The sequence below is a fragment of the Periophthalmus magnuspinnatus genome, chromosome 15 (genome assembly GCF_009829125.3).
Source record: "Periophthalmus magnuspinnatus isolate fPerMag1 chromosome 15, fPerMag1.2.pri, whole genome shotgun sequence".
In the NCBI taxonomy this organism is placed as follows: Eukaryota; Metazoa; Chordata; class Actinopteri; order Gobiiformes; family Gobiidae; genus Periophthalmus; species Periophthalmus magnuspinnatus.
The window spans coordinates 14,933,993-14,993,682 of NC_047140.1; the positions used below are offsets into that span (position 1 = coordinate 14,933,993).

At 38.0% G+C, this 59,690-nt stretch overlaps 5 protein-coding genes across 5 annotated transcripts; 3 read left to right on the plus strand and 2 right to left on the minus strand.

Moving 5' to 3' along the window:
* Positions 1-7,637: 7,637 nt before the first annotated feature.
* On the minus strand, positions 7,638-11,425 carry fignl1 (fidgetin-like 1). The gene is made up of 2 exons (XM_033979862.2): positions 11,321-11,425; positions 7,638-9,576 (listed from the first exon to the last, which is right to left on the minus strand). The coding sequence occupies exon 2, from the start codon at positions 9,558-9,560 to the stop codon at positions 7,638-7,640; it is 1,923 nt and encodes a 640-aa protein (XP_033835753.1). The 5' UTR covers positions 9,561-9,576; positions 11,321-11,425.
* A 576-nt stretch (positions 11,426-12,001) lies between these two features.
* On the plus strand, positions 12,002-18,487 carry ttl (tubulin tyrosine ligase). Its single transcript, XM_033979867.2, has 9 exons — positions 12,002-12,210; positions 12,505-12,691; positions 13,476-13,554; positions 13,659-13,891; positions 14,643-14,778; positions 15,857-16,126; positions 16,650-16,793; positions 17,478-17,675; positions 18,340-18,487. The coding sequence occupies exons 2-9, from the start codon at positions 12,523-12,525 to the stop codon at positions 18,344-18,346; spliced, it is 1,236 nt and encodes a 411-aa protein (XP_033835758.2). The 5' UTR covers positions 12,002-12,210; positions 12,505-12,522; the 3' UTR covers positions 18,347-18,487.
* Positions 18,488-22,667: 4,180 nt separating this feature from the next.
* Positions 22,668-28,158, plus strand: rsph4a (radial spoke head component 4A). The gene is made up of 8 exons (XM_055227479.1): positions 22,668-22,768; positions 23,350-23,566; positions 24,621-24,899; positions 25,478-25,765; positions 26,284-26,451; positions 26,832-26,970; positions 27,338-27,455; positions 27,933-28,158. The coding sequence occupies exons 1-8, from the start codon at positions 22,668-22,670 to the stop codon at positions 28,156-28,158; spliced, it is 1,536 nt and encodes a 511-aa protein (XP_055083454.1).
* A 1,265-nt stretch (positions 28,159-29,423) lies between these two features.
* Positions 29,424-42,765, plus strand: polr1b (RNA polymerase I subunit B). The gene is made up of 15 exons (XM_033979814.2): positions 29,424-29,684; positions 30,410-30,577; positions 31,223-31,369; positions 32,436-32,568; positions 32,994-33,130; positions 33,750-33,973; positions 35,057-35,228; positions 35,676-35,847; positions 36,591-36,872; positions 37,374-37,507; positions 37,609-37,779; positions 38,252-38,408; positions 38,644-38,840; positions 39,564-39,814; positions 41,370-42,765. Exons 1-15 carry the CDS (start codon positions 29,508-29,510, stop codon positions 42,250-42,252), a joined length of 3,405 nt encoding a protein of 1,134 aa, XP_033835705.1. The 5' UTR covers positions 29,424-29,507; the 3' UTR covers positions 42,253-42,765.
* Positions 42,766-43,047: 282 nt separating this feature from the next.
* On the minus strand, positions 43,048-45,661 carry nanp (N-acetylneuraminic acid phosphatase). Its single transcript, XM_033979835.2, has 3 exons — positions 45,509-45,661; positions 43,456-44,997; positions 43,048-43,379 (listed from the first exon to the last, which is right to left on the minus strand). The coding sequence occupies exons 1-2, from the start codon at positions 45,596-45,598 to the stop codon at positions 44,359-44,361; spliced, it is 729 nt and encodes a 242-aa protein (XP_033835726.1). The 5' UTR covers positions 45,599-45,661; the 3' UTR covers positions 43,048-43,379; positions 43,456-44,358.
* Between the last annotated feature and the right edge of the window lie 14,029 nt (positions 45,662-59,690).

Below are 59,690 nucleotides of genomic sequence, written 5' to 3' on the forward strand. Positions count from 1 at the left end.
TTATCAGATTACTGAATGTCATGTAAACAGTTATATCTGATGTGAGGAATCTGATTTCTTTCTGATCTTTCACAGATTTTGAAACGGAAAATTATGCAAAAAAGATCAAAGTAATGTGGTAAAGACAAAAATGAAACAGAAAATGTCCGTTATTTTAAAATTCATTGTTTCTTGTCTTCCAAATACAACAGTTACTCTAAAAAAAAAAGATGAGTTAAAAGTTGAAATGCATTTAAAGTTTGTGGTTTAGTTAGACAGGGGTGTCAAAATGTTTTTCACCAGTTAACTTTAAGTATTTTAGTTACCCTGTTATGGCCGATTATCAATCCAAGTTTACAGTTTTTACAATTCTATGGAAAATAAATGAGAATTTTATTTCAAGCGTCCAATCGCTTCGCAGCACCATTGGGTACGGCAACACCACTTGGACAAAAAACACTGGATTTTCTTCCAAAATATGTAAGGGTTTAATATAAACTTATAAATGTTATATATGGACTTGTAACTGCTCACACAATTACGTATTTCTTGTAAACATTGTACAGATGTGTTTTATTCTTATGAAAAAAGGCAGCCATTTTTTATATAATTTCAAAACACAAAATATTCCTGTACCTGTATTTAAATGTTTCGATGCAGTCACAGCCTCTATATACACTCATGTACGCAGTAGTGCAGTAGTCAGTCTGTGTATTTGTAATGGTCATTATTTAAAACACACGCCTCCCATTCACACTGTGCTTATATTTATTAAAGTGGTTGTCAGTAGAGTAGTGTCAAAACTTTTTATATTATTTTTATTTTACTGTGTTAAATGTATGTAAATGCTGCTGGATTGGTTTTGTGGCTTTGGGTCACACACATATGAGAGGATGGAGGGCTGATGGTTGGAGCTTCTGGCAAAAATATGAATAAAAGATATTTTACTATGCACAAAGAATTGTCAGTGTTTCATTTTTGGGGGAGTTACTTATGGGCGTCATAATTGCTTTATTCAATGTAAAGTGTTACGGTGCATTCACACTTATCCTGATTTGGTCCTGTTCAAATCCTGGTTTAGTCCTTGGTCCAGTCCCGATTTAACACGGCAATAAAATGATGAAAAACAGTAATATATGGCAAGCTTTAAGGGTTTAAGTTTTTGTGTGTAAATGAATCGGAATACTTATATCTGCACATCAATATGGGAAGTAGTATATGTTGACAGGCAAGGTATTACATAACACTGTAGTTAACAAATATGATGGTAGATTTCAATTTTGCTTGCAACTCATACTCTCAGTAGCCATTACGCCTGAGTTTTATACATACCTAGATCTGTACAAACAGGGAAACCACAAGGCAACGTTACAGATTTAAGGAGAGGCAACTTCCTCCAAAAACGGTACACATATGGTATCCTAAAACCACATTTAAAAAATATTAAATGAGTGGTAAAGGGGTGTGGATGAGTGCATTCATACCTCATAAAACGGAGATGGTAAGAGTCTGTGGCATTTCTCCTCTTCCCTCTGTCCAAAGATAAACAGATACAAGTGAACTGGAGAATATAAACCATAATTCATAAGTCATAATTTCAGATGGAGGGCAAGAGGATGTTTGAGATTAAATAATGGCACCACTATGTGAAAAAGTCATTTTACTTTTGTTTCAGTATAGTGACAGAGAATACGCCGAACCCTGTGCCAATTTTTGTTTCATTTGGATAGGCCCAGTAATTACAGAGATATTAACCATAAACCAGGTCTACAAATTTGCAATCCGACCCTTAAACAACAAATTCTACCACAGAAGTTTGACCTGTCTCCAGCTCAGTTCAAACTATAGGGATTTTATAATATATGTCACATGAATGCAACCCATAAACCAAATAAAAAAGATGCACTCTTCATATAAATACTATATATTTTGGTTTAATATAAATACGAAGAAAAGTTATACCCATTAAAATTAAACAGGACTCTTTGGAAATGTCTTTTAACCTTAGGCTTTCAGAGATAATTAAGGTAAATGCCAATCACACACACAGCTGTCAGCAGAAAGACTGGCAGCTGATAGACAGTGACGTTTCACAATATTATGAAGACATTTTGACAGTAAATAGTTATTTATTTATCAGTAAGACAGTGAGTTAGAATAGTTTCTTTAATTAAGGAAAGTTTTGCCCAGAGGTTTAAGAGCATCCTTCAGCCTTTAGAATATCAGCATTCCAGGTTCATTTAAACATTTTCCTACAATCCAATATATAGATTTTCAATGCACTTACAGTATATTTTTCAGTATGGAAAACTATGGCATTAACTTATAATTCAACCTCATTATTCATTAGTTTGATCGTTTAAAAATATAAAACAAAAATGTGAGCAACTTAATAAATAATAAATCCTTTAAATGCAACTTTGCCTGCGGTTTCTTTTTACTTTTTACTTTAATTTGCATAAAATGTTGTTAAATCACAATTATCTGGTTAAATGATAACTGTCACAATAGAGTATGAGTATGAGTAGTATGAACTTAAAATAATAATTGTGTATTTTTAATCCAATCCAAGACAGAAAACCTAAACCTTTTTTTATGTGGCTGTCTATATCATTAACTGTTTGATTTCGTGAAGCTGGACACACAAAAGTACAACGGTGATCTATTAGACCAGAGGTGTCAGTTTTATTTCCACTGAGGGCCACGTAACATATTCAAAGTGGAGTGTGGTCAATACAGTGAGTTATCCAGATGAGTGCGTTTGACATACAACTATAACGGAGCCACTGTACCTTTAATGAGACTTGGAACGTTCATTTAATCTGTCTGTGTCTCAGCGCAGTGTTATGTCATTGAGTTTATAGTGGCACATTTACTTATATTTGCATACATTTGCCATAAAAAAAGTTCTGCTTATGATTATTTGGGCGAATTTAGCAGAAGGGTCAACAAAAATTGCTCCCCAGGCCATAGTTTGTTGTGACGTCCCAAATCACAGTGATAATTTTGCCGTGATTTTACCTCATTATTCCTGTTTTTGTGCTGTTATTCCGGTGTCCGTCCGACCTGAAGTCTTGCCCCGTCTCTGTGTCTCTCTGTGGACTCGGTGTGCGTGCTGGACCAGAGTGGAGCTGTGTGGAAGAGGAGAGGGGGGGAGTCAGCGGAGCATGAGCCCAGCGCCGCAGCTCCGAGGCCGGACAGATGGCGCTGCTGTGAGGGGGAGGCAGATGTGACCAACGGGACAGGGGGAGAGAGATACAGAGAGGGGACAGAGAGGGGAGAGAGAGGGGAGGAGGGGGTGAAAAAGGATGGAGAAGAAAGGGTGAGAGATGAGAAAAAGAAGCAAGGGAAGGGGAAGAAGAGAGGGGGTAAAAAGGATAAACAAGGGTGAGAGGATAGAGAGGAGAAGGAGAAAAGGAGATGAAAGGGGAATAAGGGAAAGACGAGAAGTAGAGAGGAGTTTGAGGGAGGAGACAGGTGGGAAAGAAGGAAGAGAGGAGAAGAGACTGGAGGAAGGGGGGTAAAAAGGATGGAGGAGAGAAGGGTGAGGAAAGGAGAGGGAGAGAGGAGAAAAACAAGCAAGGCACGGGGAAGAAGAGAGGGGGTGGGAGGTGGGGAGGTAAATAGGATGGAGTAAACAAGGGTGAGAGGATAGAGAGAGGAAGGAGAAAAGGAGACGAAAGGGGAGTAAAGGAAATGACAGAGGAAAAGAGGGTTGAAAGAAGGGAGAGGGGGGGAGACAGGGGAGGAAGGGGGGTAAAAAAAGGATGGAGGAGAAAGGGTGAGAGGAGAAAAAAGAAGCGAGGTAAAGTGGAGAAGGGAGAGAGAGGGAGAGAGAAGAAGAGGGACAGAAGAGAGGAGGGAGAGAAGAGAGGAGTGATAGAGGAGAAGGGGAGAGGAGAAGGGGAAAGGAGGGAGAGAAGAGGAGGTAGACCGAGGGAGAGGAGGGGAGAGGAGAAGGGGAGAGGAGAAGGGGAAAGGAGGGAGAGAAGAGAAGGTAGACAGAGGGAGAGGAGGGAAGAGGAGAAGGGGAAAGGAGGGAGAGAAGAGGAGGTAGACAGAGGGAGAGGAGGGGAGAGGAGAAGGAGGGGAAAGTGGGGATAGAAGGGGAAGTGAGGAGAAAAGGATGGAGAAGAATGTTGGTAGGACAAAGTAATGTGGCCAAACATAAGACACTTTAACTGTATTTTTAAGATCCAAATTGGCTGAGTTGAGTTGTGGCCTTGACCAAGAGTATATAGGAAAGTGATTTGGATGATTACTTAACACGTACAGTATGGAACTTTCTGGAGGTGGCACATTACCTGCATGATTCCATAGAAATATCAATTTAAAACCATACTTTGGAACATTCACCATGACGATATGCTTTATGACAGAACTATTATAGTCAGGTGCAGTCACTTTCCTGATGGAGGGTCTGCCTATTATTTTTCTTCATTGAGATACATTATTACGTATTATTGCTTTGCCTGGAATTTTCCGCAGAATGGCATTAAACTTCTCTTTCTCCACGGAGACAAGCAAGCGGTGAGCACAACCATAACATGATAAGGCAGATGTAGATATATGAGTTTGTTTGTTGCATTAATGAACAGTCCACTTTACAGTTACGGCAGATGAGGGAAGTGGATGTTTTTTTGTTTGTTTGTTTTTTTCAAATGAAGCAGTGGAGCAGAGGAGAGGGTTAGATGGATCTGAGGATGAAGAGAAGAGGGTCAGATAGAGCAGAGGATGCAGAAGAAGGTGTCTGATGGAGCAGAGGATGCAGAGGAGTCAGATGAAGACAGATGCTTGTTCACTGTTACCCCTGAAAGAAACAGCCCAGATAAATTGTTTGCCATATTGTGCATAACAATTCAGCCACAGCCAAAACATCAGGGAATGACCCCCTCTAATGTATGTATATAGACAACTGTCCCCTCTTTATTTATTCATATGTTTTCTTCTAAGTGTTTGGTGTCTCGAGTCTTGTCCCAAACGGAGCCCCTCTCTCTCTCACCATATGGCCTTCTCTGCACCCCGCGGGCACTTCGCTGTTCCCGGCATACCTCTGTCCAAAGAGCGCCCCCCTGTGGACCAAACGTCACACTGCTCCTCCTCGCCTCTTCTGGCAAATTCAACAAAGTTTCCATCCAGCGACCCGCATGCCACGCCACCAGACCTGAAATATTTATGACAAACTGGACAAAAAGATGAAAAATAAATGACTGCTTTTTTAAATGGCCTTCCAGATTTTCAGAAAGTTTCATTAAATTTGAATGAACCATTTTTTTTCACAACTTTGCACAGGATGTAAATTATGGTCCTTCTTTTAATAAAAACAGACAGTTCATGGATTAAATCTTTAGGCCTAGTAATTTGTAGTGGAATGATCCTAAACATAAAATAATACATCAGGGTTATATTAGAATACACTGATATTTTCTAAATTGGTCCTATCAGTGTATTTGCCCTCTGTTTTATGGCAGTTTATGGAATTACAATTAGTTTTGTCAGATTATAATTCTTTAACACAGCCATTGAGAGGTGTTAATATCCCTAGGCTACTTTATAGCATAATGAAAACAAGCTTTTCAACAATTCTGCCTGAAATGGATAAGTTAAAGGTACACTATCCATTTTTTTCTGGTGGAATGTTTTCTTTCATACCAGTATCTTTCACAGTATTAAACCTTCAGTTTCCACCCATGACCAGGCCCAGTTACAGGTCACTGTGGAGAGCCGACCCCGCTCACAATAACAATGCCTTTTTATTAAGGTAAAAAAACCAAAAAACTAACAAATGCCATACTGCGGAACATTCCAGGCAAAATAACTTCTCATTATGAAGACAAACAGCTGGCAGACTCTCCAACAGAAAAAAGTTCTAGATCACCTTTATCTCACTGATTTCAGGCTTGTGGTTTGTAGACTGTATTATTGAAAAGCATGTTTTCATCAGTCTATGAAGTGGCTGAAGTGGCTTTGTTACAGATAAGAAATATCTTATTCAATGCTGCATCTATATGTAGAGGTTCTGTAGAGGTGGGTAGAGTAACCAAAAATTGTACTCAAGAGTAATGTTACTCTTGAAAATATTAATCAAGAAGTACAAAATAGAGGTCCAAGAAATGCTTGTGTAACTTGTAGACTCTCAGTCGGAAGTGTAACTGAAACTTTTATTCAAGAGTACCGTTACTTTAATACAAATCATACTGAAGTATATGCTGCTAGAAAAGCACAATTAAAAAATAATTGTACTTTAAAAATGTCTTTGAAGTAAATGTAACTTGAGTACCACCCACCTCTACTTACATAAACTGTGGTGTAGGGAGTTTTGGATGTTTTGAGGTCAGGAGTTCTGTTATGTCAAACTGTTGGATGGAGAAATGTTCCTGTGTGTCCACTCTGTGTTAAGGAGAGGGTTAGCCAACTTCCTCTCTGTGAGTATCATTAGCACAGGCACAGACGGACGGTGCATTCAGGAGCTCTGGGACAAATGTGTTCTGGAGAAAAGGGGAACAAACCCATGGTGTAAGACAGAGACGGTGTTACAATCTTTTTAGGGAAATTATGGACAAATCATTCACTGAAATACGTTTCCCAGAATCAAAGGATTGCATTAAAAAAGTTTTTTTTTAAAGTACGAATATAAAAAAAAACAAGGAGAAAACTTGCACAATAACAAGAAATTTATTTATCAAATTCTAATAATAATAATAATAGAAAGTGAATCTAAGGTTAAAGACGAATAATTACAAAAATTAGCAGCATTTCAACGTAGTCCCTCACTCACTGTATGTTGTTTCTACAGATCACAAATCCAGTTTCAAACGTCCTTCAGTCCAGAGTAATCCTTCAGTCGTCCAGGTCTGATCCATAGTCAAAGCCAAAGTAAAATCTTGTCAACCCGACAAAAACGTTGTAGGAGTGAAGCCGGTTTGCTGCTCATCCAAGCCGCTTCTCCGGTTCTGGTCAGATTTCTAGTGGACACTGCCTTATATCCATCTATATATTTGATAGATATAATGCAGTGTCCACCAACAATCTGACCACTTTGCTGATGGACACTGCCGCTTCTTGAATGAGCAACGAAACGTCTTCACTCCTACAACTTTTTTTTCCAGTTGACAGATTTTACTTTTGGCTTTTACCAAAGCTTCACATGAGAAAATAATTCACTGCTAATACACAAAATACAGAGATACCCTTAAATATAAACATGTAAAAAGTGATTTTAAGCAGTTATATAAACAGTGATAAAACAGATTCAACATATAAAGACTACACCATTATAATCAGATCAAATAAAGAAGGTTAAAAATGCAAACATGCCTGAGTCTGAAAACAGCAGCTCAAATAATTCATGAAGATGTAAACTATACAGGTGTCAATGAGAAGATCCATGTAATTATGGTTTTAAGGTACCTGGGACTGAATCAAGAATTAAACCTGGACTAGCGAAGGACTAAACCAGGACTAGTACAATTCAAACTGTGTAGTTTAAAATTACTGTCCATCTTTAATTTTTAAGGTCTTTTATACGTTTATGATAATACAATGAGCAAAAAAGTCTAATTTTGTTGTGCCAATATGGTCTATGTTGTACTATGGGGTAGAATTTTAAACTATGGGGAGACACCATAGCCCCCTGTATTAATGGGAAACAAGTTCCTCTATCTCCCACATCCAAAGGTCTTGTTCCAGTTCTCGTACAGCTCCAGATCTTTGCTAGATACACTCGGCCTCACCGTCTTCAGTGCCTCCTGGAAGTCTGCGTAAGTGATCGGTCGCACCTGATCTGCCGAAATCGTGGCTATATCACTGAACTGAATGCTGCGAATTGGCCCCAAAGCCGCCTCTCTGCACAACTGTGTCATATCTGCTCCTGAAAAGCTCTCCGTCGCCTCTACAATACTATCCAACTCACTTTCTCTCAAATTATTCCTTTCTCTGGACATCAGGTTGGTCACAATTTGCCGTCTTGCGCCTCCTTCTGGGAGTGGGATGTACAGTCTCTTTGCTAGACGCCTTCTGGCAGCTTCGTCGATTTCTTGAGGGCGATTCGTTGCCCCGACAACTAAAATTCGATCGTCTGCTGCTGTCGTCGCGCCGTCAAGTTGGACCAGAAATTCGGTTTTGATTCTCCTGGATGATTCGTGCTCACTATCTGATCTTTGGGACAACAAGGAGTCTATTTCATCAATGAAAATGACAGCTGGTTGGTGACATCTTGCTATTGCGAACAAAGCGCGTACCATTTTTTCACCTTCTCCCACCCATTTGGAAGTTAGTGATGAGGCACTTATGCTAAAGAAGGTAGCTCCAGATTGGCAAGCGATGCATTTTCCAATTAGCGTTTTGCCTGTTCCCGGTGGTCCAAAAAGTAGGATTCCTTTTGGCGGACCTCGCAACCCGGTGAAGATATCTGGACGCAACATTGGCCAAACCACGATTTCTTTTATTGTTGTTTTGGCGAATTCAAGTCCAGCAATGTCATCCCAGGTTATAGGAGGCCCGTGATCCATAATTTCGCTCATAATTAATTCAATAATCTTTGGTTCGAAATTTTTCAAACGTTCATCCAAAATGGTACCATCCTGGTTCATGTTGTTGTTGGCAGATGTATTTTGTTCATCTTCCTGTCTTGGCAGAGGTGACACAAACTTAGAAAAAGTTCCGCGTGATCGATTAGCACCTAGTGATTTCTTCATAGCTGCTGCCAAACCAGGTGTCTGCCCTCTTTGCTGTTGTGGATTTGAGTATTTTTTTTGTTGGTCAACGATTAATTGTTCACGAGCAGTTTTGAAATTGCTCCCCGGTTTTGGTGCAGAGGTGTGTCCGCCATACTGCCCTCTACTGGTCTCTCCCGCTTCAGAATTGTAGAAGTTCTTTCGTTTAGATGAATTTGGCAATGTAGGTTGAGTGTTTTGGTTAGAAAAAGTAGGAGTATGGTAGTTAGGATGACCCGAAAATGAGTTCTGAGCTGAAGATGGATTACCAAACACAGGGTGAGATGTGTGTCTAGTATTTGAATTACCTGCAAAGCTTTTTGTTTGCTCCAATGTAGAAGAAGAACTTGCAATCATGGAAGTACTACTGGCTTGTTTTGGCATGGTATATTGCTGTGTTGTTGATGTGAAACCTGCATTCTCAGCTCTTACTGGAAAAGACAAACTTTGGCCATCTTGTCCAACTGTTATATTTTCATCCTCTGGTTTTATCGTTTTCTCTTTCACTTTACTTTTTGCTTGTACCATCTTCTGCACGCATGGCATCTTCAGTAGCCCCTCCAAGCTTAGCCCCGACTCCCACTTTTCACTGTGGTTTTTCTGACTTCTGGCCAAATGCAAGGCGCTCTCTGCATAGTTGTTTAACCCATTTTTGGGGTCATCCGAGTCTAGCACGGCAGCATAGCATTCGGTGTATGTCCGTAGCAGCCTGGTTTGCGCGGCTTGAGTTAGCTGGTGGCTTGCCCATGCATACTGAATGTCGAAGATGTGGGCTCTGAACGAGTCGGCCGTCTGTTGAGGGGTGCTGGTGCCAGATGAAATGTCAAAGGACCTCCTCTGCCACTCGTCCAGGTGTGGGTTGCTCATGCCTGGGCTGTTCCCGCTGAAAGAGAAGAAGGGACACATGAAAAATTAAACAGGAGCAAACGTGACCTCTGACCTGAACGTAATCACACAACCTCAGTGAGATCCTCCAGGTACAGGGGATTCAGTTTGTACAGTTACATGGTTAGTAAAAATCAGATAATCCAGCAAACCAATGTGTGTGTTCACACACACAAAATAAACCCGATCACCAAAAACTGGTGACATGTGTCAGTTAATGAATGGACCTTACAAAGTAAATTTTGACAAGGAAAAAGATTTAATAAAGACAATCAGAAATCAGATTACTCACATCACAACTGTTTACATGACATTTAACAATCTGATAACTCCAGAAATGTTGTTGTGCACTGTAAACGGTGTTGAGGTAGGACATATGTGACGTTTACTATAGGAAGAAGCAATAGTTATACATAATTGCTATACTTGAGATTGAAATTGAGCCGTATTAAAAGTGAATTTATTAGAAAAATGATAATTAAAGGTGCACCATATAACTTTATTGGTGCAGGTTCACCACCTTGATTATCTCCACAGAGAAGTTTTTTGCTTCTACAGAATGACATTAAATGTATCTATCTATCACAATCAATTGCAGGTGTTTGTACTGGTCAAAAATGTCTTGAAAAATACCCATTCTTACTGTGACCAGGGTTGCCCCTCCCCAGAAATGACCTTTAACATGCACTGGTGGTGCCAGTGGGCTTATCTCCAAGGAGATAGATAAAATGTATGCCATACTGCGGAACACTCCATTCTCTATGGAGACAAGCAGTTAGCAGACCCTCTACCATAGGCCTGTCACGATAATTACTATATCAACTTATCGTCAATACATGACAGATGGAACAATAATGGGGGTCTGTATTCATTGTGGGTATGTTTTCTTTGGACTAGACAGACATTTTTTGTAATTTTTTGGCAATTTATGACAATAAATAAGTTTTGTGGTGTAAAGGGTTGAATAAATAACTTCTATGACTCATTATACATTCAAACTAATTACTGAGTATTACTATTACTAAGAAAGTATTTTATTTTGCTATTTATTTAATGTAGCTCATGTTTTTAACAATATTTGTCATTTACAATAGTTTTTTGTGGTGGTTTAGGTTAATTGTGTCAGTGACATAATTTAGTTTCAATATTATCATTTAAAGTCTATATTTTCTTCCACTTTCCTTAAAATGTGTGATCGTGAAAAGTCTACTCCACCAGAATCATTACATGGTGAACTTTTAAGCATTTTGCAACTAAATGTAATTATAGTGTTTCACAATATGAAATAACACGTGCGTTTCAATAAAGCAAGTTAGTATTTTTGCTCAATTTAAATTATTTTTTCTTACGTTACGTACGTTTTCTTCTCAAAATAAACAAGGCAGGAAGACTTGGTATTGACACCTCTAACCACCCACCAGTTTGATTTACATAATAGCTGCAATAACACATAAGACATGTTTTCCATCTTTGAAATATAAGTATCTTGCACATTAAGTTAACTTCACTTTGTCCTTGTACACCTCTTTTTCTCTATAAACAGCATCTCATTACATAGATGGCAGTTTACTGTACTTGCACTTAATAGCCAAAGCACCGTGTAGCATTTTGCATTTTTCTCTCAACATCTGGTCTCGTATGGGGTTTTAAATCTTTAGCAAAGCACTTTTCATACAGTAATGACTTTGCATTGACTAAATAAGGAATCTGACACAACCAAACGGGAGTGAAACCATACTTACTGTCAAATATCCTCTGAATCTTACAGTTAAAGGTAAATGTAGCTTGAGAAAAGTTAACGTGGTTTGTTTTGATTTGTTCCCGCCACGGCTTTCTCTTACTTCCTGCGCCCTGCACTACGACTTCCGGTACAGTATCATTTTAACTGTTAATTACTTTTTTAGCTCAAGAAAAATAAACGTTCTTTCATGTTGTCTAAATTAATATTATCCTACATCTTGTTTACCATAAGATTGTCTATTTAAAAAAAAAAAAAAAGTATCACAGTATATCAAAGCCTAAATCGTACGTTTTATGTAGTTAAACTTTAATTCATTCAAGTTTTTATTATTTATTTTTTAACATATATTTTACATGTCAGTCCAGTTTCTACTCCTTCTATGGACTTTTGCTCTATCTAGTGGCCATAGTGTAGATTAATCGAGGAAGCCGTTCTCTTTTCGCAATGCCTTGTGGGAGTCGTAGTTTATTTTATGATTCATCTTACTTCATTATCATTTATCTGAATTGTCATGCATTCAAAACCAATGCCCTTATTATTTGTTCTACATTTGAACAAGTTACTGCTTTGAATCACGTGATAAATGTTATGCAAAGTAGTTTGGTGAGACGTTTTGAGTAAAAATAAAAACTACATTACCCAAAGTCGCGGATCCCAGTGTTTACAGCGGATGACAGCAGCTGCGGACAAAACATGCTGCCGGGTGGAAATATTCGCTTGCATGTTTAATTGTGCTTGGCTAGCTAACTTTTATCATCTTATAACGTCTCCGTAATAATTTTTAGACACTTTTAACAGCTCCTGATTAGAGTCGTTAGCTTTAGCCGCATTATTTTACACCCAAAAAACAGTCGGGATGCCAATGAAAGTAGACAGGACCAGCTTCCCACAGTGAATACGGTAACAGCAGCAGCAGCAGCAGTAGTCACACCCTTCTCTGGCAATTTAATATAATTTTGTAGCAGCGAATATGCAGTATGTTACCTCTTTATGCATTAGATGTCTTTAATTACTTTTTATAACGTTAGATTGGCATACAACAGCTTAATAACTAGTTTGATTGCAGTGAATATGACTGAATCATCATGCCACGAAAAGACAAGATAGCCCAGTGTCCGCTTGCTGCAATGACCACAGCTTTTCCGCAAAACTAGCAATATTATAGACACCTTTTTATACCATTAGATCCATTGATTGGGAATTATGAGCGGTCCATTGTACACGTTTGTGAGCAGAGACGACAATAGCACCGTCTATGCAGAAGTTTCAAAGATCCTTCTCGCCACTGGACACTGGAAGAGGCTGAAAAAAGACAATCCCAGATTTAATTTGATGCTCGGGGAGAGGAACAGACTACCATTTGGACGTTTAGGTAAGTAAGTGCATGATTTGACTAGCTCTATGCTACTAATCCAACCTATTTGCTGGCTTGAAAATGTAATAACATTTAAATTACTTCTATGGCTAATGCATTTTACCCTTGTGAATAGATTTTTTTCCCATGGCACATATCTATTCTAGTAGTTCCAATAAGCAATACAATTTACAGGAAACAAATATTAAAGGATTGCTAATCAGCAGGTTTGGAGTTTGGTTTATTTAGTAGCTATTTCAATTGCAATGTTTTCAAATATTACTTTTACCAAGGCAATTGATCAGACAAAAATCAATCAAACAATTTGTCAAGTTCAGTAAAAATTAAACCCTTAACATGTTACATCAAATAAATATAGTACATAATAGTATGTTAATACAATCTGAAGTATTCCTAATGCTTCACTGTTAAGCAATCCATGGGTTTCAGAATTATGGAAAATTTGGGCAGTTGTCATAGCAATTAACAGTTTAAAACAAAATATCCTATTTTTTGAATGGTCCTCAAAATGTTATGTATAACAGGAAGATGAAATCCATGAATACAATGGTATTACCAAAGCATAACCTGCAGATCTAGAAAACATGACAGAATTTGTCTGTTTAGTAAAATAACAGCTCATCATAACTTTCTATACATGACGACTCTCTACAATATCTAAGGAAATGTGTAATAGTAATAGCAGTAATATTAATGTCTTGTTAAACTACTGTGTATGCCACTTATTAGGGTAACAAACACTCATATACAAGATAATGGATATTACAATTCCTGTTTTCAGGTCATGAACCAGGTCTTGTGCAGCTCGTGAACTACTACAGGGGGGCAGACAAGCTCTGCAGAAAGGCCTCTTTGGTCAAGTGGGTATCATCCTTCTTAACAACAAAAATCTATAGCTCTAATGCCTCCACTTAATTATTTAAAAGCATTAACACTGACATTGTTTGTCTCATCCATCCATCAGGTTAATAAAGACCAGTCCGGAGCTGCGGGACTCTTGTAACTGGTTTCCTGAATCGTACATTATTTATCCCACAAACCTGAACACACCTGTGGCTCCGGCATCTAATGGCATCAGCCACTTAAAGAGCAACCCCAAAACCGACGAGAGGGAGGTGTTTCTCGCCTCATACAATGCCAAGAAGGAGAGTGGAGACGGAACAGTGTGGATCGCAAAATCTTCAGCTGGAGCGAAAGGTAAAGAGTCTGTTAGAAAATCATACCGATAAGGACTAGGGCTTCCCTCAAACATTTTCACAATATTTTACCTTGTAATGATTGTTCACAATTGTAACTTTTTTTTCTTAATCATAGTATATGAATGTAGCTTTCAATCTTGATTTTCTAAACATAAAACAACCCACTTTTAATTTGTGCAGTTTATTACAAAAATAGTTGACAGTAGCACTGTCAATTAAAAGGGCCCAATAGAAAAAACGGAATATATAGGATAAATCACAATAAGATGCATGTTGATCCAGTCAGAGCTGGACTACTGAGTAAATAATAAAGATATGAGTGAGTTGTACAGTAGTTCAAATTTTACAATTCTGTATTTAGTTCCAATAGTTGTTTCACCAGATAAAAAAAAACAACAAAAAAAACAAAAAAAACAGTAAAGCATTCCACTTTTAGTGTTTAGTGTCTGGTTATATAATACCCCGGGTGTATTAAATTACTTTATATTGTAAGGGCACTAAAGCATTAAGAGCTCTCTGTATTGCTATTTACAAGTGAATCTAAAAATAGCCCGCATTTATTGATTTTTATTATCACTGTTCATTTAGTTTATGGGATGCTGTAGGTTATTCCTACAGCATCCCATAAACTCTGGAGGAGTAAATCTAATAGTGTTTCCTGGTGCTATTAAATTGTAATATGAAGTTGAACTTGGCCAGCCCACATAATTTACATGTATCAAGTTCAAGTTGTATTGCTTGTACCACAGGAGCTGGTATCTTGATTTCCCATGATGCTGCTGAGCTGTTGGAATATATCGATAATCAGGGCCAAGTCCATGTCATTCAGAAATACCTGGAGAAGCCTCTGCTGCTGCAGCCGGGAAACCGCAAGTTTGACATCAGGCAAGTTGCAGGCTGGAAAACGAACCGTGTATACAAATATACTTCAGAGAATAGCGTCACAATCATTTGGGACAATTGGGTGGCCAAACCTTCTTGTCAAAGCCTGATCTCTCAGAAGCTAAGCAGGGCTGGTTTGCCTGGTTAATACTTGGTTGGGAGACTGGGACTACCAGATGCCACAGTGGGGAGCCAGTGGCAAAGAAACTGTTGTGTCCTTAAGCAAGACACTTAACCCACTTTACCTGGTATGAATGTGGTATGTGTATGAGTGATTGGTGGTGGTCATGGCCAATGCCGCAGCCTCACATCTGATGTAAGTATACTCAACTTATTTCTTTCTGATCTATCATATGTGTCTGAATGAGGACAGCACAAGGGCAAAGAGGCTAAAATAATGTTATTAGAAAAAGCATTATTACATTTACATCTCCAAAAATATATGTACACATATGTAAATGTAGCCACTGAACGAACCCAAAAATGGCATAAATATAATGCTTTAGAGATGTTATTTATGTTAATTGTATGATGAATATGTGCATCTAATCAGCACTTGTTTGATCTTGTATTAGTTGCTTTTTTTGGGCTTAATTTTGTGAGACTGTGGTCGCTTGTTTTGGGCTTTTTTTCAAAGGCTTGGTCACTTGTTTCTCGCTGAAAATCTGGCAACCGTTTTAAAAAATGTATTCTTTATTTTATTTATTCAATACTTTACGAGGTAAGTCAACTGAGAACACCTCCTCATTTGACAACTGGCCAAGACACAGCATAAAACAGTACAGAATACAAACACTCACATATCAATCATAATGACAGTGAAACATTTGCAGATTAGAGAAATAAAAGTGTTAAAAGTATGTGCACTGATCCTGTTAAACACTCTGGATTGAGTTTTTAAAAGTAGATAGAGCAAAAAAAGACCTAAGTTTTAAAGTCTGTTGTAGGTGGTTCCAGTCACTGCAGAGAACTCAAATGAGCAGTGGCCAAAAGGTGTGCGGGGTTTAGGAATGACCAGGTTAATATAGGTGTTGGAATGGAGTTTCTTTCAGTCCTAACATCTAGTGTCATGTACTGCCAGGAGCTGGGTGCTGGTAGACCATCAGTACAACATTTACCTGTACAGAGAAGGCGTGCTACGTACCTCCTCAGAGCCCTACAACAGTGAGGACCTGGGGGACATGACCAGTCACCTGACCAACCATTGCATCCAGAAGGAGATGTCGCAGAACTACGGCCGCTACGAGGAGGGCAACGAGATTTTTTTCTCCGACTTCAGACTCTACCTCCTCAACAGCCACGGGGTCACGCTGGAGAGCTCCATCTTACCTCAGATCAAACATATTATCAAGTGAGTTTGGGAATTAAAAGACAGGGCTAAAATTAAAAATCTAACTTTCAAAGGGCAGTGACAAAATGTTGCAAGTTAAGTGACTAGAATGTGTTTTGCAAATTTACTTAAATGACAGTAGACATAATGTTATTGCTGTCATTTAGCCACGTACTTTCCTACTACTTTTACCATTATATATAATTGTAAAAAATAAATAAATAGTATTTTAGAACAATTGTAATGTTTAAATATATAAAATAAGATTAAGCAGGGATTATTAGAATAGTTTAATCTTTCAACAAAATAAGGTATTTATTTTTACTTTTTTACATAGATTTAGTTTCCTGTCAAAATTTTGATTTGCATCAATCGATGTTCAGTTTGAACTAAAACTGCTCAGATAATAAGATAAGTAAAATAACAATTACTGAATGATCCACATTTTATTTCCATTCTGTCTCTCTCCTTCCATTCCCTCTGTGTGTGTGTGTGTGTGTGTGTGTGTGTGTGTGTGTGTGTGTGCGTGTGCGTGTGCGTGCAGGAGCTGTCTGTCGTGTATTGAACCTGCCATCAGCACTAAGCACCTGTCGTACCAAAGCTTCCAGCTGTTTGGCTTTGACTTCATGGTGGATGAGACCTTCAAAGTTTGGCTCATCGAGATCAATGGGGCTCCAGCCTGCGCACAGTCAGTACACACAGACTTTATATACAACACAATACTACTGGCAGCTGAGGGTAATCCAGGGAATCTCTTTAATATGGCACCTGTTAGTAACCTAGTAATGCAAGCTGATTTCTTTCAAAGTTTTCAAAGAATCTGGAATCAAAGAATCTTGAGAATCTGTCTTATATGTCTCCTGCTGATTTGTTTTTTTATATTTTCTTATTTGCTTACAAGGTAACAAGAGTAAGAAGTAGTTTGATACTACTCATTCGGTTTTATTGTAGAGGCATGTCAATTGGCTGCTATGATTGGCTAAAACTCCCCTGAGAGTGTCTCCTCTTACAGAAGAATTTTAACAGGTGCCAGATTGATATTATAAAGCTAACATAACTAACTAAGCAAATGAACAAGCGACAGGTGATGATCATCGGGTGTGAGTGTGTAATTTGACCTATCTGAATTTATTGCAAAACTAATTCATTGTTGATCATTATTTTAATTTTGTGCCAAATCAGGTTATGACCAAGTTCACACTTTAGTCCTTGTTTATGGTCATATTTAGTCCTGCTGTGGACTTGGTTTGGTCTGCTTCTGTTTCTGGTTTAGTCCTGGTCTAGTCTAGGTTTATTTCTGGGTTTAGTTCCAAATTCAATGTTTTCATGAAGTTACCTTATGTTTTACTTGTTTATTGCTTTACTTTTCTAGGAAGCTGTACTCAGAGCTGTGTCAGGGCATCGTGGATGTGGCCATCTCTCCGGTCTTCAGCCTGAACAGCAGTGGTGACTCTGGCTCTTCTTCTCCGTATTCCTCCTCTCCCTCTTCCACCTCCTTCAACCTCTCCACAAATGCATGCTCCTCCCCCAAGATCAGAGGGCCACTGCACGTGGGGCCATTCACGCGCTTGTAAGCACACAGGAAAGTCATACAGGAATACAGTACACAGCTGTAAAACAGGAATACAGTACTGAAACATAAATACAAGCTGCTTTTCCCTCTATGTACTCTCTTCTCACTGCCCCTTTTAAAGTGCTTTTGAGGAAATCTATGGCCACTGTGTCCGGTTTTTGCAAATTCCTAACATAATTGGCAAAATACCTTAACTGTTTGAAAATATGAAATTTACGCACAAGCCAGTGTAAATTACTAGACTTGGGTTAATCATATTTTGCATAAGTTAGGATAGATCAAATGGAAAAAAATACAACAACAAGGCAACAATATATAAGCAATTTCTTTTCTAATAACAGGACTAAACACATTTTTAAAAAGGAAATTGTTGTTCTATAAGCCCTAAAGCAATAGTTTTCACACCTGGGTACCATCCTATTTAAAGCAGCTCTAAACCAGAATGAAACCATAAATCAAACCTAAAAGAGGACAGAAAATAAATAACACTGACTCTTAATGAGACAAATACATTGAGAAGACCCAGCGCACCACACTTTGAGAAACAGTGCTCCAATAGGCTCCTATGGTAAAAGAATATGGACAAGCATTTTAAAAGGGGCTCACATGTGCTCCCTGTATTTTCCCAAACTGAAAACCTAAATATATTTTTCCTTTTAAGACTGTAGTGCCTTACATTTCCAGCCATTGCCCCTTAAACTGACTGCCAGTCGACCTGCTGTTCAATGAGCGTTTGCACTGTTCTACTCTATTAGCCACCTACAGTGTCTCCAGTCCACAGCAATTCAATAGTCTTTTGGTCATTTAGCTTGGAGTTAATTAATTTCCTACTTTTATAGTTTGACAAAGTGTAGCTTTCTGTTATGTTTTTATGTATTAAGTATTAAAGAAGTAGGCAAATCTATTCTGAAGTGTACATTAGGTTGCATTCAAAGAGGGTTGTCAAAAGTAAAATCAGATTCTAATCTATACTAAAACTATCAATACTAAAAAAGTCACATCTACCACTTTAGAATGATCTAGAGCTAAATCAGAGCAAGTATAAGACACATAGACTTGTATACGCCCATGGACCAGTATGAAACCTACCTGGACAACTGAGGGATTACACAGATATAAGACCACAGAGTACGGCAATATAAAAGAACATACTACTATTTAATGTTGAAAATGACATTCTATTATCTAAATAGAGTGTTTTTTTTTAAATTATCATTGTGGTATCAGAATCGGTATTGAATATAGAGTCTATTCCCTAGTATCGTGACGACACTACATTAAAATGGAATTGCAGGACAGGCGAAAATCACTGGTAGAAAACTAAATTGATAAAATACTGATATTTGTGGTGGGTTTATAGTCAATATCTATGTAATTACTTGGCCAGTGTATATCACAAAATTACATAAAATTGAAGAAATAAGTGGAAAGTATTTTTTTCCACTATACCATCAAAAAGTGCTGATCCAATAGGCCTGAATATTAACAGATAACCAGACTTTAAATAAATAAAATTGTTTATAAGCTAAATTTTGCTTTTGTGTATAGGCAAAATTTTGGCCTAGTTAAAATATTTTTTTCACTATATTTATTTATTTATTGGTTTATTTGACAGGGACAGTGGACATTAATCGCATTGCTGCAAATGCACCAGAATTAGCCAAAAGGCTCTTTTTCATCTGTTGTTCCTGGCCTCAAAAAGTGTGGATCAAATTGTTCATCTGTTAATAATCAGGACGGACTTAAAAAGAACAAAATAGTTTGTTAGCTCAATTTCCAACAAAAAAAAATCCAAATGCATCATCTTTTTTTACCCTGTCCTCTGTCTGAAAAAAAAAATGTAAAAATGAATCAAACCTACATTCCTTCCTTTTTATGGACACTACATGTTAATAGTGAAGATTCAAAATGGCTGCCGATAAAAGATGAGGTTTAAAAGTATTAAGGACATGTTATTGTCAACAGCAGAAAGCATGTTTGTGTAAAGGCATGTACTAGTTAAATATGCAAAGGTATAGAAGCACCGTTCGCTCCTGAATAGTCACCCTCCTCTTTTTTGTTGTATTTTGATGAAAAGTTCTAGTATTACAAACAAACACGTGTGTTAATATTTGATTTTGAATGAAAGTAGAGTAGATCAGTTCAGTGTTCAATAGTTGGAAGACCCCATGAAAATAAATTATATAGCCCTGTACTATGAAGCAGTTTATGAATGAGATGCACATTTTTATGGCGAGACAAGCAAATAACATATAGGCAATTCCAAACTGAATAATTGTGTTTGTGGACCAAAACTATTTACTGACACTGGCTATGTTTACCTGCACACCAGAAATCTGCTCATTTTCTGATTTCTGGAGTTACAGCTGATGTGAATAATCTGATTTCTTTATAATTCTTCACACCTATGGAGGTTTTGGCAAGGAAAATCGGGTAAACTAATGGAGCAAAGACAAACATTAAAGATGAAATTTTGAAGATTGTTATAAGCGTTTTAGCCTAAAATTATGAAGTGGTTGATTTTTATTGTGAAAGGACTAAACCAGATCCAAATCAATACCATGTGATTGTAAAGAGGGATGCAATAATACTTACTTACTACAATTTTAGAACCATTTAATAATAATTTAACTACAAGCATCATAGTACAGGGTTAATAAATAAACCAATTTTCATTTATCTACAGTCAATATGTTTTGTTTTCATTTCTGAAATATTACCAAAGAAATGTCCAACGGCTGCATAGAAAGTCAGACCCCTCACTCCACCACTTTATAAAGCCATGCACACTACAGTCAGTGTCATTACGCTGGGTTTTGTATTAAAAACATATTATTTCATGGGGTTTTTGTAACTATCTTTTTTAATTTGAAGGTTGTTTTTTGTGATAGAATAGATCTGTTATATTTTTTACTGTTTTTCTTGTTTGATAAAAAATGACTGCATAATTGTTCCTCTAAATTGTAGTTTAAATTTTGCAACCTCCTTGTACATTTTATCAAATATTTTCAGGAACTAGTTTAGTCTTAGCCATGTCATAACTTTAAATTATGATTTGTTTTATGTTTAACCTCAAATGTGAGTGAGGCATTGCTTCCTGAAAATTTAAGGGACAACAGCATTGAATTTAATATTTATTTATATTTTAAATTATATATATTTTTTGTTTACAAGACTGCTCCGATGAGTGAAGGACGAAGGAAAAATGAAAGTGTTTCAGAAAGTTAATGCAGGATTTTGATGTTCAACACTAGGGCTACATTTGAGATATGAGGACATTTTTATTGGAACCGTTTTTAACCAAAATAACCAATACTCATTCATTTTCTAATATTTCCTATGTATTTTATTTGACTGCACTGAATACATCCTATTTGCTCCCTTAAGGGAAATCAATCCTCTGCATTTGACCCATCCTTCAGTGTCTCTGAGGTTAAACATGTCAGGGCAGAGGGCGACCGCAGAGCAGCACCTGGGGGACACATCTCCAGATCCTAAGCTAGTACTTAGTTGTAGGATTTTGCATAGTGCTTGTATTCAGCTGATAGGTACAGTAGGAACAAACTGTGGACTTCCTTGCTGCAGGGTGAATGCGCTAACCACTCGGCCACTGTGCCATGTTGGCCATCAGTGGGGCGGGATAAACATGGAACAAATACTTAAAACCAAATTTTAGATTTAAAAAATTAATACAGAAAACATAAAAATGCACTAGATAACTTTTTCTGATGGAGTGTTCACCATTTGCTAGTCTCCATGGAGATTTTATTAGCTTTTTCCTGAAATGTTACACTGTATACTGTATTTATTCAAATACAGTTCTCCTGAGCCACCTCTCCACAGACTTGGCCTGTTACTTGCCATCACATAGCTGTGTCTATGGAAATAGACATGTTTAATCCCATACTGTGGAACATTATAAGCAAAGCAATAACATCTCCATGGAGACAAGCAGGTGACAGGCCCTCTACCAGAAAAGTTATGTTGTGTCCCTATTAAATTCTGCAATACGTTTGAGAATGATCATTTAATGGTTGATTGTAAGTAGGAGTTTGTTATATGTGTTTTGCAATTGTCTTGTCTAATGAGGATTTCTATGCGATCGACTGCCCAATTTAAATATGTCTTTAGAAAGGAACCTATCAGTATTGAAGTGTTAAAACTGTAGGAAAATCTCTGCAAAGGGAAAGGTGCCTTAGATGAAACTAGCGAAGTGACCAGACATGAGCAATAGATGTCCTGCATTTGAACGCACCTTTATATAGCTAAAATTATTCATCATTTGACCTCTTTTTTATTATCTCCGTTGTTATGTTGTCTTAAATTTACATATTGTTGTTTTCGTATTTTTGTTTAAGCATTTAGTCATTTCAACCAAAGATATGGATCCTGCTGTCTCTCCTCTGTACATCTGTATTTGAGGCATTAACTCCGTATGCTGTGTTTTGTTAAATCTTGCATGAATGTTTGTCTTTTCAGAAACAATATTATGGAAATAAAAAGGAAAAAAAAAAGGCTGACACTATGACTTGTGTATGTTCTTCTGATGATGGCTTAAATACATTGGTTCATTTTGATGCAGAAAAAAGAGCATTGTCATACTTTACAAGAGTGCTAAGGAGAGGCTTACACTATAGTTAAGCGTGGCAACTACACAGCATGGCACCGGTGTAGGAGGGGTAGTAGTGTAGGGGTAAGTTTGTTGAATACCATCTCTTTTTGAGTACCAATATATTTTCTTTCTTTATTTTATTTATTTATTTAATTGCATTATTTTTTATTTTATTTTATTTTTTTTGCCGAATTAGTTTACTTACTTACGTCTTACTCACGTCTTACGTCATCACGCACACACTCACGCTCGTGTAGCTAGCCGTTACCATAGCAACCCTCGGAGTTTGTTTCCACGCTGCATCTTCTGCGTTTTTACACGGACTTCTCAAACGAAAGGAAAAAATATAATCGTTGTACTTTTCACACATCGGAACCATGTCTGCGGAGGAGACGGACCAGGACAACCCGCAGAGACGAGCGTCAGCCGTGGCTAAAGCTTTTCTCATGAAGTCCAGCACGAAGACCAACACCAACCTGTGAGCAGGGACAACGTTTAAATCAAGTACAGAGCTAACATAACAGTGATATTAGCTAATTTTTCGAATGCTAATTTTCACTTGTCTGAGGTTTTGTTTGCATAAAAATTCTTACATTTAAAAAAAAAAATGCATAAGTGTGTGCAGTCGAGTTTGTTAGCATCTTGGTAGTTCACGTTTCTCAGGGCAATCATGCTGCATTATAACCTCTTGAAGTCCACTTTATCACTGAAATAAATGCTATAAAAAGGAGATATTAGCATTCTGCAGCCAATCAAATTATATATTATGTAGCCCACAATCATTTAGGCTACAGTAAACATTATCAAGTGCACCAAAAACGACTTATTTGGATTAAATGTATATATGTTTTTACTTAACTGAAAAAACTAAATAACCTTACCTTTTATCATCAATTCCATTCCCTGGAGCCTGTTTTTGAGATTATGGTTAAGATTAGGACCAGGGTGAAGGTAGGGGTTATGGATGTACTTTCTTTTAAATGTGAAAAAATAGTTCTGGGAACACAGAGGCATGGGAATATAAGTATACTCCCCCCTTAATCTGGTGTTATGTTTTAGGTATGACCACTTGACCCAGGTGCTGCTGAAGATCCTGGATGAGCGCCCTCTAGATGCGGTGGACGTGTTTGAGGACATCAGCAGAGACGTGAAGCGGATGCAGTACGTGGACAAACAGAGTACTCTGAGGGACCTGAGAGAAGAGAACCCAGCAGAGACACTCGCCCAATTACAACGAGCTCTATTCAACCGCCAAGAGGAGCAAGAAGATGAGCTGGTGACTACTTCCACACAACTAAACCAAGGATGAGAGAGAAGACTGCACCAGTCTCAAGTTTCTCCTATGGTCACAAAACAAGCTGTACACTAAATTATCATAGCAAAACATTTTTTGATGCTTCCAAGGATTGATTGGCTTTAAAATTGCACTGTAGTGGCCACATAAAATAGGGAAAATTATAATTTATCCCATTTCGCATCATCTGTGTTTTACATAGGTTTCTGCAGCATAGAGCACATGCAATTCTTCTTTTATTTAATACTACATTTGGTGATAGAAACTAGGAAGTAATTACAGTGTAAATATACGAAATGATAGTAAACATGCAAATTTTCATCTTTTTCTATAGCGAGGTAACAAACCAATTAGAAAACATTACTACAAAAGACGACACAGATCCAATTTGAACATGATTAAAGCTGGACTCAAAAAGAGTTTTCTTACTGTCAGAGCAAAGGTATTGCAATGATTAAAATCACAGTTACTTACTACTATGTTCAGAAGTAACTGAATATACACATTCAGAATACAAACTTTGAGTGATTGTATTACGGTACAGTTACTTGTTCACTTGGTTGTATTTAGAATACAGTTACTTTTATAAAATAAAAGGAATACATTGTTCTATACAATTTAGGCTTCAGACTGCACAGTATTAGATATAATTAAATTTATCTAAAAAAAATAAATAAAACATTTTAAACATGCTTTTGTGGGGGATGGATGTGTTTTTCCTTTTGCCATTAGTGATAAATAAATGGAGAACAAACTATGAAACAAACATAAAGCTGTTTTTAATCCCATGTTGCATCATTACACTATAATTTATATGCAACTGGGTGTAAAAATATTCAAAGTATTCAAAATACAGTACTCTGGTTTTGAATACTTGGAATATTTTACGTTACAAAATTAAAATTCCCGTATTCTGTAGCTAAATACATTTTCAAAGTATTCTTCCATCACTGCTTATTACATAAGCCATTTATTATCTGAATTATTATTATTATTTTTTTTTTACTTGTAATACACACCTGATTTCCTCTTGCAGGTGGAGCCAGCATTGCCTAACTTGTCTGAGGTGGGCTTTCACCTGGAGCAGATCGGGGTGGGCCTTGGCCGTGAGGAGCTGCAGAGAGTGTTTCTGGCTCTGAAGCAGTTGGTGGAGACTCACAGTGTGCCTCGCTGTCGCTTCTGGGGAAAGATCCTGGGAACAGAGAACAACTATATCATCGTGGAGGCGGAGTACAGAGAGGGAGAGGAGGAGGAAGAGCAGAGTGCGGAGGAGAGATTTGGAGAGGGAGACCATGAGGAGAAAGAGGAGACGGAGGTCAGAGAATGTACAACTAAAATGACACTAGAGAGGGGTCATGGCTAAGTTGACAGCACTACTATAGCCAGGTCTAGTAAAAAGCATGTGGAAATTAACTATCATTATCAACTCAAAGTGAATACATTAATTTGAAAGGGAAAGCAGGGGCCTATATATGGGAGATTTTTGAAAGAAATATCCAAACTTTAACAAATACCCACACACGTTGAACCCTATGATTATTTGTTAGGGTTTGGCTCTGTAATTGCAAAATACATTTTAACATGTCCTTAAACATATTTACTGTGATAACTTCTTCTCTGGTCTCTTTCTCTTGCACAAAATAAACCTCACAAAGACAATTGTTTGTCTCAAAACCTCTTATTTCCTTTCCTCACTATATTTGTACAAACTACAGATATTTCTACAACATCTCCACAAACTTGCCATATTAATCTTATTGCTACTTTTAACTGAGCACAATCACGACCTAAGGGTTGAATAATTGCACCTACAACTTTTTGTCCATTTGACAGATTTGATTTATACCTGGACGACTGAGAGATTACACGGACATGTCTAATTTGTAATTTCAGGATCTTCAGGATCTTCTTCCTGAGTCAACCTACAAACCTCCTCCAGTGGTCCCCATAGAGGCCCCTGGTACAGGCACAAACAAATATGTGTACTATGTGTGCAAAGAGCCAGGCTTTCCATGGACCCGGCTCCCAGCGGTCACTCCGGCTCAGATCTGCACAGCACGGCTGATCAGGAAGTTTTTCACGGGCAGACTGGACGCTCCCGTCATGAGCTACCCACCTTTCCCCGGCAACGAGGCCAACTACCTCAGGGCCCAGATTGCTCGCATCTCAGGGGGGACACAGGTGAGGGGCGCTGGGTTATTTTTATGAAAAACATATATGAAGATTGCTGAAATACTGATATATCAACACATATTTGTAGAAGTTCACATTATAGGGAAGAATGCATTTATATTAATCTACATTTCATTTTTTGCAATTATTTTGTTACTCAAACTAAATGTGCTAAAGGATGTGTTCACACTTGCACTGTCAATACAACAAAATTTGGACTAACTAGGACTAAATGCACAATTAAAACAGGACTAGAACAAGACCAAACCAAATCTACATCAGGACACAGAAACTGTGCCCAAACCAGGAAAAAAGGAGTGGAAGCACCCTAAAATGCCCCTGTTTATGTTCATGTCTGAAAGATAATTTACCCAATAAATGTATTTTATTTTTAATGTATTTTTTAAGTCTACTTTTGCATAATTTTAAACAAATATTTTGGTATTTGTTAACATATAGACATTATCTAATTTAACAGGTTGTGACAAATAATTTAATTTTTTGTTTTTCGTGGTTCTTCTCTGCAGGTGAGTCCACAGGGTTTCTACCAGTTTAAAGAAGAGGAGGGGAACGAGGAGGACGAGGTGTCTCAGGACAGTTATGAGGTGAACCCCGACTTCGAGGGACTCTCAGCGGTCAAACTGGCCGAGTCTCTGTCCACATGGGTGCACCACACACAGCACATTCTGCAACAGGTGAGGATAAAACTAGTTATGTCATTAAGTAACATACTATAAATATCACCTGTTAACATCTACAGTGGAGAAAATGTATCTTATAACTTAAATGTTGACGTTTCAATCCTTACTTTTGCTGTGCACTGACACAGACAGTCAATTTACAGAAGTGGGTAGAGTAGCCAAGTCAAGCACTCTTACTTAAAAATAATATATTCAAAAATTACTCAATTATAAGAGTAATTTGGGAAATCTACTGCTCAAGATTTTGTCTTTTTAGTTAAAGGTTAAGAGGAAGACAAGTGACTGTAACTCCTCATCTTAAATGTATTGTGCAGTAGCTTATGAAGTGTTGTTTTGGAGTGAATAGTTTCATAAAATGAATTATTACTATGTAGGGTCGTTGTACGTGGGTGAACCTCACATTGAAAGCAGAGGAGTTGAATGAGGAGGGAGAGGAAGAGAGAGAGGAGGAGCCAGAGGAAGCAGAGCCAGAGATGGGCCCTCCACTGCTCACACCACTGTCCCAAGATGCAGGTACAATGGAAATCATATTTTGGCAAACTGAGTTAAAAACAAATTGAGACAAAACAAACAATAAAATGGAATTGTTGGCTAGATAATGAAATTGCCTGCTTGATTAATACATACTTGTTAATGCCGGTACTGATATGATTAGATCTGAATTTGTTTTTACATCAAAAAAAGGATGTGTCACAGTATATACCCAACATTTAGATCCTCTTTTTGTAGCATGTGCGACTACAAAATTGTCTTACCAAAATCTGCTTATTACATTATTTATCTTGCATTGTTGCATTGTTTCTAAATTGACTCTAGAGATTTATATTTTAGTCTTCATGTTTTTAAATAATATGTTGTCTAATTATTATCGGTCTTGTAGAATTGTTTAACACAGCTCCGTGGACTCTGAGGATATCGTCCAGCCTGACTCCAGAACACGCTGTGGCTTTTGTCCGCTCCAATCTATGGCCCGGGGCTTATGCTTATGCCACTGGAAAGTAAGACAATTCACCACTACAATGTATATGGGCTTTTACATGGTTTAGGGCTACAAGATTAATCATAATTGAATACTTACAATTATTATAGTTACAGTTATTTAGGTAAGATAAAAAAAAATATGTCCTCTACAGAGAACATCTCCAAGTGATCCTATGCTGTATAAAATCTGCTAAAGCTGCAATGATTAATCAGAAGAATCATGCATAATTACAGATAAATGGCAAAAAAATGATTTGTGAATTCTTTGTATATACCACATTTGTGCAATCAAAATGCCTGATTGCATTTAGATTTTGGATTAAATAATTTGAATACGTATTAAATTCACACATTTGAATAGGTCCAGGTGGATACATTTTTAAGAAAATACTGAAATGTGAAGCAGAGTTTGCATGTGATTAATGTTACTGCCCTGGTCCATAGCTTGCTTCAGTATTATGCCAAATAAAACCATCTGCTGTGTTTTCATGTAGAAAGTTTGAGAACATCTACATTGGCTGGGGGCTGAAGTACGCAGGGGAGGGGTACAGCCCACCTGTGCCTCCCCCACCACAGAGGGAGTATGCGAGCGGGCCTGAGATCACCGAGGCCTTGGACCCTGTTGTGGAGGAGGAGCAGGCTCTAAAGGATGCGCTGGAGGAACAGGAAGCCGCCAGAGAAGAGATGGAGGAGGAAGAGGAAGAGGATGAGGATGACTGAGGAATGTACTTGAATATACTTAAATATACAATGGATTATAAAGGGTTTACTGTGTTCAAATGGTCAGTACATGGTTATTAGAGTTGAGGCTGCTTTTAATGAAGAATATGTATATTGTTCATTTTGATGTATTGCATTTTATAAAGTTGACTTTTGTTTTATATTAAATACAAATGTATCATCTCTGTTTGTGACTCTGAATTGACCTGGCAAGTCTAGAATGATACTGAAGTGTGTACTCTGGATCCCAGGAGATAAATGACTATTAATCATTGAGAGTGTGACTTAGAAAGATGCTCAGTCTTAGAATGGGTCGAGTGTAAATGGTTGTGAATGTGCACTGCATAAATTATGAAAGCATAAATAGCCTAGCAATGGTGAATAAACGACTACACTGTGGTTAGGAACTATATTTTAAAAGGTAACTGTTCTGTTGGAAGATCCTCCACCTGTCTGTCTCCATGGAGATGTTTCTTTGCCAGTACAGGTCAGATCTGTGGAGAAGCAACACCAAAAACCCATGCAATTGAATAAATGCAATATGGATTAAGAGTATTTAATAACGCCACTGTCTTTATTATAAAAAGGTGTTTCTGTACGTGTAGTCTGTATAGTCCAGATAATGATTACTAGTCATGATTAGTCGATTAATCAGTGCAGCCCTATTTCTACGTTTAATATCTCCAATAAAAGCTTGAATCATCAGTCATAAATTCATATAGAAAGATGGTTATATGCCCACTGCAAATATAGTAGAGTGGTCCACTTTTATTTACTGAGGACTTATCTTTCATGGGAAGCCTGGAGTCGCAAATAAACAGACTTGTAAAGGAACACAAATAAAATAAAATAAAATAAAAATAATTATCTGTGGACCATTCTCTGCAGATGCCACAGAGCAGATTAAAATTATGTTATCAAACTGAAAGCAAATATGAGCGGTTATTGTTGATGGCCCTGTTTAGATGAGGTGCATATGATAAATATTTATCACAGGTACTATCGTAAAAACAATTAAAAGAACCTGTCATGCTCACTTTAAAATCAGGCTACAAGAGGCAGGAAAAAATGAAGAGGGCTGAATTAGACCCACCGCCCGTGCCTGTATACAAGTGTCCCACACAAAGAGAGTTTTAGGATATTTAGAAATTCCTTTAAAGAATGAATAAATGTAAAGTACAGGATTACGTTTTGAACCAATAGGTGGCAGTAAACAATCCACCGGCCTCCTATTCACAAAACAAAACTTCCGGCATTTCTCTGTTGTACTTCCGGGTTGAGCGTGCACGTGTGGTAAACAAGCATGCAGTCGCTGTAGTCCGCTAGATCAGTACCACCAAGACACAGAAATGGACTCCTCTCCCCAGTGGACCGACTTACCCACGGCTCCGAGCCTCAAGAACCTCACGGGCGGAAGGTTCGGAGAGCTGAAGGAGACCCAGCACCCCGCGGTACAGGACCTGACCCGAGCCCACATCGAGTCCTTCGACCAGGCGATGACAGACGGACTCAGCCGCGTAGTGCAGGTTTGTGTGGACCATGCTTTCATCAGATTTATATCTCTGTGGTTATGTCTGTCTTGTGAGCTAGTTTACTGTTGTATCCTGGAAGTGCAGAGCATGTTCATGTCTGTACACGATCTACAAGTTGAGTTGGAGAGGTAATAATCAGAACCTCCTGGGTAAATTGCTTATAAATCATGTGGATAATATTACAATACACAGCACATGTTTAGGATTATATAGCCATCTGAAAGTCATCGTTATAGTAGCATCTTTCACTTTAGAGGTATATAACCTAATGCTAGATGGTTGCACAGTGGCAGAGAGGTCAGATTTTTTCCCCCATTTCTGTGCAATCTGCATGTTCTCCTTATGTCTGAGAGTGCGTGTTCCCTGGTGGATCTGCTTTCCCCCATTAAACGAAAAACGGGGACAATTGTTTATCAGTAGTTTCCAGTGTACAAATGTAGACATAAATTTGGGTCCCTGCAGATTCTCAGATGCATCAAGACTTTCCCTACAGCCTTGGAAATATAACAAAGAATGCAATTAACCTAGTCTTGAAGGAAAATGTGTCCCATATTTTATTTCCTTCAGTTCATCACTGAATTACTTTACAATTGGCATGGTAAACAAACTCAATATCACTCTGTTATGCGATTAACTGCTGTGTCTGACTGTCAAAAGGCTTATTCAATCAAGTCCTAACCTCCATCCTAAGAATCCTAATTGCTTCTTGTGTTTTCCAGTCCATCCCTCCTGTAGAGTTCACCTTCAGGAATGACCGGATCAGTCTGGCATTCGTAGATGCAACCGTCTTTAACCCCTTGGTGGCCAAAGGGAGTGTGTGCAAAGAGATGAGAGTGTTTCCAGCCGAGTGCAGAGGTCGAAGGTGTACCTACAGAGGCAAACTGGTGGTAAGAGGATCAGGAAATAATATCAAGGTTTAATATGGAGTTCATACTGGAGCCTAAAAGCTCCGTTTGTCAGTACATTTCAGTTTTCATACTTGCCTATTCATGGGTTTCAGCTTCCTGTTATATGCAGCATTTTGAGGACTTTTTCCTATTCAAAAGAATATAATAAATATAAATGTTTTAAATAGCTTATCATTCTGGTAGTTCATCATTCTGAAACCCACAGATATCCAGGTTGTAAGGCTTCAACTACAATATACATTTTTAAAACTAAATTTAGTACTGTCATCCTTTAGTTGCTAATTGATCAATGGAGACTTGGTCAGCCATACTTTTTAATAACTGACTATGAGAGAAAGCATGGATTGAAATGGCCGGAGTTTTGGGAGTTACTGGGCAGTTGAATCTTTGATTTCGCTTATGCTTTTTACTAGAACTATTATGTATAAATATAGTTTTGTTTTTTTTCTGCAAGAGCTTTTGCTAACATTATACCGCATCCCGTTTTAGCTAATTAATGCACAGAGCATGTCTTTAGTTGACCAACAATGTCTTTAGTTGTCTACAACCCTATTTTGTTGAAGTATAATCAAATTAGTTATTCATATCATATGTTATTGTGATTGACTGTGTTATGTGTTCAAGGCCGATGTAACGTGGTCCATCAATGGCATCCCCAAAGGAATTATCAAACAGTCTCTGGGTCTGATTCCAATCATGGTCAAGTCCAAACTTTGTAATCTCCACGGCATGTCACCCAAAGAACTGGTCCAGCACCACGAGGAAGCAGAGGTGAAATTTTGTATGAATTAATTTATCTTAAATAGGACAGTGCATATTGATCAATGTATCAGCAAGCAGCTTTAACATGACTATGCCAGAGTTGAAACAGGAGCAAAATTTCACCTGCTCTCTTAAGGGAGGTAGACACATTAAACATTCAATCAAGCTGCCTGGCCAAAAAAAAGTCGTCACCTGGATTTAACTAAGCAAATAGTTACGAGCCTCCTGCAGTTGGGCCGGTCTAGATTCAGCAACAGTCTGTGCTCAAAGAATGAGGTCAGCTGACACCTGAATATACTGAATGACCAGGTTACTCCATCAGTGGATTTTTTCATCCCTGATGGCATGGGCATATTCCAAGATGACAATACCAGGATTCATCAGACTCAAATTGTGAAAGAGTGGTTCAGGAGCATGAGACATCATTTTCACACATGGATTGTCCACCACAGAGTCCAGACCTTTGGGATGTGCTGGAGAAGGCTTTGTGCAGCGGTCAGACTCTACCATCATCAGTGCAACATCTTGGTAAAAAATTAATGCAACACTGGATGGAAATAAATCTTGTGACATTGCAGAAGCGATGCCACAGCAAATGCGTGCTGTAATCAAAGCTAAAGGCGGAACAACAAAATATTAGTGTGTGACCTTTTTTTTTGGTGGTGACTTTGGCCAGGCAGTGTATGTTTGTTGCTGTCATTGCTGTACAGTATTTGTGTCTATGTTTTGGTTTAGGAATACCGTTTTTATAATAACACTGAATACCTCAACCTGCCTCTTGTCTGTATTAAAATTATATTCAAATTGGCACAAAGGAATTGGTAATAACATCCAAATGCTTCAAAAGTCAAAACTATTGTTTTCCTTGATTAATAAGAAGAGAACATTGTGGACAAGTTACAGTGGTACTGCATTAGTATGCAGCAGTAATAGTAGTATTATCTACAATATTAAACAAAAAAAAGTTAGCTCAATAACTTGTTATAAAGGTTTGTCGTGTTGTCATTGTATTGCTTACTGCGTGATGGTCATCAAACTCCTACTAAGTTAAAATGCCCTGCTTTCCTCCTGTCAGGAAATGGGAGGATATTTCATTGTGAATGGTATAGAGAAGGTGATTCGGATGCTGATCATGCCAAGAAGGAACTACCCCATCGCTATGGCCAGACCCAAGTGGAAGAGCAGAGGGCAGGGCTACACTCAGTACGGTGAGTCTATAACGGTAATATGTTATACTGTATGCGTCTTATATATCACTTTTTGGACAGTCATTTTACGTTGTATTATTCATTCTTCATTTCATAATATATTAACAAGGTCCAAAACCTTTTTAAATTACATAATAGGTATGATTAGACTACACGTTTAGCTTGTTAAATGAAGTTCTAAACTGACAGAAAAATTTGTTCCTTGCACGTGAATAATCTCTGCATTTTGAATGTTGATGTTGAGGTATTCAGTTTTAGAACTCATCGTTACTTCCTGTATTTTTTCAACCTTTTTTCCACAAACTGCCACTTAACTGATGTAAAACTATGATGAATATGTACCATAAGCACTATCGCAACAAATGAAGTCATAACTAGAAAAAACATAAAAACTTGTCATATGCAGTTATTATTGTTTTTTTCAGGTATTCAAATGCGCTGTGTGAGAGACGAGCACAGTGCGATCAACATGAATCTACATTATCTGGAGAATGGGACTGTCATGTTAAACTTCATCTACCAGAAAGAACTCTTCTTCCTCCCCATAGGCTTTGCAATGAAGGTACAGACACTGAGAAATCAATTTTACACCTGAAAATGGGCCCACATGAGAATACTGCCATCTACTGGTGAAATGTGATTTACATCGCATCACTGCTAGTGCTCCCTCTGTAGACACAAGCTCAGACACAAGCGCTCCTTTAGTGTTTTGTTTTTTTTATTCGCATATTTGATTTGACATTAAATATCTGAAGCAAGATATATGGAATTTTGTAGCAAATAAAAAGTTAAATATCTCAACTAATTAGGTTTTAGGTAAGTATCCACTCTTAGCTTTGTCAACAGTGCTGCAAACCCTTGGCTTTCTTTCAGTGAGCTTCATGATGAAGCTTTCTACTTCACAGCTGTGCCAAGGAATGCAAAGCTTCCAAAGCAGTGATCAAGCAAAGAGTGGAGGTTTTTTTTTAATCTAAAATGTAAACATTTTGAGTTGGTTTGAGTATATTTTTTGTTTACTGGATTCCACATGTGTTCATTCATAGTTTTGGTACTTTTAGTGAGAATCTAAAATGTAATTAGTCATGAAAATAAACATGACTTAAAACATAAATTAAAAAGAGTCCAAACTTTTGACTGCTAGTGTAAATGTCTCTTACTAACTGCATGTTTTCATTCCTCAGGCTCTGGTGAATTTTTCAGATTACCAGATTTTCCAAGAGCTGATAAAGGGCCATGAGGATAAATCATTTTACAAGAGTTGTGTTTCTGAGATGCTGAGGATCGTGACAGAGGAGGGCTGCACCACTCAGAGCAAAGTACTGAACTATCTGGGGGAGAGGTTCAGGGTCAAGATGATGCTTCCTGATTGGTACAGCAACCAGCAGTGTGCCGAGTACCTGCTCAAGTAAGGAACTTTATTAGGGCCTGTACCTGATTTTTTGTAATGTATGTGAAGCAAAATAAGTCTGCTATGTACTAACTCCCTCAATTAGATAATCAGGAAGTGCAGATTAGCATGATAGTTGTTAGCATTACTGTCCCGACAAAACTCCGCACTGGTCTCTGAAAAGTGAAAAGTGCATTTAAAGTCATTGCAGTAAATAATTAGGATTTTCAGAATGTATAAGGTAAGTGAGAAACAACTTTGGACCACTGCAAACAGGTTAAAATGAATTAGTTCTGATTTTCACATGTTTAAGACATAAAAAATCAGGTACAGCACCTTTTAACACTTTCCATAGATGTATTCATAGGTTTCAGTTTCCTCTTATATTGTGCCATTTTAGGACAGTTGACCATTCAAAAGATAGAAGATAATACATTTTAATTGAAAATTGCTATGGCAACAACCCTAGCATTTCATCATTCTGAAACCCATGGATAGACTGAGAATTAGGGTGTGGGTGAGATTTTGTAATAACTGAGCTACATCTAATAAGCTTGTTACCTCTTTATCTTATTTTACTATACATGTTTTATTTTATAATACATTTATTTTATTTAGCTTTTGTAGGAGCAAATTGATAAAGATTTCAGATATTTTTAGGTTCTACCCATAACCAACTTAAGCTTCTGGTTTGTAGAATAATAGATGTAAATTTATATAACATTAACAGAATATAACATCTAAAAACATCTAAAAAAAAAAAAAAAACATCTAAAAATTGTGTTATTTTGGCTAAATCAATGTTAACCATGCACTGGTTTCACTGGAGTTACTACAATTTGGTGTATAATGTCTGATCAAAGGATAACTGGATAAAATTGAATAAAAATGGCACGAAATGTCTTTATTAAAATATCTTTGTGTTGTGTTGACTGTCCATTTTAAGTTGAACTACCTATAATTACAGCTAAAGAGAGTGCAATCAGCATCAGAACTACTAACTGTTTACAGAGTGGTGGAAAGTTTAAACATGTCAAAACCTCAGAGCATGTGAAATATTTTTTTTACATACTTTCCAACATTGTGTCTCCATCCCCTTAGTGAGTGCATTTGCATCCACTTGAAGTCTGACGTGGAGAAATTCTACCTGCTGTGCCTGATGACGCGTAAACTGTTCACGTTTGCCAAACAGGAGTGTATGGAGGAGAACCCCGACAGCATCATGTGTCAGGAAGTACTGACGCCTGGGCAGCTGTACCTCATGTTCATGAAGGTCAGTCAAGGCAAGATATGGATGATATACTTAAAATCAGAACATTGGCAGTACATACTGTGATGTAAAAGCAATGTCATACTGATTTCCAATATGTATATATATGAAAAAAGTATAATTGATGAAATTCTGCATTTTTAGATAGGAATTTAACTTGCTTTAATTAATCACCCAGCTAAATGTTGCATTTATTAACCAAGTAATTGCAACCTGTGTCACAGCTCCTCAGAAAAGATATCTTAGATTGAATAAAATAATTAATTTTTTTCTTGGTTGCATAAAAAAACACATTTACTTGATATGCATTTACACATCTTTGATGCCAAACAAAAACAAAATCAACTGAAAAGGCGGTACAAGACTGTGTCTGTGAAGTATTTTATTATCATCACTGTTCTATAACACCTTTACCAACTAGAAAATAATAACATTTTTCATCTGTATCAGGAACGTCTGAGCGCGTGGCTGGTCTCAGTGAAGATGGCAATGGATAAAAGAAAAAACAGACTGAGCTCAGTCTGGACCAGTGAAAACATGATGAAGATCCTCAACATGGGAGCTGACGTCACCAAGGCCTTTGAATATCTGCTCGCCACAGGCAACCTGGTCTCCAGGACTGGTGAGGGCTGAACTGGAGGGAGGGAGGGTAAAAACATATACTATGTAAGTATTTAGGTGGAGGGTCTGAAACCTTCTGTTCTCCATGGAAATGTTGTCTTGCCTGAAATGTTCCACCATATAGCATAAAATTAAGGAATTTCCATGGAAACCGTTTTGGCAATAATAACACCTGGAATTGATGATGGATTTTGTTTTACCATGTGTGGAACATGTTAGGCAAAGCAATAAGATTTTCATGAGATGAGCAGACGACAGACCCTCCCAAAGGAAACTTAAATAATGTACATTTAAAGTATACAGGGGTTTTGTTTGTAAATTTGTACAATACATCTCCATTGAAATAGTATACCAAATTTGATGGTGTGAAACCTACATTTATGGAAGTTAAGCTCTATAATAGCCTAGAAATGAATAAAAAACAGAAGCTAGAATAAAAAAATAAAAATAGATTGAGATGCAGCTGGACTTTGTTCTTGATACATTTTATATTGAGCACTTTTAATTGAGTAATTAAAGGGGAAAAAAAACAGTAAAACAATGATTTAACTTTAAGGTAATGGATGATGATAATAATGAATTAAAAATAGCTGAAAATTTGATAAAAGAAAAAATAGAGTTGGTTGTTTTAATTGTACTCTGTAGAAGGAAACTAAGACATTATACCACACACCTGCACATAAACAATATTATCTTTATGTTCTTTTACTTAATCCTAAACACAAACAACTACTCTGTCCACAGGTCTGGGCATGCTGCAGAGCACTGGCCTTTGTGTTGTGGCTGACAAACTGAACTTTATCCGATACCTGTCGCACTTCCGCTGTGTGCACAGAGGAGCCGCCTTCGCCAAAATGAGGACAACATCAGTGCGAAAGCTTCTGCCAGAGTCTTGGGGCTTCCTCTGCCCAGTGCACACACCTGACGGAGAACCCTGTGGCCTCATGAACCATATGACCTCCACCTGCAGCATCGTGTCCCAGACTTACCCCACCACAGGCCTGCCTGCACTGCTATGCTCACTTGGTATGGGGACATTTCTTAAAGCAGAACTAAGGAACATTTTTACCTCTTTAAACATCTGTGTATGTCCCTGTGATGGTTAAATATGTATTTTTGGGATGTTTGAAGCTTCTGTATCTCCACCTCTGGGCTCTGTGTGGAAAACCAGCCTTGCAATATGGCTGACACAGTCTGAAGAAATTTCTCCTGGAAAACCCTGGCTTTTTTATCTGGCATTGCAATTCCCTACTTTCCTTACTTTCTTTTCAAAATACAAAAACTACCTATATTATATATTATTTTTGACATTTTGCTCTGTCCTATATATGAGCGCACCTGCCTGACTAATAAAAAATTACATTATATTATCTCACAAGTAATGGCATTTGTTGCTAAATAAAATTTGTCCACTGTGCCACATATGTCGGCCTCAGTGTACATGATTCAGAAGAGAGAAAAAGAGAATGAATAATTCGATGTAAAGCATCTTATTGTTGTCAACACAGTTGTTATATTCTTATTCAGGTATGACCCCAGTGGATGGGTGCCCTGGTCAGCCGTACTCAGACTGTTACCCTGTTGTACTGGATGGGGCTGTGGTCGGGTGGGTCGAGGCTGAACTTGCTCCAGTTGTGGTCGAATCTTTAAGAAGATTCAAGGTAATGGATGGATTTACAATAGTTTTATCAGAAATGAGATACATGTGTTGTGTGTGTGAGAAACAAATGTTACTTAAGTCTTTCTACTCTCTCTCCTCTAGGTGTTGCAGGAGAAGCGTATCCCGGCCTGGACGGAGATCGTCTTGGTTCCTCAGACGGGAAAGGCCAGTCTGTACCCGGGTCTGTTCCTGTTCACGACGCCGTGTCGAATGGTGCGGCCAGTCAGGAACCTTGCTCTGGGGAAGGAAGAGCTCATTGGAACATTTGAACAGGTGCCTTTGCATTCTCGCACAAATCACATCAATAATGTTCAACAAATTTGTACTTAAGGCCTTCTTACTAACATTTGCATTTGCAAAATGTTTTCTTAACTGAAAATGTTCTTCTAGAAGAAAAAATCCTACAAACTATCAGGAGCACTCGTAAGAATTTTAGAATATTATTACTCAGATAATGCGACCACAGATTCTAATTCATCATCATCATTTTAAGTCCATATATTTAAAAATATATTATAGTGATACAATTAATTTTTTTTATAGAGCATGTAATCTATTTGGTCTAAGGCTGCTCTTCTGCTGTGGCAGCAGTGATAGCCCCAGTCTGTCCTAGCCCCAGTGCTCTCCATGTGGGCCACTGTCACAGCGCTGGACATCCCCATGACCAGAATGCACTTGTATATAGCCTTTAGATTCCTTTTAGAGTAAACCAGTGTTTATATAGTCTCTTGCCCTTCTGTTCCAGCTGTACATAAATGTGGGCATCCTGGAGGATGAGATTAAGGCTGGCGTGACTTCTCATCAGGAGCTGTTTCCTCACACAATGCTCAGCGTTGTCGCCAACTTCATCCCCTACTCTGACCACAACCAGAGCCCCCGCAACATGTACCAGTGCCAAATGGGTAAGACTGCTGACAGAATCATTAAAAGGGATACATTATGTAACAGCTGATGTTTGAGTAATTCTGTATTGTGCATTCAAGGCTTAAGTGCACTAAAATATTGTTTTGCAAGATCTTGTGGCACGAGATCTTGCCACATCCCTACCTTATATGTGTTCTTTAAACATCTTCTTCGCCTACATCAGAACATTTCACCTAGACTTCCTCATATGTGTCTTGTATACTCCCCATGTAGGTAAGCAGACAATGGGCTTCCCTCTGCACTCCTTCCTGGATCGCACTGATAATAAACTGTACAGACTGCAGACTCCACAGAGTGCACTAGTGAGACCTTACATGTATGACCACTACAACCTGGACAACTACCCCAGTGGCACGAATGCTGTTGTGGCTGTCATCTCCTACACAGGCTATGACATGGAAGACGCTATGGTGAGTAAGGCTGGGGTTGACTAAAGAGATGCTCTGTTAACCAATTAGTTGGGCAGGCATTTACAAGACTACAACCACAGTTCAGTTCATGCTAAATCAACTATTTAAAGAAAAATCTCCAAGGAAACAGAGTATTCATATGGTGTTTTTGGTGTTCTATTCCTATTACAAATTAATATATTATGTGGTGCACAGTGACTTACTGTCAACATGTTATGTGCACTATGAAACTTTCTGGTGGGGGCATCTGCCACCTGCTGTCTTGGAAATGTTATTTCTTTTCCCTGGAATAGTCCATAGTATGGCTTCAAACTTGTACATGTCCATGGAGACAAAAGTAGTAGAGAGGTGGCACTGGTCACACTAAACATGCATGTGACATTTAACTAAACTTATGATAAACTAAACTTTTACAATATTGTTTCAAATGCAAAATGATCACCTTTATGGTCTTATAAATGAAGGGGAAATAAATAAGGGGAAATTAAATATGAAATGCATTGAATTCTTCATCCTCGGTGTCGCTTCTGAACAACTCCACTTGCTCCGGAAGTAGATAGCTGTCACACAGTTGTCAGTGTCACAATAACTAAGATGTTAAATTATGCATTTTAATAATTTCACATATAAGTCACATCTGAGTTGTCAACCAAAACCAAGACCAAGCTGAGGCTTATTATGACTGAAAGTGTTATATTAATAAACTCCATCCTGTCTTTCCAGATTTTGAATAAATCTTCCTGGGAACGCGGTTTTGCTCACGGCTGCATCTATAAAACTGAGCTGGTGGATTTGGCCGATAAAGTCCGAGGGGAGGATTCTGTGGTTTTTGGGGCCAAACCTGGAGACCCCAAAAACATGAACAAGCTGGACTCTGACGGACTACCCTTCATTGGCTCCACACTGCAATATGGAGATCCGTTCTACAGCTACATCAACACCAACACAGGCCAAAGCCACACTACCTTCTACAAGTAAGACATCAGATTAACAACCTCAGCTTCTTTACCCAGTGTTACGACCCAGCTCAGCCTGGAACATAAAATGGTAAAACTAAAGATATATTTTATTTAAAAGGAATGTTAAGGTAAAAACTAAAAGTTGTTCTTAACACAGTAGTTAAATGTATAACTAAAAGCTAACAAAACTTAAGTATATAAATAACAATAACACAAAAATAAACCAGTTTCAGAAATAAGTCAAATGACTCAGTTTACATAGTTACAAAAACCTACACGGGAGGGTCAGGGCAAACGTGGCATGCTGTTCACAGACAGAAATCAGTAGCAAGGAGTGTCAGGGAATGAGTCCTTTTAAGGTGTGGCAGCTGCAGGTGAAGGTCCAGGGGTGGCCAGGCTCTACAGTGACACACCAATCTGCAGAGAGGACCCAGGAGCCAGGTGCTGGCAAGAAATCAGTCCACCAGTCGCAGAAGATCAAGGCTTGCACACAAGAGAAACAACAAGGATCAGCAGCAGAGATTTGACACACATGGCTGTTGGAGGAATTGGAGGCCTGGGGCAGTAAGCGCTAGACCTTTCACGAAAAAATTTTTTTTAAACACGATATGTTGTGAAAAACAATAATATTGAAGCTACTTTATGCCACTGAAACAAAGCAAGATAGTTCCAGTAAACCTGTTTTTAAATAGACTGCATCATGAAAAGGAATGAGCTACATCAAATAAATAGCAGAAGGAAGCAATAATAAGCTATAGAAGTTAATTACAGTATTCAACCCGCTACAGCTCAAATCTTTGCAAAATTGGGGAGATTTTTGTTATTTTATTTGTAAGATGCTAAGAAAAAGCACCCACGATAAATATAGAGCATATTGCATATTGAAAATATATTGTTCCAGCTATCATAGCTTGAATGATAAATTGCTATAGTAATTATTGTGACAGGCCTACACCTGGACTAGAGCTACTTTACCTGACAATACTAACCGACAATACTACCATTTAAAAGAGATATTTTAACAGTAGTGCTTCTCACACAAACAGGACTATTATTCTTCCCATTATATCTGTTGTTAAAATCTTAATACAGCATGTAACATATGTTAATATAATGTCATAATCTCAGACGGTGTACATAACTCAAATACATAACTCTATGGGAGATTCACTGTTTTTGAAAGAAATGTCCAAACTCCATAGACGTTGAACCTCATCAATATTTATGAGGGATGAACTCCACAAAGTTGATGTCTTGAGGTCGAATAATTGCACCAGTTTCTGAATATACTGTGTTTATTTATATTGACAGAGAAGACACTGAAGAACGTTGTGTTTTTGTTCCATGTGAATAGGCCCAATAATTAGAGAGATATTAACCATAAACCAGGTCAAAAAATCTGCAGTCTGACAGTTAAGCAGCAAATTGTCCTTTAGCTCAGGTAAAAGTTTAGAACCAAGGCTATGGAAGTCCCAAAGTATTTTATAAATTGGGAGATTTCTAACTTACAGATTTAAAAAATAGTTTAAACAGAAACCTCAGAATTATAATTTGGTCTCTCTATTTCCAGAAACCAGGAGTCATGTGTGGTGGACAACATCAAAATTTGCAGCAACGACTTGGGCTCCAGTCAGTTCAAACGCGTCTGCATCACCGTACGAATCCCACGTAACCCGACCATCGGAGATAAATTCGCCAGCCGCCACGGACAGAAGGGAATCCTCAGTCGCCTTTGGCCTGCGGAAGACATGCCATTCACGGAGAGCGGGATGACTCCGGATATTCTCTTCAACCCACACGGTTTTCCCTCCAGAATGACCATCGGAATGCTCATTGAAAGCATGGCCGGAAAATCAGCCGCACTGCATGGTCTAAGCCACGATGCTACCCCTTTCACCTTTTCCGAGGAGAATTCTGCTTTAGAATATTTCGGAGAGATGTTGAAAGCCGGTGGCTACAACTACTACGGCACTGAAAGACTTTACAGCGGTGTGAGTGGTTTGGAATTGGAAGCGGACATATTTATCGGAGTGGTTTACTATCAAAGACTTCGTCACATGGTTTCCGATAAGTTTCAAGTTCGAACAACTGGAGCGAGGGACAAAGTTACTAACCAGCCAGTAGGGGGCAGGAACATCCAAGGAGGCATCCGATTTGGAGAGATGGAGAGAGATGCGCTGCTAGCTCACGGTTCATCCTTCCTGCTTCACGACAGGTTGTTTAATTGTTCGGATCGGTCGATAGCTCAGGTTTGCGTTGATTGCGGGAGCTTGCTGTCCCCCCTATTGGAAAAACCACCTCCGCATTGGTCGTCTACGAGGCACAGAAAAACGGTGTGCATGCTGTGTGGAAAAAGTGAGTCTATCGATACTGTGTCCGTGCCGTATGTTTTCAGATATTTCGTGGCAGAGTTGGCAGCGATGAATATAAAAGTCAAATTAGAAGTCAAATAAAGTGTATAAGTGGGTTTCGGATGACATAATATTCTGCAGTCCTGTAAAGCGGCACTGTGTAAATTTTCTGATGGAGGGAGTCTGTCTATTCATGAGTTTTAGCTTTCTGTTATATGCGACATTTTGAGGACTTTCCCATTAAAAAAATAAAATGTTTTGTACCAATGTGTTAATTCATATTGCAATGGTTTTCATTTTTTAGCATTTTGAAATCCATGGATGTGAAGATGTTTTGCGATCAGATTCAACAATTGTGGATTATCCTTTTGTACAATTATGAAAATAACTTGCAACTGGTAATACAGGAATATGGATCCAGCCCCCATCAGCACACTCTACGATTTAAAGACAATTACATTTTTTTTTTGATTTGGAAAGTGTTATACATAGATTTGTTTTATGGCATATTTTTGTAGAATGGAAACAGATATTGCATCAAGATGACCCTAATGATCAAATTCACAAATGATTTCAAGCTTATGTTGTCTGTTATCTTGTATTAAAAATATATGTAAAAAAAAAAAGTTTGCCATTTCACACAGCATCATAATAACCTTTTTTAGAAATACATTCGATTACACACAAGCTTTAAGCAGCCACATTTGATTAGTTATTTGATTTGCTGAACTTTGATACAAAAAGCTGGTATAAAATGTTGATTTCAGACAGAAACATTGTATGCATAGCTGTAGTCCCATTGTCAATGTAGCAACCAATCACACTACTGTATAGAATTTTATAGATGTGTCATAACGGCGGGGTCGGGGGTGGACCAAAGACGTGCAGGACTCGGGACAGGTTTACAGTGTTTTATTTACAGTTAGTGATAAATACAAACAATAGTCCAATAATCCAACAAGAGACGCGGGCAGGGCGTGAGCAAGAGCCAGGGGAGACGCTGAGACGGGAACAGGGATCCGCCGGGAGCGGGGCGCAGACCAGACTGGGAACAGAACCGGAGGAAGCAGAGCCTGAGCAGACAGGAGTGCAGGAACCGGAGCCGGGGCATGGTACTGCCGGGGTCCAGGACGAGACAGGGAGGTGGAGGTAAGGAGTTGACAATACCAGAGCTGGAGCGCGGAGTCAGGAACAGAGCCAGAAGCCAGGGAGGTCAGGTGAACCGGAACCTGGGAGGCAGCAAACTCCAATTAGCATCAAAAAGAGCAAGAGACAAAAACACAAAAATAGAGCAGGTATAATCACGTTGACACGCGGACAATCTGGCACCGAGTGTCTTCTCCCAGCTCCTCTTAAGCACAGCAGGTGGTGGTGATTACCCTGATGGGACACAGGTGCGCGCGGGAGGAGCTGAGGGCTCCGCCCAGCTCCAGGTTCAGACAGGTGAGGGAGGGGGAAGAGCACACAGGAAAAGAGATATTTTTTGCCTCATGACAAGATGCAATTTAAAGAAATTAATCTAAGGAATGAAGGCTCTTAGAGAGAGATTTTTAATATCTACTCCAATGACAACTAACAAACCTAAGTAAAACATTTCATTAAAATGCTTAATTAAAATGTATCCAAAAACAGATAAAAATATGTAATACAATTTTCAGATAAATGTGGAACGAGAAAAATGGATAAAGTAAAAAATACATCAAGTAATTTTCATAAAGAAAACAACCCAGCTACAAAGAGTCCCAAGCCAGAATGAACAGCAATGATCAGGCCAGGAAGGGCATCTGACATGAGATAAACTCCAGATATAAGTGAATGCATAGAGTGACTTGGATGTTCAAAACCGCAGAAGTGAGAAGCCTTGTCTCTTCACAGTAGCATTTGACTGTACCAAGCATGAACGTTACAGATCATTGGTATCAAGCAGATTTTGAAAAATGGGTATGTGACCTTTTAGAACTTAATTTGCCAAATAGTTACAACTTACAGGAACAGGAATGTGCACGGAGGTACGGAGGACAATAAAGGATTACAACAGATATGAACCAATCAAAATGCAACTTTGAGTAAGCCAATAATTAGGGAATAGTGTTATAACATGGTAAAACGCTCATTAAAGTTGATTTTGCATAGTTTAAATCATAAATCATTCCACATATCCCCTGGTCAGTGCTAGAGCCCCCATACCTCCAGCTGGAAAACACTAGTCTAATTGAGGTGAGCCAGTACTTGTGGCAGCTCCAGTACATTTGCTACAGTGTAGTGTGGTTTGATAACATTACTCTCATTGGCCTCTGCCCTTTTAATCCAAACTGTAGCTTTGAGATGTGCCTTCAGCCCGCCCTGTATATCTGTATCCAGTGAATCCCCCACTATAATACAATCATGAGCTTCCACTCCCAGCATCTCAAGACACAACCGAAAAATGGACACGGACGGTTTCTGCTCCACCTGTTCTCCTCCCACAACAACCTCATCAAAAAACTCCTCACAGTTTGAAACTTCAACCTTCTCCCGCTGAGTTTGCGTTTCGCCATTGGTCAAAAGAAGCAGTTTATATTTCGTTCTCAGATCTTTAAGTAGCGCTTGGACTTCCGGAGACATGGTGAGCAGTTGTAGACGGGTTAATTTCCATAATTTGTAGCAGTCCGAACCTAAAGATTCATTAGGACAGGAGCCCACAGTCTCTTGGATGCTTTCTTCCCAGTGCAAAGAGCGAACTTGGTCAATGTTTTTTCCCATCGCTGGGTTGAAAACTTCATTGTAAAGTTTTTGTTTGAATCGGTTGCAAATGGTTTCAATGGAAGCATCATCAAGGCTCAAGCTGGATTTTAGAAGTTCGCCCACCTGGAATAAAACAAGAAGTTAACAAGATAAAAAAATGTATATATATTTGTCCACAGTGACTTGTTGGCAAATACAGAATGATATCTCTGGTTGTCGGATCCAGAATAGACACTTCAATACTTCATAAAGAGTGGGGATAATTGCAAATGTGATTCCATGGAAATAGAAAATTAAAACCATTCTGAGGAAGATTCTCAACAAAGGAACATTTCCAAGGAAACAAGCAGGAGGAGGCCCTATTTCAGACGAAATAAGTCAGGTTTGTGGAGAGGCATCTGTCATAGCAGATAGATGGATTTTATTGTTTCCATAGTTACACCAGCCCATGATTCAGAACTGATCTTACAGTAGGACAACAATAATCACACCTAAATGTAATCTACTTTTAAAACTATTCTAATTCATTGGCATTACTAATAGATTTACAATTTAAGTTTTTAATAGAACAGAAAACCTGGGAACACTTTAGCTTTTTTCAAATTTTGTGTTGAATTCGTTTATTTTCCTTTACCTTTTGAAGAGCCACCACTCCTGCGCCGCTCGTGTCGATCAGGGTGTTGTCCAGGTCAAAAATAATCGCTTTTACTCCTTTAGTTTCCATTTTTTAAAACCACACTTTACATCCACACTTTCCAAACCAGAAAGCCTACAAATGCGGAAGTACAGACCAAAGAGGTGCATTGTGGGATATGTAGTCGTATACACAATAAGCGATACCTGATAATGGCGCTAGAGGGCGCGCTTACCTCACACATGGCCTCACAGACTTTAAATATTTAACTAGTCTTGAATTGTACTTAATGAGCTTTAGGCCAATGCTATTTGTGTTTTGAGAGAGGCCATTTTTCAAACTCTAAGAAACTATGTATTTGCTGCTGATTATTAGTCTATTTATCATTTTTAAAATAATGTTTGTTTATTTATTTATTTATTTTTTTTTTTCATAATTAAGGATACAGAGCAGTTGATATAAATGTGTTTGGGATATTTGTTAAAAAGGTTAAAGAGGAGATACTCTGCAAAATGGACTACCCTGACTACGTTAAGAGGTATTTTGATCGATACATGCATGTTTGAGTAATCCTGTATTGTCCTATAGTTGAGCCTTGAGTGCTCTGAAAACTTCCATTTTCACCGTCCAGCTCCCTAATTTGTTGTTGTTGTTATTATTATTATTATTTTATTTTATATATATATATATATATATATATATATATATATATATATATATATATATATATATATATATATATATATATATATATATATATTTGTTTGTTTTTATTTATTTATTTATTTATTTTTAAAAATTCAGCACAGAAAGGAAAAAGTGGTGTTGAACCTGCAACCTTCTTGCTGTGAGGCGAGAGTAGACTGATGGACAATATAGGACTGTAATTGACCAAAGAAATTCTAAAAGGGGGAAAGGCATTAGAAAAAGCTCAATACTCAAATCTTTACCCAAAGTGCACACACCAGATCAGACAAAGTACTGGTACATTGTTTATTTGGGTGTAAAAAGATAGCATTAATTCTCAAATTTTTATCTAAGCCCCTCCATGCATTCTCATTTCTGCTGTTGTGGATTTAAATATTTTGCAATCCCCCAAAACAACAAACAAAATTTGGTCGACGAAGACACCATCAACCAATTGGACTAAACAACTAAAGGACTACAGCACAAAATACAAGTCAGTCAGATTGCACGTCATTATAATGATGCTGTGTCAAACTAATGAATTGAGCCAAATGAATTACTGGTAATATTCATATGCAACAATTATCATTTTTAGAAAGTAAAATATGTGTGTTTGTTGTGCTTCTGTCTGTTATAATTTATGACACCTGTGGATCATTACATTATAATTTGGACATTGTAAATCACAATATTGATCTGAAACAGCTTAGTAAAAGAAACAAGTCTGTTGACTTCCGCTTCAGAAGTAAGTTCAGAGAAGTGGGCGTGTACTGGTGGCACTGAGTATAAAAATGACTCAAACATGCACAAATCACTCTAAATACAACTTTGAGAGGGTAAATGAGACGGGGAAACAACTATAACAAAAGCTTTAAAAAGTAAATTTTGTATAATAGGTCCACTTTAAATCCTTGCTGTATTTGTGACCCACTTATGCTCCTGTCCTCGGCCCTGTCTCAGATAATCCCTGTTGTTAAAAAAACAGTTCCTGGAGCGGCCGATCTGCAGGAGGCTGTTGAAATGGTGTCGCCTGCTGTTCGTGACAGTGTGATGCCAGGTTAAACATAATTTCGTGACAGGAGTAAAATCCTCACATACCTGGGCTCTTATGTAAGGCCTCTCTGTGTCTGTGGCTCTGAGGGAACACGCCCGACACAGCCAGCGACCAAACCGCGCCATAGCAACGCCACAATTCCCACGCATCAACCACATCTTTCCTTAGATTTTACACGCTATAAGAAATGTCAACATGTGGGTTGATATTCCATAGATTAAAAATAGCTATAAATAACCTTTGGGATAATACGGGTACATTTATAGGTATTTCAACAGGTTCACAGCCCATTCACAAATTCTCAAATGAACTAAAATAGAAATATATCTTGCTTAAATCTTGAGGACTGTGCAAGATAAAACAGACTATAGTGTTTAAATTTAAATATATTTTTCAGACATGACTTGACCAATCACCAAGTTTATCTGTGCACATATTACATTTGCCAATTGCCAATAAATGAGAAAAAGTCAAACAAAAATAGACTACACGAACCAGTTTATTATGAATTTACAATGCACATTTTTATGCAACAATCGTATTATCAATGAACACGATAATACGATTGACATTTGTATTTGTTGATGATATTGTGCTGAGGTTTGGAAATAATATGGCTCTTTAACAAGTGCACAAGTCACTTCTTTGTATTTCAGTGTCAAATTGCAGAGTGTGTAGTTGTGTTGCAGTGTGGATTATATTATTGTTAGATCACCTTTGTTACACACTGGTCAAAAAGTGGTAGCTTTGGCACAAATGACAAGACTAGAGCTGGTTTTGCAATTACTTCAGCTCGTCATTAGTTTGAACACTTGATATATAGAGGACACGGGCAAAAACAGTAATTATCCAAAGCTTTATTAATAGTTTAAACCTTTGCAAACAGATCATCACAGAGCATTGACACAAACATTGACATCAGCAGTAACTTACCCTGGGACATTTCATCCTTGTGAATGTGAAATATTATTGTACTTTGATTGTTTTTTTTTTTTTTTTTTCCTTGCAATGTTTGTATATTATTAATAATGTCTATTTAAGGAATAATTCTTCTAAGGAAAAAACATGCACATTCATATTTAAACCCTTTCAGTGGAGGAGCATAATGAAGTAAAAGTAGAAAAGTGCTGTACTTAAGTAAACAAATTAAGGTTTCTACTTTACTTGAATACATTTTACTGTGAATACGCTTTACTTTTACTTTGCTACATTTGAGAGCAGCTATCTGTACTTTCTACTTCAGTACAATTAGAACAGGACTTGAAAGTAAAAGTATTTTTTATTATTGTTTGAGGCCTGCAGAGAAGCCTCAGGGTTTCATTTTTGCATGTTCGTAATATGAGCGAACAAATAAACAAATAAAAACACCTAGGAAAAAAACAATTGATTCAGTTGTTTCTGTTGAACAAAATGCAACACTAATCTTTATCAAAATACAACTGAAGCGTCATAGATTTTTTATGTGATACTTTTAGTTTTACTTGAGTTTTTTTTTTGCTCTTTGAGTACGACTTAAGTCACAAATTTGAGTAGTTCTCCCTCCACTGAATCCCATAATCCTATAATTTTCTTTCAGCATAATTGAAGCCAGTAAAAATATTTAATCAAAACATACATTCATTCATATTCACTTATTTGGAAAAGTACCAACACGACTTAGTAACATGATCCCTTTTCACAAATCACTTCCCACATTGAGCGACAGTACTGGCTTGTTCTTGTCACTGTAGCCTCATTATCATATTATTTCAATCACTTCCAAAAGACACATCAATAAATCAGAACAGAGAGGAGCTGTAACATGTCATTAACTTCAAGAACAAAAAAACACTGCCGCTCGCATGCAACCAACCAAAACCCAGTGCAATTCCGAACATCGAGCTCCCCTGCTCTGTACGGCCTGGAAATGAAAGCACAGATTACAGTTTAAACAGGGGGTTCAAACTTTTTCATTTAAATACTCATGAAACCGAGAGGCCACAGACTCGAACACAATAAAGTGAACAACTGCATTTGATTTAAGTTTGACTGAGCCACCACTCCATCGATAATGTTTGTCACTTAGGTTATGATGGTAAAATGTTTCAAAATTTGTAGCAAAAGTAGGCTCTCGACATAAACATCATTGGCTGAGTGCTCATATCCACTGGCTCACAGGTCGACGGTGCAATTCCAGCTCCTACAGATGAATCCTGTCGTTGTGTCTATTTCAAAGTGCTTTACAGAATAAGAAACACATTAAAATCACAATACAAACAAATGAAAACATAAATAATCATCATGAAATTAATATTAAAAGAGAAGAGCGCAGAATAAAAACCTTTAGAACTACTTTGATCACCAGGAAGGGCCAACAACAACTTGTCTGAGGGCCGCATTTGGCCCCCGAGCCACAGTTTGGGTACTCCTGGACTATACACGTCATCATTATATTTAAGATGTAACTAAAAATCTTACCTGATTTTGCCTACTATGAAAAATTTGGTAAGGTTTATCATTTTACTTCCTGGGTGGACACGGGCAGAAGATATTGATATATGCGGAGGTAATATCATAACTGTTACCTAGCAACCATAATGTTACAAAGGGCCAAAGCTTGTCTAATGTACACAATAGTTAGGATTAAACTACAACACTTTTATTTTGTTAAATGAAGGTTTGAACTGTCATAAAAATGGCTTCCTTGTGCGTACATTTCTGTGTTGATGACAGACAGATTCTGTTTTAACATTCAACACTACGTCCTGTATTTTTGTACTTTTTGTACTCCCACCAAACTAGGTAATAATTAGAAAAACGTGAAAACCTGTCATATGCACTTTAAAGGAGACCTATCAGAAGACATTTGGAAGTGTACCACTGGAAATCCCCCTTACTGCAGTGGAAGGAACAGACTAATGACTTCCCTAATATTCTCACGGCATTTTGGCCCAAAGCTGCGTGCTTCTTTGGCTTTTATCTGAGTGGGAGGTGCAGGACTCACACGCCACGCTGTGTGTCAGATGGGCAAAAATATTTAAACAATGGAAAGGTAGAACTAAGAAAAGGCCCTCATGATGTTAGATTATATTAAAGGGGCCCATACTACAAACATTTTCTGAATTGTTATAATGTTTCCTCATCAAAAACATACATGCAGTTGTGTTTTGTTCCATTCACACATATTTAACACATGAATCTGACATATTTAGGATGCTTTCTCTCAAACTGAAAACTATTTGTGATACAGGTGAAGCTCCCTTTATCATTTTAGCCTCTGTACACAAGAAAATATTGTAGATTTTTTGTGGCAATCTCAAGAGAACAATAGGTCAATTTAAAACATAACAAGTTTATTCTTTTGTATCAGCTGAGACTAAAAATAGCTGTTAACTTGAACTACCACTTGATGACATCAGATGGAACAGAGCGTTTTGAGCTTTGGAGATGTAGACAGACTAATAATCCAGGATTACTCAAGCACGTGTGAATGAAACAAAACACAGCTCCAGGTATGTTTTTGATGAGGTAACAACATTATAGCGTGACTAAAATCTCACATTTTGCGTAATACAGGACCTTTAGTCTTTAATCTAAAAATACGCATAGAATAACAAACATATTGTAAATGATCCACCTCTCAAACTTCACCTATTTTTTTTTTTTAGGTGAAGGATCCTATCCGAGATTTTATAATGGTGTGTAATGGGAGTGATCCGGGAAACTGTTTTGTTTTCCTGTTCCCCCAAATCTTGACACGGCTCCAGAAGTGTTCCAGTAACTAAACCAATATACAAATTTAGCACTGTCTATGTAAATCAAAAGATGAATGAATTGTCGGAAGAGTATTGACTACAGAGGGACTTGTGCACTTGTCCAATCACCCCCTCGGCTCTCCTCAGTGAAAATAAATGTTGTGTGTCCAGTATCAATATCCTCTCAGGGTTTTACAGTTTTTTGTTTTCATTTTATTCAATTACAGATGTTTTCATTGTGTGAAAAATGCCTGAAAAACATACAATCCTATGATATGAAGGGCTCGCCTCTCTACAGATCTAACTTGCAACTTGGCCTGGCGACATCACCTAGAGATAAAAATGGAGATAAAAAACAACAAAAACAACAACAACAACAAAACGTTTAATGCCATGGTGTGGAACATTCCAGACAAAGCAATAACATCTCCATGGACACCGTCCACCAGACCACGCTCCAGAAAAGTTACATTGCTATAAAGCCACACATATGCTACAGGTACAACGTGACAGAGGTGGGTAGAGTAAAAAATAATTTAGGAAAACTAGTAAGACTATAAGAGTAACTGTCAGGATGTAATTTCTGATTTATAATTTGAAATTTGAAGGACAAAACATTAAATATGCACAAACTAATTCATATCTGAAGGAGTGGTGCAACAAACACAAATGTTCAAATCTTTTCATATTGTCGACATAAAGCTTTTGTCACTTGTAAACGTAATATTACTCAAGTAGGAATAAAAGTATGCTGCTCGACAAGTACAATTAAATGAGTACTACCCACTTCTACATAGTAAATATTTCTACTTGCTGTTGCCACTATGCCCTTTTCACCTTTGATAATATGAAATACCTTATATTGTCCTGTATTTCACCTGCTCCTCCACACCCTCCTGTATCTCTGTTCTGCTCTGGTTATTGAAAGCCTTACGTGACACCAGACACGATTTTAGATCAGTCCAGGTATAATCTCTAAATCTAGAAATGTGGATTTCCTCCATCAGATATGAAAAAGCTGCTTTCGTTCTATGAAACCTCTACTTATGAATATTCTGCATACTTCACAGATTAAGATTACATATTTTTGGAGACTAAATTGCTTATATTTTTTTCAGTGTTGGAGATGCGGATGAGTGAGGGCCACACACACGTAGATGTGAGATTTTATCGTGTCCAGGGGAATGTGGGGGCTATAGTCTAAAGAGAGAAAGTACAGTGTTTTAAATGGCATAGTCCTGGTAACTGAGAGAGAGACTGGCAACCTGCATGTACCAAGGATAAACAAACATAAACACAGCAAAAGAAACGAGTGGACTGGACCAGGACCAAACGAGGATTAGACCAGGATTAAAGATGGACTAAACCAGGACTAAATCAGGGCTGAACCAGGACTGAACCAAGGCTGAACAAGGACTAAACCAGGGGTAAACCAGGATTAAAACAAGACTGAACCATGGCTGAACCAGAAATAAACCAGGACTAAACCAAGGCTAAACCAGGACTGAACCAAGACTGACCCAGGATTAAACCAGTGATAAACCAGGATTAAACCAGGACTAGACCAGAACTAAGCCAGGACCTGGTTGTTATCAAACTTGAAATGTGGAATGCCCCTCAATAAGTTGTCAAGATGTTAGTGCTCACAATGAGGATGAGGGAGACAACACACACCAGCACCAGAACAAGTGTATGAGAGATGAGGTGATATGTGGCTCAGTATGAGTGTATGTTTACATAATCATGCAACAAATGATTTTATAGCTAAGGTAAATACATTTGATATTATTTTATAGTCTGAGTTGCCAGTGCATTAACCTGAAGATTGAGAACACTTACGGGTTTTTCCTCATTCTCAGTATATGAACAGGCCTCATGTGAAAGCTCAGAACCTCTAGATTTCACTCACTGAGCTGCAAAGGCTGTACTAGCACTGTAGATACTAGGATTTAAATAGTGACCATTCACATCAGAGAGAGTTCTTTTAGATTTAAACCAACTCAATAATCATCTTGAGAACCAAAGCACCAAATGATATCATAAATACATGGGACATAATTTCCAGTGTTTTTGTTGAAATATGATGTTTAATCACAGTCAGTGGTCTAGGGATCAGTATTTAATCCCAGGTCAAATATTTTAACCTAATTTCTAACCTGATTTCTGACCGTCTGTCCATCTGCACGTATACAATTCATAGACAACTGTCTGATCAGACGCACCAAACTATATCATAAATACATGGGACATAATTTTCCATGTTTTTGTAATTAAGAATTAAACAGCATTACAACTGTTATCTGAAAAAGCTATATTTGATTTGGACATGTTTACATCGAATCAGGGAAGGTCAAGTTTATGCAATTTTTAATCAAAATCTTACATACAGTTCTTTTGATATAAATGTGTGGCCTTTCTGGATTGGGAGTGACAGTAGCTCACTTGGTAACGTGTTAGTCCACTGATCTGAAGATTGGCAGTTCAAATCCCTTGACATAAACATCATGGTAGAGCGGTGAGATCAACTGAGCCACAGGTTAGCGATGCACTTCCAGGTCCCACAGATGAATTCAAGACACTTAACTCACCCCAGCCCCAGTGTCTGAGTACATATGATGAATGTGCGTGTGAATTTGTCAGTGGTTCCTTGATGTAGAGAGCTTTGAGTGTCTTGAAGGTGGAAAAGCACTATATTCAGTGGTCTATGGGTCAGTATTGAAACCCAAGTCAAATCTTTTAACCTGATTTAACCTGATTTCAAAGCGTCTGTCCCTCTGCACGTACACTTCTTACGCAACCGCCTGATCCGACTCGATACTCTCCTCCAAACCTTCTGTAAACCATCAACCCACATATTCAACATCTGATTCTGTCAACTCTTCATGCAGGCTCGAAAACAAACCCTATATTTCCGCCCTGACACCGAATGCATCGTTTTTCTGTGACTGGTGGTGTGTTCGAGGGGTCAGTGAAAAGTGGGACCTCCCAGCGCTGGTCGGGCTGAAGTCCAAGTCCGGATTCACATGAGTAGTCTTGAACCCTAGCTGAACCAGAGAGAAGCACAGAGGGGAGAGAGGGATTGAATCTGAACAAGGCTGGTCAAAGTGGCAGAGTGGTTAGAACTCATGCCACACTGTGAGAAGGTCCGTGGTTTGTTTCCCAGAACATGTGGGGCCTTTTTGAGGCAGGTTTGGATGGTTGGCCTGTGTTGGTCTCAGATTGCGCCAATTTTTCCTACAACTACATCTACTATTACCTAGATAGAATGTAGAAAAAAAAATAAAATTCATTTCATTTAATGTTCATTGTTTCTGCCTTAAAATTAATCAACAAGACTCTGTATATGGTGTTGTAAAAGCATCACCTACTGTTCTTAGTAGTCCGTTAGTGCAAACCAGGCAAATTTCCAGCTTTCTGGTCAAAAACATATAAATCAAAGTGTGTTCTGCCTTTAGTGGCCTTTGTAATTTCAAGTACTACATGACATCACACAGGACTGGTCTGAGTACAGCCAGGTGTTTAAGATTGCAAACACCTGGCTGCAGGGGCGGAGTTGAGGTGTTCCTACTTTAAAGATGCACTATGCAACTTTTATGGTTAAGAGTCTGTCACCTTCTTGTCTCAATGGGGCTATTTTTGATTTGCCTGGAAATGTTCCACAATCTGACATTAAACATATTTATTTCGCTTTTATTTAATTGTAGGTGTTTATATTGCTCAAAAATATATTGAAAAACATGTATTCTTGTATTCTTCTGGAGTCGACAAAAGTTACATAGTGTAGTGCAGTTTGTGATACTAATAACAACCTCCTCACTCCACTTTTAAGAACAAAGTACCAAATTTTGCTTCTGCCCCGTCCACTCTCTGGAACTCACACCCACAATCCATCAGCAACTCATTGTGGCTCTTCAAATCATTACTAAAAACTCACCTGTTCAGTGTGGCATTCCCCCCATGATTTCTACTGTTGTCTCCTACTGTTTTGTTGTTGTTTGTAAAGCATCTTTGAGTGTCCAAAAAAGCGCAAAATAACTTAATTTTTTTCAACATAAAAAAATAATTAAATTATTACAGTACAATAGAAGCGTGACACCACTGTCAGGTTGATACTAAAACTAGATACTCATTTAAGTGAGTATTGATGCAAACAAAGTCCCATTCACAGGACAGAAATGAACCTTTCCTGAATATCTTTAGAATGATCTTGAGCTGTATAGGATGAGACCACACAGACTAGTATACACCCATGGACCACTATGGAACCTACCTGGACGACTGAGGGATTACACAGATATAACACCAAATGATACTATAAAAGAAAGTACTACAATTTAATGTTGAAAATTACATTGTGTTGTACTGCACTGTTTGTACTGCATTGTACTGTTTATTATTATCATTGTGGTATCTGAATCGGCATTGAGTACTGAGTTTATTCTTTAGTATCAAAGTAGAGTTTAAAATGTTATTACTGCAACAACACTAGACCACAGTGCAGTGTTCAGTGAACCCCAGATCTGAGCCAGGATTTTATTCATCTTTATTGATAAGTAATGATGAAATGGATAAGTATGATGAATTTATTATGGAAAACATCAGCATAGGGGCCTAGACATTGGTGATGGTGAAGAGGAGATGGAGAAGCTGAGGAGGCTGATGTTTCTGCTACGGCTTTGAAAAGGCCAAAGGAGGGTTGTAGCTGAAACAGAAGAAGAGGAGAGGAGAGAGAGTGCATTTAAGTTCATTTTTTGAGAGGTAACAGGAGGTAAACGGTTTTCCGTTTGAATGAATTCTTATCGGCCTTCTTCCTGATTGAATATTGGCATTATTTAAAAGCAGCTTGTGTTTAATTTAATTTGTGACTCACATGAGAGTTATAAAACTGTCACTCTCATGTGTCAATGTGTTTTACAAGAACTGTGTCACGTTTTACTGCAAGGAAACATCCTCCATCTCTGGCACGACACAGACGTGACATCACCACTTGAACTATTACTGCAAGTCACAAGAAATGTATTTATAGAGCACATTAGAAGTCCCATGTTACAGTGAAATCCGTGCAAAGAAATAACAGACGTCACACAGTACTGTATATGAGTTTTTTTAACACATAAATGTTGCCTGAATTAATCTCGCAAGGTTCCTAAATGGTTTAATAAGATCATCAACCATAAAACAATTAACGCATTCTCTGAGGGGGTGAAGCTCTGCCCAAAGCTCTGTTACTTGAGTTAGACTTTAATCTGAGCTTTGTTTCAGCACAATCTGACCAAAATGAAGTGATTAGATGGGACAGGCAAGTCGATTCGTGGTGTTAAACAGGTCCATCTCAAATAACATTACAGTTACACACGAGGCATTAGCCAACAGTTTTTCAGTTAGTTGAAAATCAAATGGAAATATGAATATTAGTATTGATCACAGGCTCCCCAAATATTGTTTAAATCCATTTTGTATTCATGAGTTTGCAGGCAATCTAAAAACAGAGAGAGAAAAGTTAAGGCACTGTTCTAGCCTTTGAATGAAAAGCACAGAGCACAGTGTTTGTGTGAGTGTTGAGCGTTCGTCCACTGATCAGAAGGTTGGCGGTTTGAATCCTGCTCTCGACATAAACATCGCTGGCCAAGCAGTCAGACAGATCCACCGATCCACAAGTTTATAGTGCGATTTGAGAGCCTCGACGGTGGAAAAGTTCTATATAAAAATGTTATAATTTACCACAAACATCCATGGTGTTAATAAAAGCAATTGTAAAAACATTTATTTATTAACTCTTGATGATCCATTTTCAGACACGACATACACAGTGCAGGTGAGTCACAGATGAGCATCTTTCTAAATCAATAATTACATTGCAGTGTCATTGTCCAGAGAGCTTTTAGGCGACGAAGATGAAAATGGAAAATACATAAGGTCATAAGGTTAACATAGTGACAGAGAATGACCCAACACTGATCTAAACTAAGTCATACGGCCGTGACTAGGCAGTTCTATGTCATGGTTCAACATCAGTGTGAGAAGAGGAAGTAGAGGGCGGAGCTAACATTCTGACACATCACTCATGTCTCAAGATTGGGTAAAGGTCGTGATTGTTAAATGTTGATGTCACTTCCATGTCCAACCGTCAACTTCATAGCTGATTTCTAGTTTTGTTTTTCTTTTCAAAAACGTACATTCAACCACAAATTGTAGAATGTAGTAATAATTTATCATAACGTAGCAGTGTGTATCTCATCAATTTCTGCTCACTGCTAATGCTAGCTTAGCCTAGCCTAGCCTAGCTCCGTACCTCAATCTCACTCGTACACTGTCTGTCACACTTACAACCTTATTAGTTAAACTCCAATCTCTTTTAACATGATATGTGTTGTCTCTAAAAAAGGAGGAAATTGTAACATGTCCAATATTTTCATAAATTAGCTGATGGACCTCAGACCCAGAAGTGACATCACACGACAGTCCTATTATATGATGCTAGATAACCTCACCTCAGCGTTGCCAGGTTCATGGTTTCCCTGTGGAATTGGGTGGCTTTTTGACAACTGCCACGGGTGGAAATTATTATCTGTGGGTTTGGCCAGAACTATTTCCCATGTTAAATGTACTGATTTTAAAATAATATTAACAATCTGTAATTTTTGAGACAAATCTTCATATCCAAAGCCATCAGCACTCTGTGAAACTTCTATTTGTGCGAGGGAGTGGAGATGTGGTGGGATGTGCTCCATATTTGGAATTCCAACTGCAAGTATAATAGCAACCACACAGCCAATCTGGAGCGAAGCTGTGGAAGATAACACCCCTTTCTGCCCACACCGCTGGTACCAGGGGGCTGGCACTTTGCAACGCTGTCAGTCAAACCTGTTGCTAACGCTAGCGGGAGTGACCTTGGAGAAAGATGGGAGCGGATTTATGCATTATTAATGTTTATATCTTGGTTTATAGACACAGTGGATTTAGTGATTTGGAGTGAGATCGAGAGTAAACTTGTTAGCTTGTTTTTTTATGCTTTAGCTATCTAATTAACTGTTAATATCTTACATTAACACACCAGGCACGTGTTCAATTCGCTGTCTATGCTTCATGTAGTTGAATAAAAATGTGTTACGTTAGCGTAGAGTATCTGATTAACTATTAATATCTTAGGTAAACATACCACGTATTCAGTTTGCTATCTGTGTTACGTGCTGTACTGCTTGTTATTCTCTATTTTGTTGTTATTATTATAACCTTCCTGAAGATAAAATGTCTGTTCTTGATCCCGGATTTTGTAAAATAAATTTCCCCAAAAAATGCAACTTATAGTCCAATGTGACTTATATATGTTTTTTTCTTCATTATTATATATTTTTTCGCTTGTGCAGTTTATAATCGACCGACATATAGTCCCTAGTACCTGTGGTAAATATTTATCATATCATTCATCATCAGTCAAGTGGCGGTTTATGGAAAATTTGAAAAGAAATAATGGAAATGATTTGTGAAATAGAAAACCTCTGTCATCAACACTGAAAATTCTATCCAAAATACAGACTTGTAAGGAAGGCCTTTTTTTGTCAGTTTAGACATTGATGTAACATAATGTGTTGTCATCTGTTTTTATTAGTGGAATACACAGACTATATATAAATGGACATAACTAACCTGCCACCTGCTGCGTTCCAAAAAGGAAGTTATCATGGGCGTGCTTTGGGTCTAATTCACGGATTTTCTCTTTGGTTGCTATGATACTTGTGGCCGGAATTCCAAATATGGAACTCGGCTCCAAATTTGCCCAAAAACTGCTAATCTCGATGAGCTTCATTTGACTGCAGCTGAACGCTATGCATGCCGTAACACTCACTTGGTCTATGGTTGAATCATAACTATTAACATTAACAACAAGAAAAAACGAAAAAAAAATAGGCAAGATTTCTGATAACTATGCTTTAGCGAAAGTGCAGTCTCATCTGTCATAAGCACTTTAACATGTGGCACAACAACGCCCCATCAATATTCAAATTACACATGAAATCTGGCATTAAGGAACACTAATAAAATGTTTCCAAGGTACTTTCAAACGACGGTTTAATTTTTAAAAATGTTTACATGCAAATCAACACCCACTCATCAGGAAATCACCCTGGTCCCAAACAGAAGACTTGAGTTTTTGTGAAATGCAGGTTTTCCTCATTGCTCTGATGTTGGTTGTGGCCTGTCAACAACAATAATAAACTCAATTCAATTCAATTCATTTATTTTTGTAACGCCCAAAATCACAACAACAGTTGTCTCGAAGGGCGTTCATGTTTTGGTTGATGGGGGAAACCGGAGTACCCGGAGGAAACCCATCCAGACACGGGGAGAAACATGAAAAACTCCACACAGAAAGGCCTGGTGACCCGGGGATCGAACCAACCTTCTTGCTGTGAGACATGAGTGATGGCACTCAGTCACCGTGCCGCCAAGACACAAAAAACAAAACAACAGGAAGAATCAGACACAACAAGAAAAATCAGACACAACAGGAAAAATCAGACACAACAGGAAAAATCAGACAACATAAGAAATCGGCCAGGAGACCAGACGAGGAGGAGGAGAGCCGGGCGAGGAGGAGGAGAGCCAGGCAAGGAGGAGGTCCAACTGTCATCGGGGCATCTGAAAGAGATACACTCCACAGGGGGAGTGGGACAGGGGACAACATGTGAATAGCATTGCTGATGAG

Excerpts from the sequence above, each read along its gene's own strand:
- fignl1 (XM_033979862.2), bottom strand. The coding sequence starts at position 9,560 with ATGAGCAACCCACACCTGGACGAGTGGCAGAGGAGGTCCTTTGACATT.
- ttl (XM_033979867.2), top strand. The coding sequence starts at position 12,523 with ATGAGCGGTCCATTGTACACGTTTGTGAGCAGAGACGACAATAGCACC. Across the intron at positions 14,779-15,856 it reads AACCGCAAGTTTGACATCAG|GAGCTGGGTGCTGGTAGACC; the intron begins GCAAGTTGCAGG and ends ATGTACTGCCAG. Across the intron at positions 16,127-16,649 it reads CAGATCAAACATATTATCAA|GAGCTGTCTGTCGTGTATTG; the intron begins GTGAGTTTGGGA and ends GTGTGCGTGCAG.
- rsph4a (XM_055227479.1), top strand. The coding sequence starts at position 22,668 with ATGTCTGCGGAGGAGACGGACCAGGACAACCCGCAGAGACGAGCGTCA. Across the intron at positions 22,769-23,349 it reads ACGAAGACCAACACCAACCT|GTATGACCACTTGACCCAGG; the intron begins GTGAGCAGGGAC and ends GTTATGTTTTAG. Across the intron at positions 23,567-24,620 it reads AGGAGCAAGAAGATGAGCTG|GTGGAGCCAGCATTGCCTAA; the intron begins GTGACTACTTCC and ends TTCCTCTTGCAG.
- polr1b (XM_033979814.2), top strand. The coding sequence starts at position 29,508 with ATGGACTCCTCTCCCCAGTGGACCGACTTACCCACGGCTCCGAGCCTC. Across the intron at positions 33,974-35,056 it reads TGTGCCGAGTACCTGCTCAA|TGAGTGCATTTGCATCCACT; the intron begins GTAAGGAACTTT and ends CCATCCCCTTAG. Across the intron at positions 36,873-37,373 it reads TGCACTGCTATGCTCACTTG|GTATGACCCCAGTGGATGGG; the intron begins GTATGGGGACAT and ends ATTCTTATTCAG.
- nanp (XM_033979835.2), bottom strand. The coding sequence starts at position 45,598 with ATGGAAACTAAAGGAGTAAAAGCGATTATTTTTGACCTGGACAACACC. Across the intron at positions 44,998-45,508 it reads GAGTGGTGGCTCTTCAAAAG|GTGGGCGAACTTCTAAAATC; the intron begins GTAAAGGAAAAT and ends GTTTTATTCCAG.